We start from the raw sequence: 70,883 nt of genomic DNA on the forward strand, positions 1-70,883 counted from the left end.
TCATTTTATCACTTAATATTACTTCGGTTAGGAGTTATCAATTCTGGACCGTGTAGGCCATCGGGGTGTAGTTTAAACGTTGCCTTTGGGACACCCTGTATATATTCAATTTTTCACAACATAATGCGATTATCATTAAAAACAAGATCCTCATGTTAAAAAACACCTATTTTACCCATATAATTTTTCTAATGATTTTCCCCACGTTCCAAGAAACAGACATTATTATTATTATTTTACAATAAATTACAATTTTTACCGATGTATATTTTTTTTTCGCTGTTTCATCTTACCCCGAATCATTGATTGTATATTCCAGTACACTTACCTTTTGTTAACACTGATGTCCCAACTCGAAAAATCACACAGGTTAATTATCAAGAACATCTTAACTTAAAACAATAAACACACTAACATTAAAATTAACACACAAAATAAATTCAAATTAACACACAAATAAGATGTAAAACGTAATAAATTATTTATTCTTGATAATTTTTTTTGCTGCACAGAGAAAGCTTGGTCTTGTCTAACAATTAATAGCCAGATTTTCAATTTTTTTTTAAATATATTTTATTTCAGGAAGCAACTTGTTCCCGCGTAGGAAACTAATGCACATGTGGGTAACGCGGTAATATCCTGAAATTACGCATGCGCGAAGAAGGGAGGGGAGACTTCGGGTTATACCCGATATTAAAACTTATGCTGACTTTAATATAGCAGTGAGACTAGGCCGTCTCCCCGCATCTCGTCTTCTGCTCCTCCTCGCCTCGCCAACCTGGCCATTGGTGGGCCTTTAGGCAGGGTCGCCTGTTGGCCCCCTTACCTGCCCCGGGTGAGATGAGCCCGGCAGGGCCCAGTTGAGAGTCCCTTGAGAACCCCTTCCGATTCCCACCGAGCCCCCCCCCCTCACCAGAGGCGGCCTTCCCCTACGGCCCTTTGTACGTCCGCTCGGCGGAGGTCGTGCGACAGTAAGGGGGTCCCTCTGTAAGAGGGAGCCCTCCTCGCTCTCCCGCGCCACACCCTCGCGGCCGCCTTTCTCGGCAGTTTCGGGGGCACCCTCCGGACCATCTGGTCCAGTTGGCGCTCTCTTCCGCCCGCCCTTATCACTTGCAGGGCCTGACCCACTTTGGTCAGTGGCCGCATTCCCAGGGTCCCGCTGGGCCTGGGGCGCCCTTCCTCCCCCCGCTCTCCGCTGGGTCTCGTAAAAACGAGCCCGGCCGAGGCAGTAGAAGGGGGCCATGCCCAACCCCTTCAGGACCTCCAGGGACTTGGGGTCCACCCCCAGCACCAAGTTTAGCCCCTCGTCCCCGCTTCGGCAGTCCCAGATCCTCCACTTTCCAGTGGTGAGGGTCTGGTTCTGCATTCTTAGCCTCTCAATGGCCACTGCTGCTCCCACGGGTTTTCCCGGGAGAAAGGCCGTTACTCTGATTAGCTTGTGGAGCGCTTCCTTATCCATTAGGATAAGGGAGGCCCCTTCCCAGGGTGCCAGGGTGGGCACCACGGCCTTCAGCCTGTCCTTCGACCGACCATCCGGGCATACCACCCACAGTACACCATCCTCATCACGGTGGCCCTCAAAGCTCGGGAGCTGACCGTCTAGGTCAGTCCCGAACAGTGCTGCCACCAACGCCTCCTGAATCTGGTCGGCCTGCTCCCTGGTCAGGGACAGCTCTGGGTAGCCAGTTGGCACTATGGCCACCCTGCCTCCACCCTTCGCCGCCTCCCTGAAGGACGCTGCCCCCAGCCCTTCCATCGCCCGCACCCTTTTCGCGGGCATGGCCACATCTGAAGGAGTGGAACCAGAGGACCTGGGCCTCTTGGGCCCTGTCCCCTGTTCCTCCTTCCCTTCTGATGCGGTCGCTTCTTGCGGGGATTGCAGATCCCGCGAGGCCTCGGCTTTCAGCCTAGCCTGGCGGGCCCTGCGTTTCTCCGCGCCCGTCCGCCCCTTCTTTCTTTTGCCCTGGGTGGGGTCAGCGACAGCGGGCCCACCAATGGTAGGCCCCTCTGAGGCTGGCTCCCCCCCTACCTCTATCCGTGCTTGTATCCCTTCTGGGGCCCTAGCGCCGATCATCTCCTCCTCTGCCCTAAAAGCCTCTGCCGTTCCCTCAGGGAGGGCACCGTCATCGGCGTTAAATTTTTTATTAAATGTTGATTCCATATGAATCCCACGAGTACCCAGGAAAAAAGAGTCCACCCCCGCAGAGCCTGAATACGGGGGTAAGGCATGAATACAATGGGGTGCTGCCTGGTTCCCCAAGGGTATCGTTAGAGACACTATTCCCCAGTGCCATTCAGCCCTCGGCACGATTACTTCCACCTTGGCTTGGGGAGTCTGGTCCGCGGCGATGCCTTGGGTCTTCCTGACGGGTCTTTACTCCCGTAGGTCGACGTTATAGCTGTCGCTAGCCGGGTTCCGAAGTGGGCCCCAGGATCCTGGATTCAGGTGCTGTTACCCAGCCTCCTGTCTCCGTTCCCGAGGTGCCACCCATCCTCTGGCCTTCCCCCTATCCGCCACCTGGGGACGCGCTCAGTCGGTGACTCAACCGTCCCCTTCGTCTCGTCTATAGAGCACGTCAGGGGTGAGAAAATAAATGTTGTAAATTAAATTTACAATAAAAGAGGTTTTCTGACTAAATGATTATTGTAAATTAAATTTACAATAAACAACATTTTTTGACAAAATAAATGTTGTAAATTAAATTTACAATAAAAGAGATTTTCTGACAAAATAAATGTTGTAAATTAAATTTACAATAAAAAAGATTTTCAGACAAAATACTGTAAGCCTGTTGCATCATGAGATAATTAACATTTAAACAATTATCTCCTGAATGCCAAGGGGAGTGCGCCTGTGGTTTTCGGAATTTTTCTAGTGAAAAATGCTTTTTGACAAATATCGTGTAAACAAATGGGTTTACAGCATTTTGTCAAAAAGATTTTTTTGTGGATAATTCAATTTTAAACATTAAATGTCTGATCAGGCAATTACATCAATTATTCAGGTTATGTAATAATCGAGGATTATTGTTTATATTTTTGATCTCATCAGATTATTCTTGTATTCTAATAAATCATCCTAATCTTAATAATAATAGGTTTTTATTCAACCCCCACCCCCCTGAAAGGACTGTCTTGTAATTGCCAATGAGCGAGAGAGACATATGTTTCCCCCTCTCTCTTTCCCTCACTATCCATCATTCACGTCAGGTGACGTAATTTTTTTTTGTAAGAAATGGTGAATCATCAATCGAATTACCATTTGATATGATTCTCTTGAGGTATTTCCATTAATGATTAACCATTTATAGAAAAAAAATTGATATAATATAAATAAAAAAGAAAAAAAAACGATGGAGGCTGGGATCGAACTCGAGTCCACAGCATGCGATTTGAGGACGCTCGCTGTGCGCCAATATAGCAATTGAAATATTTTATTTAGCTCTTGGTACATGTTTAAATAATTGGGCAGGTGAAAATATTTCTCTGCTTACCGGGAAGAATAGATCTTTTGAATTAATTTTTGTAAACCTAAATACGACATATTATGGCTGAAAAATCATAAAGAAACATTTCAAAGGCGGAGAAAACAATATCTCCACTCTCGACTTGTCCCCGTGGCAGCGGGACTGCTACTGAGGCGTTATGCAGGCCGATATGCCGATATGCAGATATCGGCCAAGCCGAAATAACGTCGGTAACGTGGAGTGCCTGGCGTCACTCAAACCCCCAGAACTGAGCATCTACTTTGGTCTGTCCTCTTTGGCAACAACTGGGGTATCTGCATATCGCCCAGGCCAGTAACGCCTCAGTAGCAGTCCCGCTGCCACGGAGACAAGTCGAGAGTGGAGATATTGTTTTCTCCGCCTTTGAAATGTTTCTTTATGATTTTTCAGCCATAATATGTCGTTTTTAGGTTTACAAAAATTAATTCAAAAAATCTATTCTTCCCGGTAAGCAGAGAAATATTTTCACCTGCCCAATTAGTTAAGCATGTACCAAGAGCTAGATAATACATTTCAATTGCTATATCGGCGCACAGCGAGCGTCCTCAAATCGCATGCTGTGGACTCAAGTTCGATCCCAGCCCCCATCGTTTTTTTTTCTTTTTTATTTATATTATATCAATTTTTTTTCTATAAATGGTTAATCATTAATGGAAATACCTCAAGAGAATCATATCAAATGGTAATTCGATTGATGACTCACCATTTCTTAAAAAAAAAATTATGTCACCTCACGTGAATGACGGATAGTGAGTGTGAGAGGGAGAGGGGGAAAGATATGTCTCTCTAGCTCATTGGCAATTTCAAGACAGTCCTTTCAGGGGGGTGGGGGTGAATAAAAACCTATTATTATTAAGATTAGGATGATTTATTTGAATACAAGAATAATCTGATGAGATCAAAAATTTAAACAATAATCCTCGATTATTAAATAACCTGAATAGTTGATGTAATTGCCTGATCAGACATTTAATGTTTAAAATTGAATTATCCAGAAAAAAATCTTTTTGACAAAATGCTGTAAACCCATTTGTTTACAAGATATTTGTCAAAAAACATTTTTAACTAGAAAAATTCCGAAAACGACAGGCATCTCCCTTGGCATTCCGGAGTTAATTGTTTAAATGTTAATTATCTCATGATGCAACAGGCTTACAGTATTTTGTCAGAAAATCTTTTTTATTGTAAATTTAATTTGTTTGGGAAACGTGGAGCAACTCCTCGTCAATTATGACGCCAGGTAGTAACTCACCATTTTTAAACAATTTCACCGACAAGATATATTCGATTTGTCATCTTCAGAATTGTTGGTAGTATAACACTCTTTCACATCAGTAGCCAGGGAAGATCGTTGTTCTTTACATCTCCAATTATCCCGAGAAATGGTGTCGATTAGCGGGAATAATTGCCTTCACTGAAGACAGATACGTTGGATATTGTTGGACACTAGCAAATTGGCTATTATATGATGGTCACTCCACTGCGGTTCAGACTGTATCCGGGTCTGCGAAGATTCAACCAAAAGGTTTTATCTACGTTCCCAGGAAATCGCAGCCTGCAAAATAACTTTAATGGATGATTTAGTATTAAGTTGTCCAGTGCGTTCATTGAATGCAAATAATGGATATTTAAGCTTTAAATTTTGAGAGATTCTGTTATGATAAACGACCAAAAAGTTCGTGATGAATCATGAAGAATGGTGAAATCTTACGATTATTTATGAATGTCTCCATCATGATAGCATCACAGAGAATGTTGAAGACTTGTTATTTTTAAGGACAAAATAAAGGACATAGTTCGAACTAATATACAATGAACCATCAATGACCTGTCTGTCCGCTATTTACTCGATATCACCTTTTTTAACTGAACAGATATTTTTATGAAAAATTCGGGATCACCCTCCTTAAATCGAAAATTCACGAGTAGGATAGAACTTCTTTTGGCAAACGAATTCAAATAATGATTGAAGATAAAAATGATTGGCAATAGATGAAAATAAACGTATTATGAATAACGTGGCAAGCGGAGCGTACGTGCTCATGTGTATGCGCACTCGTCCGTCAGAATAATATTCTTTAATTAATTAATATCCCATAAATGATGATTGATAGACTAATGACAAGGGACTATATATGACCTACAAACAATTTTCAATTCAATGACGAGGTTACTTTTGACCTTCAATCGAAAAATAAAAAATGGGGTGCTAACTTTTGCTCGAAAAAGTTTTTAATTAATAAAAAAATTAATATTGACTATCAAAGCGAATTGATCGAATATCAAAGGTCTTCTATGGACCTTCAAAGGGCCCGAATGGAGACACTGATCAATTTTTACCTATGTGGAATTAACTACCTGGGGCTCAGAGTGGGGGATGCAGGGCTTATGAAAGGTGTCGTTGGTAGTGGCCTCTTTGGCGTGACCATCAGCTATTTCATTGCCTGGGATTCCCACGCGGGAGGGAACCCAGATGAGAGAGATGTGGTATCCATTGAGGGAGAGATTTGAGTAGAGTTCGAGGATTTCGTAGATTGTGTGAGAGGAAGATTTTTGGTTTGAAAGATGGGATAGAGCTGTCAGGACGCTGAGGGAGTCTGAGAGGATAACGGAGCGTTCGATTTTAAGGTAACCAATGCTTTGGAGGGAAGTTAGTAAGGCTTGGGCTTCCGCTGTAAATATCGAGGCATAAGAAGTTATCTTGGGTTTGATGACGATGTCTTGGGAGGGGATAACGACTGCAAAGCCCACATAGGAGCCCTCACGTGTTTTCGACTCATCAGTGTAAATTTGGGTGTGGAGGTCAAGGTTGTTTTTAGATAACTCATCAGACAGGGTGGCAGTTATGTTTATGGCATTCTTTAAAGAATGGCCAATGGAAGTGTTGATTAGAGGAGGGGAATTGATGAGAGAGAACGGAAATTGGTAAGGGATAGCAATGGAGTGGGAGTGGATTAGGTGCTTGTGCTGTAGGAGTTTGCTGTACGAGCGATAAATGAGGAAATCGGGTTTGATGCTATGGATGTTGGAGTTTTTCCTAGAAAGGATCGAGTGTAAGGAGGGGAGTTTGTCGAGAGCAGAGTGGAGTGATTGGGAGAAACATTTAGCCATGTACCTATTCGAAAGTTGGGAAATTCGTAGATTTAGAGGGGGTTCAGCAGCTTCAGCAAGGATAACGTTCGTGGTGGTAGAATTTCGAAGACCAATAGCAAGACGGAGGGCTTTGTATTGAAGCTTGTTGAGTTTGTCGAAGTGAGAGAAGTTTGAGTAACGAAGGATGTGACTGCCATATTCTATGGACCTCTGAATTAGACCCCTTTAGAAGGGGTGATGAGATTATTGGGGTGTGCTTCATACCAGGTGTTTCTGAGGAATTTGATGAGTGAAATAACTTTGATACATTTATTGGTTAAGCCTGAGATGTGAGGGGAGAAGGAGAACCGGAAATCTAGGGTGACCCCAAGAAATCTGGAGGTTTCTTTGGCTTGAATGAGGGTGTCGTTGATAGAGATGTGGTGGTCGGAAGGGATGAAGTGTTTTTTAGAAAAGATGATTAGGTGAGATTTTTCGGGGGAGATTTCAAGGTTTCTGTCAGATAGATGATTGGCTATGGAGTTGGTTGCTTCTTCTACAGATTCCAAACAAGAGGAGAGGTTGGAGTTGTGAGAAAAGATGACGAGGTCGTCGGCGAAGGCGATAGATTCAGCCTGGAACTGGTGGAGTTGGGGTAGGAAAGAAGTATAAATGTTAAATAGGATGGGGCTAAGGACTAGTCCTTGACCTGTACCTTTGTCCATAGGGTAGGGGCCGTTGAGCTCATCTTGCGTCACGAAGTAGAGTTGGCGGAAAGCTAGTAGGAAGTACACTAAGTCAGCTAATTTTTGGGGAATTCCTATATGGGTTAGGTCATTGTATAGGGTGAGGGGGTTGACGTTGTCAAATGCTCCCTTTATGTCGATGAAGGCACATGCAGTGTGTTCGAATTTAAATCCGAAGATGTAGGGCAGTCGGCCTCGTCGGCCAAATTCGGTTGACCTCGGGTCACCGACGAGAGTGGCTGACCCACTGACCACCTCAGTCTCAATTTTACCATGGAAAGAACCACTCGCCAAAAGTGTCTAGTAAATTATTGTTTCATCTAATCCGCGGTTAAATCAATATATATGAAAATTCCATAATTTCGGTTCGTTTAAACTACACAGTGTATCGGTTCAAATCCATCATTTAATTAGTTTGACAAAAATAATTAGCACGTTTAATAATAAAAGGAAAAAATCAAAATTTGTGATCAATTACTCTCCCATAAAAAATCCCGCTTCCAACCACGTCCAAACGGAAAACCAAAATCCAAATACAGTGAATTGGTTGGATGCGAAACCTGTAAGGATTTCGGTGCTTAAGATAAAAAGGTTGTCAGCGCAGGATCGGAGTTTTGTGAAACCGAACTGATTATTGGGGAGGACTTGTTCAGTTTCTAGCCACCACCTGAGGCGGTTGGCTATTAATTTTTCGAGATGTTTCAGGGTGCAGAAAGCAAGGGCTATGGGACGAAATTTGCCCGGGGTGTTTTTGGGGAGAAGGCATACTAAGAATTTTCTCCATGAGTCTGGGAATTGGCCGGAGTTAAGGAAGGAGTTGAAGATGTCTAGAAGGTTGTTTTTGTAGGAGTTAGGGAGTTTTTTTTAAACAAAATACTCGATTTTATCCAGGCCTGGAGAAGAGGTGCTTTTAGTGGCGGAGAGAGCATATTTGAGTTCATGTGGGCTTAAATCTTTTTGAAGAGAGGGGTTGCTTTGAAAGGGGATGGCTGGAGGAAGGGGGGAATCTAAATGGGCGGGAGTTTGGGACAGAAGTCGGAGATGAAACTCCGCATTTGATCTGCCGATTTATTGTCTTTGTTAGGGATATTTGTGGGGGTGTATGCCTTGCGGTTTTTGAACCCCTTGATTTTTTGCCAGACTAGGTTAATGGGGGTGTCTCTACTTAGGGATTCGCAAAATGTGGACCAGCCTTTTAATTTTTCCTGTCTGAGGGTGAGTTTGGTAAGGACAGATTGGTTTTTCATCGCAATGTAGTGGTCTAGACAAATGAATTTTCTGAAAAGGGATGTGGCCTTCCTTCTGAGGGCGACGGCATGTGAGGAGTTTTCGTTCCACCAGGGAGCTGGGGGAGAGGATCTGCGGTTACTTTTATGGAAATATTTAAACGAGTCTTTGGGTTTTGGAGACGAGGCTTGAATTGCTGACATAATGACGTCAATTAAGGATTCGTATTTGAGTTGGGGGGACATGGAATTTGGGGTATTGTTAATGAGTCTTTCGTTAGCTTCGAGGTAGTCTTGGAAGGCATCCCAGTCTACCTTGGAGTGGTTGATTTTGTGGGAAAAACGTTTGAGTTTATCGGGAGGGACGTTCAGAAGAGTGGCAATGGGGTAGTGGTCGCTACACATGTGATCTTTAAGAATATGCCAAGAAGATTAGAGAGCTATATTGGAGGATGCAAGAGTGAGGTCAACGTATGAGGGGGGCGAGTTGGGGGGAGTGACTCGGGTGGGAGAGCCATCGTTCAGGGGTAAGAGATTTGAGTTCGCAAGAGCATCTAGGAGTCCAGAGCCAGAGGGACAGGAATGGGAGCTACCCCATGCCTCTGAGTGGGAGTTGAAGTCCCCAGCTATGATAGAAGCGTGGGCATTGGCGAATTTGGAGAAAAGTTGAGACCATTCTGAGGAGTGAACTGTAACGTGGGGGTTTTTGTATAGAGAGAAGATGGCTAGGGGTCCATTTTTGGAGGAGATATTAATGCCAATGACGTGGAGGTTTGGGGAGATGAGGTTAAGGTTAGGAATTCGGATGAAGCGTATGGATTCTTTGATCGCGATGGCAACGCCACCCCCCTGTTGGTTTGGAAGGTCATCTTTGTAGAGATCAAAGCCTCGGAGGGCGGTGTGAGGATGAGAGGGTTTGAGCCAGGTTTCAGAAAGGATAATGATATCATAGTTGAAGGCAATATTTTGGAGATCACCTTGTTTTGGTCTAAGACTGCGGGCATTACATTGCAAGATTTTGAGTCCAGGGCAGGCAGAATTAGTTGAGGTTGTAAAGTTCATAGTGAGGTGGTTAATGAGGGGAGTGGGGCGATGAAGGGTGATGCCGGGGCGGACAGGGAAGAGGAAGCAAGGCTTAAGAGGGGTGGTCTGGGAGGAGGGTTGGTATAGGTTGTTGATTAGGTTAGAGATGTGGGCGACTTTGTTGGTGAGGCCAAAGCTTTCAACTAAAGCAGCGAGTTTGTGGAGGAAGAGATCGAGGAAGTTTCTGATTTGGCCAAGGACCTGAGAAAGGTCTGAAGAGGGTAAGAGAGAGGGTTGGTGGGGAGAGTATCTCATTCCTGTAGGAGGAGGAAGGTTGGAATAGTTTGCACCATTTGGAGAAATAAGTAGATGGGCATGGTTAGGGGAGGAGGAGTTGGAGATATGTCCGGTTCTTGAGGAGCTGCGGGGGGCTTTATGTATGAGCTTGTGGGAGTATTGGAGATGCTTGTCACGAGACGAGTTTGACAAGGGGAGAGGGACGGGGTTTGAGTCTTTGGACAATGGGGTTGGAGGGATGGCAGCAGAGCGATGAGGCAAAAGGTCGGAGGTAGGGAGATGACGAGGGATGGGTTGGAGGGTGGTTGACATTGGTTGTGTGAGCGAGGGGGTGTGTGAGATTGGGGGGAAATGTTGAGGGGAGTTAGCAAAGTTAGAAGGTGAGAGGGCAGGTTAAGTGCACGGGGGGGGGGGCGTTTGGGAGTGTTGAATTTTTGGGGATTTCCCCAAATACAAAATTCACTCTTTCTCCTCTGGAAAATATGTTCCAGAACTTTATGGTGGTAGGGCCCCGAATGTATGAAAAAAAGGGGAAAAGTGTTTATTACCCGCCTTACTTAGCAACATTTGGCGACCAGAAGTGGCCATGGAGCTATAACATAAAAACCTTTTCGGGGTGGAAATGTTCTGGTCCATGAGGCCCAAAATCCTATCTTTAAGTTTAGTCTATCGTTAGAGTCTCTAGAGGAACGTACCTCCTGACATAAATAGAGTCAAATATATATTGATTAAATATAAAGTGTTCAAAAGAAACAACAGTGTTCCTTATTTTAATCCCATAATCCAACAGGTTATGGGCCCAGTGTAATTATAAAACGAAGTGTCCAATACTCTGTGTCATTTTTTTAAATTAAAAGACTGAATATTAAGTGCGAGTAACAATATGAGATGAACATGGAGAAAACGAATAGAAATATCAAACCCCTCAACGGAGATCGGTATACTACATGGAAAACGCGAGTTGAATATTTGCTATCAGAATTACGAGTGATTAGAGTGCTGGAATCTGAACCTCCAAAAACAGGAAAAGAAGAATGGCAAAAGGACAACAATGTTGCTAAGGGAGTAATAGTGGCAAACTTGGCTGATTCGTTTCTGCATTTCGCCAAAAAGGAAGAAACGGCAAGAGAATTGATCTCACGATTAGATGCCACTTACCAAAGAAAGAGCCTGGCTCCGGTGCTGTCAATTCGGAGGAAAATGCACACATTTAAATTACGAAGTGATACAACTCTATTAAACCATTTCTCTGAGATGGAGGAGCTTTTCGAGGAATTTTTAGCATCCGGTGGCACATTAAGTGAAAAGGATAAAGTTGCACATGTGCTGCTTACATTGCCGAGTTCCTATGACAGCATAGTGACAGCAATTGAGCAATTGTCCCCTGACTGTCTCACTCTTGCAGGTATCAAAGCTAAATTATTAGACTTTGAAACCAAACGACGCAGGAAACAACAGGACACCAGTGCAAAACTTCTCAATGGGGTAGTGAATGGTGCTAATCAAAGTAGTTACAAGGGATTCAGTTCTAGGAACCGAATGAAAATAGACAGAAATTTGGCAACTTGCTTCAAGTGTGGAAAGCGAGGACACCTAATGGCAAATTGCTATTCAAAAACTTTCCTAAAACCAAAAGAAAATGAAAAGGTAAATTCACACCAAAGGTGGGTCAAGCCTGGAGATGACAAGACCAAGAATACTGCACATACTGCAGAAAAAGAAGACACCAGGGAGGCTAATGCGACATCTCGTTTCGCATTCATGGCTGGAGAACCTTTGGCCTGACTAAACCTGAAGGATATTGCTTTTATTCTGGACTCTGGGGCGACCGATCATATCATCAACAGGGAGGATTTGGCGTGGGAGTTCAAGCTGTTGGATAGACCGATCAACATCTCAGTGGCGAAGGTGGACGAACACATTACAGCGACAAAACAAGGAAATCTTCAAGTAATCAGCGATCAAGGCATCGGTGGAACTTTTGAGAATGTGCTGTACTGTCCGGAACTTCCGCATAATCTTCTATCTGTTGCCAGGATACAAGCAGCAGGATTCGTGATCATTTTTTATCAAGAAGGGGTGAGAGTAGAGAAGGATGGAAAAGTCTTCATGAGTGGTGAGTCAATACGCAATTTAACTACCATCACATTCAAGGTTGATCCAAAAACAGCCAACGCCGTGAGTAGAAAAGTTGAATTTTTTTTGTGGCATCAACGTCTAGGTCATATAGGAAAACAGAAATTTCTCGAATTAAAATCGAAAGGCATGTTTGAAGATATCGCGTGTTTAGATTCGATAGTACCCGATGAAAAACTATGTGAACCATGCATTAAAAGGAAACAGGCGCGATTGCCGTTCAATAAGGAAAAGAATAGGGAACACATAAAAAGGCCACTATTTATAGTTCACTCTGACGTTGCGGGTCCTGTCACTCCTCCTACGATCGATGGAAAGAATTATTTTGTTTTATTTATTAATCAATATACACATTATTGTGTCTCATATATAATTAAATATAAATCTGAAGTTTTTAGAGGTTTCAAAAATTTTGTAGCAACAAGTGAAGCTAAATTTAACTTAAAATTGGTAAATTTATACTGCGATAATGGGAGGGAATATTTGTCGAACGAAATGAAGGACTATTGTACAGAAAGAGGTATCTTATATTACTTGACAGTCTCAAGAACCCCACAGTTGAATGGTGTCGCAGAACGTATGGTGAGAACCGTAAGGGAGAGAGTAAGAACAATGGTGGTTGGTGCGAATCTCGAAAACGATTTTTGGGGAGAAGCAGTTTTAACTGCTACTCATTTGGTTAATATGACACCAACGAGGGCTCTCAAGTGTGATAAGACACCATTCGAGATGTGGCATGAGAAAAAGCCACAGATGAAACATTTGAAAATATTCGGTTCAACTGTTTATGTACACGATAAGCTAACTAAAGGCAAATTTGATGAGAAAACGTGGAAAGGGATCCTACTGGGATATGAACCGAATGGCTTTAGAGTGTGGGACTCTGAAAAAGAAACATCAGGACTGATACTGTTCGGGATGTCATAGTTGACGAGTTTGGTTTTGAGAAAACAAGGCCAATTAAGGGCGACAATAAAAATGAAAATGCCCATCCCAGGGGCAAAAGAGGTAGACCTCAAGAACCTGACATTGGTGGAGAATCACCAGGGATGCACAACCCTCAAAGGTTAGAGCATCAGAAGAAGTCAGGTAACTGTACAAATGTGTGCCGTCTAATATCCGACGACAAAATATTCCACCCTCAAAATGAATGTAGAAGTGACAGAATTAAAAAGTTACCGCCGGTTACATATGATGAAATAAATATGCCAGAAGACTACGTCCCATCAGCTCAATCAGAACTGCATGGAATTCCAAAAATATTTAAGGAAATAAAATTTAGGAGTGATCGAATTCAGTGGGAAGAGGCAATTCAAACCGAAGTAGATTCATTAATAAATAATCGAATCTGGACATTAGTTCCTGGGGGGAAAAACATTGTTGATTGCAAGTGGGTGTTTAGTATAAAAACTGATGAACACGGAAACCTACCAAAATATAAAGCTCGTCTAGTCGCTCGGGGTTTTTCGCAAGAGTACCTGACAGATTATAATGAAACGTTCGCACTCGTGGCAAGAATTACAAGTTTTCGATTCATTTTAGCTTTTGCGAATCAGTTTAATTTATTAATCCCTCATATGGACGTAAAAACGGCATTCTTAAATGGAAGTTTAAAAGAAGAAATGTACATGAGAGTACCGGAGGGAATTGAGAGTCAGAAAAATCAGGTCTGTAAACTGAACAAAGAACTTTACGGTTTGAAGCAAGCGGTGCGATGTTGGTTTCAAATTTTTAAGCAAGCTATGAAAGAAAAAGGTTTTATTAATTCGCCTGTAGATCCGTGCATATACGTTTTAAATAATGGAAATATTGAGCAAAATATCTATGTAGTATTGCATGTGGATGATTTAGTTGTAGTAACAGGTAGTATAGAAAATATGGGACTTTTTAAAACATACTTGATGGAAAAATTTTCAATGGTCGATTTAAAAAAAATCAAATTAAATTTTTTTTTTTCTTTAATTGTTCATTTCTTTGATGTTACAAACGTTTTTACTTTGTTTTTACATGCTCTCCAGCCTAAAAAATCAAATTATATCTCGGTATAAGAATCCAACGCGCGAACGACAGAATAACCTTAGATCAGAGCTCATATGTTAGAACAGTTTTAGAAAAATTCAAAATGAATGATTGCAATCCCGTGAGTACTCCTCTTGAAAGTAAATTAGATTATACCGCATTAAACTCCGATCAAAGTATTGAAGCACCATGCAGAAGCTTGATAGGGTGTCTTATGTACCTGATGGTGTGCACAAGACCTGACCTAAGTGCTTCAATAAGCATCTTGAGCAGGTATACTAATAAAGATAATAGCGAATTATGGAAATGCCTTAAAAGAGTGCTAAGGTATGTAAAAGTGACAATAGATCTAAAACTAGTATATAGAAGAAATGATTTTGTGGATTTATTGGTTGGCTATGTGGATTCGGACTGGGGTAGCGACGAAAATGGTCGAAGAAGTACAACCGGATATGTATTCCACTTATTTGAGTGTTGTACCATTTGTTGGAACACTAAGAGACAATCGTCTGTCGCGGCTTCATCAACGGAAGCAGAATACATGGCTCTCTTCGAAGCAGTAAGAGAAGCTCTATGGCTCAAACCATTAAGCACCAGTATTCAAATGAAATTTGATAATCCTATTGTAATCTTTGAAGACAACAATGGTTGCATTAGCATCGCCAATAATTCCACAAATCATAAGAGAACAAAACACACTGATATAAAGTATCATTTTTTTCGAGAACAAATAAATAAAAATTTAATTACATTGAAACACGTTTCAACAGGAGAACAGTTGGCAGATGTATGTGTTCACCAAGCCATTGCCTGGACCAAAATTTGTTGAATTGAGGAGAAAAATGAATATTGACTGAAGGATTATTTGTTACGTCTATATATAATTGTGTTATATTGTTTTTAATGGTCGATTAGGGTTTTACTGGGTTTCCCCTAATCCATAGCAGTGAATAGTGGACCATTTGTATTTTTGTTTCCCAGAAATTTGTCAGGAGGTATTTTTGCTTACAGTCTAGAATATAATATGATTGGTTTTTGAATAGTAAAATTTGAATTTATGTTAGAATAGGAACGATTGAATTTTGAGGGGGTGTTGAATTTTTGGGGATTTCCCCAAATGCAAAATTCACTCTTTCTCCTCTGGAAAATATGTTCCAGAACTTTATGGTGGTAGGGCCCCGAATGTATGAAGAAAAGGGGAAAAGTGGTTATTACTCGCCTTGCTTAGCAACATTTGGCGACCAGAAGTGGCCATGGGGCTATAACATAAAAACCTTTTCGGGGGTGGAAATATTCTGGTCCATGAGGCCCAAAATCCTATCTTTAAGTTTAGTCTATCGTTAGAATCTCTAGAAGAACGTACCTCCTGACACAAGTAGAGTCAAATATACAGGGTGTCCGAGATAAAATTGTACACCCAAATAACTATTGAATGTGGGTAGTAATCGAAAAATCTTTTGAATAGAAGTTGTAGGGCTCCAAGTGGGAAAAATAATGAGATATGTTTTTAGCATTTAAGTCGTCATTTTTTTATGCTACAAGCATAAGTTGATTTTTTTCATATGGGATCAAAAATTTTCTTGTAACAAAAGTTGTTGTACTCGATGAGATGAATCTAATGATGTTACACATAATGTGTTTTTTATGCTTTCTGAGCTCAAAAATACTAAAAATGGAACTTGTCAACGATGGAGACATAGAAAACTATTTTTCTACACGAGCAGTATGAAGGCGAAACGTCAATGCAAATAATTAACTTATACAAACACCGATATTAAATAGAAACTATATTCTTCTCAATACAGACATGTACAAAATTAATACATAAGAACGCGCAAGTAGAAAAAATGGATGAGTTCACGATGAACTCGTATACGGAACTGACTGTTTGGAAGGTAAGGAAATTTGAAAAAGGAAATTCTATAAGGAGTGGGAATGAATAAAAGAAGACGTGATTGGTTACTTGCAGATTGGAAAGGCCATTTTATTGGAGGAATTTTCACGGAAGAAAATGAAGATAGGAAGTACTTAGAGTATGGGGGGATGGAGTCCAAAAGGTCCGAGGGTCAGGAGAGGCGTCATAAATGGCAGATTGAGGAAAGTTGGTGTGAGGATTGACCCAGCCATAAAGGCATCCAAGCATAAGTACATGAAAGTGGAAAAATGGTAAAATCTATATATTTGTTCACCAAATGTGAACCATAAAAGCAAAACCTTAAGTTAGCCTGTCTTCACCTTTATGGCTGGACTGATGAAGGTGTTGGGGGCAACTGGGAGAATTTGGAAAAAGGAGAGGAGAGAGAATTTTTAATGGGAGAAAGACCCAAAGGGGAATTCCCAAAGGCTGTAAGATTAGCCTATTTGTACGTTCCACACATTCCGCGTCGGAACAGTTTCCGTGCACTAATCCTTGAGCGGAGTTTCTGAAACTGTGAACTCCCCAGGTTGAACACTTCTTCCAGGATGCTAAATAATTCTAGGAGAGGACTCGCAATATTTTTTCTAACTATCGCGAATAAGTAGGATCTTCCATTTCTATTATTTTTCCGTTGTTCGTCCTTGATAGGAACACATTTTATCATATAGATCATCATAATCTGGGAATTCCCAAAAATAAGAAAAATCAGGTGGCATGACGACAGAAGAGAGCCCCAGGTAAGAAAACCCAAGGCTGACGATCGAAACAGGCCTGTACATGTCTTGCTTAGACAAGCCTGCGTATCGCAAGCCTGGAACAGGCCTAACCTCATCGTCAGAAACGGGCTTGAATCGAGGGCTAGTGATGATCCAATTATCGAGGGTCATTTCAAGCTTAGCTAGGGCTCTGAACTTTCAGGCTGAAATTATCAAGGCTTCACAAAGGCTAAATCAATCCTCATTTTTCCCTGCTCTTTAGTCATTTATTGTTTAGTTATATTGATAAGTATTAACCCTTATGGATTATTTACGATAAGGATGAGCGATGCAAGGTACCTTATACGTAAGGGGCCAGAAGACTTCTTTCTTGAGGGTTATGTCGATGAGAATCGGTTCAATGTTTTTACGACCCCCTGTGCCTCATCTGAAGTGGGAATTTACAAAATACAAATGTCTCCCTCGAAGAAATTGTCCAAGCTTACGAAGATTAGCAATAAATGTGTCTTCATGCAGTTCGAGAAGACGTTTTATGCCGTATGCTTACTCCATGGTAATTGCTAACTAGTGTTTAGTTATCTGTGAGTGTGTTGGTGTGTACAATGAAATTTATTGATGGAGTGTGCGGAATTCGCCAAAGTATCTGAATGGGATGCTAAAATGGTTTTGTTCAGTGAGGTTGTGTAGAAAAAAAGCGCTGTGAGTTAGGATTAAAAACTGACAGATCTTCGAGGTTAGAAAAAAAAACAATTTTTTATTCTGTGTCCACCGGAAAGTCGGTAGAAGGGATGGACGCGGGGAATCGCAGAGTAGAGGGGGATGTTCGTTGCATCACACACAGTTCGTGGCAGAGCGAGGCGATACGCATTTCGGATGTAATTCGTTAATTTTTGACATTATTATTTCTCCGTTGTTGGCTGGTTTGGGGAGTGGTTTGCGCGGTGAAATTTACTGGGTGTTGACTACTGAGAGGGATTGATTGAGGTGGATAAGTCGAATTATTTTGAAAGTACATAGCTGTGCGGTGTTATCTCGAAACGGCGGAATTTTAGGTTAGACGGTCGGTTTGGGAATCCCCTCATTACGAACGTTTTTCAATTGTTCGGAAACAGTTGATATTTGAAAAGTTGGTGAGCCCAGAGCGATCATCTAAAGTGGAATCATTTTGGAAAGATGAGTGAATCCGAGAACAGGCAAAAGTTTGCGATTGTGCATTTTGGGATGGGCCGAGCCACAAAAAACAATGAGACGAAACTTGCATACATGAAAACAGTATGTTTCAAATGTATGGAGGGTGAGTCATTCTTTCAACATTTTTCCACTGATTATAAGTCAATGAATACTCAGTTTTTTAGATTTTTCAATTTTACAGATGTACTCACGAAGAAATTTGAGAAATTCCCTCTGACAGTGCTGACTGCGACAAGCAATCATCTAGCCGGTGCACCCAATCGAAAAGAATAAATACATCTTATCTTATTTTATTATCGGAGGATAAGTGACTCTAACCGAAGGTCAGGCTTAGATCAGCCTTAGAACGAGCCTGACAGAACCCTCGTTAATAAGGCTGTGGAGCCTTCATAAATCTTAATTTGGACCTTATTGCAGCCCTCGCAATTTGATTTCACTATGCTTCGTTCAGGCCTCTCCACGAGGCTTCAAACAGGCCTCGCGTTCACAGCCTGGATTCGGGTTATCATTTGCAAGGCTGGATGAGGCCTTATCCATGTGTGAATCCCAAGCCTGAGTAAGCATTTGTGAGCCTTGTTTCAAGGCTTGATGAGCCCGGTTTCCATCGTTAATTCCTGGGAGAGTAACGACGTCTTTTACAAATACCCAAACTTTGGAAGATTCATTTGAAAGGGTGAAAAAACTGTTCAAGTTTATTGTTCTCCTGTGCATCGAGAGGTCCAATATTATTATGGACGATTACTTTTGTGAGTGGTGGGGGAGGGGAAGGGCGGGATAAGTGAATGGTGTTTTTCAACGTCTAATAAACAATGGCTAAATGTCTCTGTCGTCAAAAATTTCCCATCATGAGGGTATTGTTTTTGTGGTTTTTGATTGCATTCAATTTCGATTGCGGCTTAATGTCAGACGTTTCGGATGATCCGGGATACAGTAATGATGATGTTTTACGGGTATCTATATACATTATGATAATTATATTCGATCAAATTGGCGCAATTGAAATTCATCCGAATGAAAATTTCCTTCTTCTTGTACGAATAAATTTCTGCCAGGAAAACAAATGGCAGGAGTTACGTATACCCCGCGGAGTAATTTACGCATAATCTACGCATTTCATCTAAAATATGAATACAAAACTATCCCAAGCCCTCACTATGATTGATTAATTATGAATAGCTTCTCAGATTAATTATCTCTCTTTCTTCATTGGTTGTTATTCTTCATCTTAATTTTGTACAATTCATTCCATTATAGGAAGAAGCCTTTGATGACAGCAAAAATCCTGCCACAGTTCAACTTTACAATGGCGAATTGATGAGAGAATGTAACAAGAATGGCAGCCCGCAACATTCCAAGTCACCGGGTGCGTTAGAATATCAGGGAAAATCGTTGAATCGCCCCACAGATGATTCCAATGATTTCATGTACATAAAGAAGATGAAAAATTCTCAACAGTTATCACAAAATATTGAGTATGACAGGTCACGAAGTACATTGACCGATTACGATCTAAATGCCGAGGATTACCAACTTTCTAGACCAAGAAAACCGTCGCCCTCCGGAACAGCACGAATATCCTTTTGTTAGTTTTTCTCATCCGTCTCAACTCATTCCAAGAAAACTAAACTTAAAAACAATAATAATAAGAATAATGACGATGGAAATGCTCTCGGCGCAACACAGCAAATGTCAGAGAACTCTGAGCTAAAATCATTACTCAAAATGCAGCAAATATCGGGATTTTCTCTCTCAGAAATTCTTCAGCAGAGAAACTTATCGTTAAGTGACCTCCTGAAGGGTAAAAAAGAAGTTATCAGTGCATTACGAGCTTCAAATAGTGAAGAAGGAGAAAAAAAATGTGGTAGTGATAACAGAATTTTAATTACACTGACACCTCCAAGAATATTCTACCGATCCCCGAGAACGATGAGGATAGATCCCACCGTAATAAATCTGAAAATTCAGAATTAAAAATAATGAACATGAGTACAGAGCTTCCAGTGCCAAGGACAACAATAAACAAATCAGGTGACGATGGAGAAATTATGGAATTTTCAGATTTTCAAAGACAAAGCGAAACGTCAGAGAGGATTGTCAATGATGTTAAAAAGATCCAGAAGGAAGATGATTCCGTTTTAAATATTCATGATATGTTGACATCTACCGAGTTCACTCCTATAATTTCATGAAGGAATGAAATAGAAAATATGAATGCCGTGATGAAAAATGAGGATCTAAGGCGCCCTCCCGTTGATGTTGAGTATCAAAACGAAGAGCCGATGAATAATAATGATTTTATTGACAACTCCAATGATAAAAAAATTTCAAATGAATTATTGGCAGTAAATCACAAAGTTTTAAAACCTAGAAACCGAATTTACGAAGAAATTTTGACGACGACTGAACCCGATGCCCGCGCTGAAATTTTCGATTTACTGAGCTCGTCGGTAACAGCTGATAAGATAGAGGAGCTGCTGAAATCGAGAAATATGAGTTTAGAGGAACTCATAGCGTTAAGGCAGAGAGGTTCGAGTCGACTGCATTTAAGTTGAAAATATGAAACTAGAGTTATTAGGGAGTAAATTACCGAAGGATGTTTCCCCAGACCAGGTGATAAATAACCAAAATGTCACTACCAGTCGGGAAGGATATGGAGAAAATGAATCAACCATAATAAATTCCGATGAATTCGTGGAAGATGACGAGAGGAGTGATGAAAAATCCGTTAATTTAGTAGATTTATTGAGTGCTTTTGAGTCGCTCCCTTTCACCGTTAGAACGAGGCCAGAAACTTCTGTTGAGAATAATAATAATGATAATCAAAACTTGGGTAATTCAGTGGAAACAGTGAGAGAAATTAAAGAAAGTGAAATAAAGTGTTCCGCAGCTCCACATTATGCCTTCAAAATTGTTGAGAACATTAATAAAAATGTAGACATTATGGACGAACAAAACGTAAAAAATATTCGTGATAAAGTAAACGGAAATTCGGTCAACATTGCAAATGATGATAATGGGAAAATGGTGTCTAGAATTAAATCGAACATGCCTGCCAGTGGAATAATCTTTGGAATGATTTTCTTAAACTGTTTGCTCATATTTGTGGGGCTGAAAGTGCGACAAAAGCAGAACTTGATGTACGAAAATACATTCGCAAGAACTGCATTTCAGGTTCCAGTAGTGAACTCGAGAAAATTGTCTAATTCTAGCTCGAATGCGGTCATGATCAATGTCATGGCAACTTAAACGACAAAAACGGAGGGGGAGGATGCCGAAGACGTTAATAATGGTATGTATGATGATAGGAGTGATATTGAAAATTACTCCTTAGATGCTGATGATAGGTGGGATACTATCCCCAAATGTATGAAATCGAGAAATTAAAGAGAGAATCGGTAATGATTGAACTTGTAGTTCGCTGATGCAGGAACAATATTGACATTTTAACGTCACTCTGTACAGTCAACGATAAATTATGCATGTCTTTGGCACCCGAGATAATGCAAAATGCCAATACGAAACATGTGCAGTGTAGATTTTCTAACTCGTGTAATTGGGAAATGAGCCGAATGAACGGTCAGTGGATGTAAACTATGTATGGAATATGTGAAAAATATTTTCTGGAAAAAGCCTGTTCTTGCAACAAAAATGTTCCATTTCTTCAAATGACGAGTCTAATTTCTCTGCATTTGTTAATTGTTAAGTTGCCATTGTGTCGGTTGAAGCAAGTCTTATAAAAAAATTCATATAAAAATAAACAACAATCGATGACGATTGAATTGGATGCCAATAAATGAACGTATGATTTGAGAACAACTTTTCTTCTCTTGGTATGGAAAATGTTTGAATATTCATAGCTACTGAGTTAAAAAATTATATTACTTACTGAGAGTGGTACATATTAAGGCTAGTATGCGATGAAAAGCCCAAAAATTGGATTCAAAGTAATCGATTAAGCCGGAAGGCCTAGCGAAAAAAAATGTATTTACATGCTGTATAATAATAATAAAAATTGTGATACTGTAACCGAGACGATTTTTTAGTTATTTCAAGATCGGAAGTACGTTGGACTTACCAATATTCTTCATAGGTGAATACGTCCTTCAATATTTGAGAGACCTCATTACTGTTACCGCTACTTTGGAACATTTGGTTGAAGTACGAATATTGACGAGCAATGTTTCTACACTGTTTTAGAGCTGCTCCTACAATTAATAGAAATTATATAAATTATTCAATTAGATCATGATTGCCAGGTTAAAAGATCGACTTCCCAGCCTAAACGATATTTTTCAAAAATTCTCTTGAAAAATATCGTTTAGGCTGGGAAGTCGATCATACACGCGGAGGAAGTTGATCTTTGCAAGGCCCGAAAGGCACCCTTCTGTAGTAAATGAATTTCCCTTCTGTACAAAACATTGTGGAAGAAATTACCCAGTGTAGGACTTCCTTTAAGCTCTGGCCATGTCGTTGGTACTCATATAAAGTACAGTACGATAACTTGCGGGTAGCATGTGCAAGTAAGGTTTCCACTTCGAACTATCCTTGTGCTTTTCTACCAGGAGAGCAATAGCCAGGGCCACTTGTGGCATGTTTTGAATTATTGGATCATTCATGATGGAAGATGATGGAGTTCTAGAGCAGCAGTCTCAATACTAAAAATGACTTCTCTAGGAATCTCCAATACCAGTTCATTCGCATGATAATCTTTGTCAGCTCTGATCCCAAGGTCGAAGCCTGCAAATTCAGTGATGCTGACACCTTCAATTTTCGCTCCATGACTTTGCAACCACTCGACAAAGTGCTGTATCGCTGATGCACGTGGCGTTGTTGACGTTGTCTTCTCGAATCTTCTCATCTCTTCGAGGCACTTAATCTTCTCCAAAATCGAGAAAATCGCCAGATAACTTTCCCATAGTCTCGTGGTGTATGTCGGATCGCTGCATACTTGAAATTCAACAAATGGTTAATGAGAATAGCAGTACAATGAGCGTGGAGAGCATTGTCACAAGATCTTAGGGATGAGAAAGTTTGCCCAGAGATCTCAAAAACCAATAAACTCAAATTTTCTGGAAGACAAGTTTTCTCCATTGATTCATCTAAATGTTTTCGACCTCTCTCAATAATTGAACTATTAAAAATACTGATAGAGTAAACAATTGGCACTTTAGAATACTCACATCTGAGTAACCTTTCACAATGCTGATTAACCTCCGTGCGATTAATTTGCTGAATTGTCTTTGCTGATGAAAGATTACTTCGAAGAGACGGATGGCATTTCTTTCTAAGCATTTCAGATACAATGACGAATATTTATACAGTTCAGGATTCAGTAATATCCACAGTCTCAACGACATTGCGATATGAAGGTAAGCGATAAAATCTGAATTAAAATTATCAAGGAACACTCGTTGTAGCACTGTAATGTATTCCGACTTTTAATAACTGGTAGCTTCATCCCATCACTGCGGTAGGGACAAGTGCCAAGGCTAATATACTTTCCTGTTGTATAAACTTAGATCAGCGGAGGCATAACCGTAAAAGAATAGCTCGGTCGTCTTTACATGTAGGATAGATGGATATAAGCGATATAAGGTATGATTCGGGGATCATACCTTATAGCGACTGGGTGATCTGCCTACTCAAGAGGAAGGTCTCTTCCCCGTTGTTTAAAAGTTTGTTCACCCACGTTACGGAATGAAACTTGGCCTGATCGGGAGAATTTAATTCTCCTGTTCGAAAAGCACTTGTTTCATCCTTTAATATTCATTACAGAATTTTTGGCTACTGCGGCATCAAGATTCGATTGGGCTTCAACCTTCCTCGTAGATTTTAATTTTTCTTTTTTGAGATTAAGGGACGAAGGTTGACTTGATCGTCGCACGTCCCATGGCTAGACTCATTAGTAGCGTTGGTCTGGGATCACCTGGCTCTTCGGGATTGGCCCTAGAGATTTCCCCTTTCATCACTACCTATGTCCTTCATTTCTTCAAATGATTTTCTAATTACTGCGTAGGTTAATTATCGATTTCCAATAATTAGCACGTCCGGTATACGATGCGTCATTAAATAAATTCGTAATTGAGAAACAACCATTGAAATCGAATGGTTCCCATCCCAAATAATTTCAAAATCATCTAACTTGACTCAATTGCGGGGTGAATCATATACCTGCTAAATACCTCTTTGTACCCTACGTCGTTATCGATTTTTTTAAACGTTCTATTTTGCTCACACGTACGTCCTCTGGGCTCGTACACGTTTTGCCTTCTTTACCGTTACGGCCGCAAAATTAGTTCAGGCGCCACCGCTACAAGCTCATGCGGTCGAACCAAAGAGGCTATAGGCTAAAGGAGAGGCTAGATCTGGAAAGCCAAGTGCTCGCTCGCCAACGCTAGTAATGAGTCTAGCCATGAGACGCGCCACCGTCCATTTTGGTATCTGGTTGAACTGGCCGAAAGTTGACCTGTTCATTAAAGGAATCTCTGTCCCTTCCTAATGAATATGAAAGAATGAAACCAGTGCTGTTCGAAGAGGAATTCAATTCTCCATGACCTAGCCAACTTTCATCTCCCGATCTCGGAAAAGAAAAATTAAAATCCATGAGGAAAGTCGAAGCGCGGGCACGAGCTCAATGGCGGAAAATTAAAATTAAAAATCTCGAGGAAAGTTAGAATGCGGTGTCTGCACCGAAATTCCATTTGGTTTGCCATCGTGCTTTTATTTTCCCCGTGCTATTAAATTTTTATTTATCGGTATTAAGGAATGAAGTCTGGTCTGATCAAGGAGAATCAAATTGTCCTTTGAACACCGCTGGTTTCATCCTGGAATATTTATGAGGAAGGGTGAAATAATTGTTTAATTATCGGGGAAATTTTCGAGCGCCGTTGCGCCAAGATTCCATTTTCCATTGGGCTCGTGACCGTGCTTTGACTTTCCTCGTGAATTTTAATTTTTCTTTTCTGAGATTGAGGGATGAAAGTTGGCTTGATCAGGGAGAATTAATTTTTCCTTCGATCAGCATTGGTTTCCTCCCTTCCTAGTCATTAGGAACAAAGAGACATTTTTTTAATGAGCATGCGAATTTTCGGGCGGCTCCCCCAGCCGCCACAATTGATGGTAGTGCATCCGACGGTTGGACTCATGACTAGCGTAGGGGTGGGGTCACTTGACTCCCCGGATCTGAGTCTCTACTTTAGTCTATCCGCTTTGGGGGAACAGTCGCCATATGCTCATGTGCCCTACTCATCTCTGCTAATATTTCTGGTATAATGACCACAATAATAACCATACAACGTAGATTTTCATAAATTAATTTCAAATAAAGAGTATTTAGTGTTATATTACTGTTAATACATCACAGATAACTTTGCATTAACAACAATCTGGTATTTTGCCTGAAACCATGAATCCATAATTACAAGTTAGATTCTCCTTCATATTTATTGTTGAACTTTTGTTTTTTTATCTTTGCTAGTGAACGTGTCGGCAGTTCGTGCTTTGTACTCCAGAGTACAGATTTTTCAGTCCAAAACATTGAATTAAAACAAAGAAAAGTGAGGAAGAATTTTCAACTGGTATTGAATTTTGGAGTTCACTGAGGTGAATAAAACTTCGGATAATGTCAGAAAATCGTGAGGTTACTCTGGCAGACTTTCAGGTAAATATGAATTTTTCATTTGCGATACTTTGATTATTTCCTATCCCATTCAACAAGGTTAAATGTTTTTCAGCATGACATTGCTAGTAATTGAAATGCTCATTACTTTGCTAATACAGAACGATTCTTCACCTGAAATTCTTCATTTTATTGTGGTTATTCTAGGATTTTATAGGCTCATAACAATCATCTGTTCTTAATATACGACTGATTATTATCGAACAGAATGCAACTAAAATATTATTCTCCAAGTACCCACGAGTATTAAAATATTTTCAGGCTTGCTCGGGTATTGATGATGTCGGAGAGGCGATCATGCATCTCGAGAACACAAATTGGGACCTTGTGGTAAGTAATGTGGCTATGAATGATTTTCGATGATATTAAATAATGTGGTATTTTTCTAAAATATTAAACAGGCTGCTTTGAACAATGTCATGCACCACGACACACAGCAATTACCATCAGAAATGAGTCCAGATATTGAAATGATGGAGGTTGTTCATGGAGTGCCAGTTGTAACCTTTTCATCGCCGGCCGATATACCCAATCAAAATAGAAGAAAGGAGAGTAATCAGGATAATTCTGTCAAGCCCGGGACAAGCAATCCTAAAAATTCTATATCTAGAATACTAACATTCAACGTGAAATATTTGGATAATATTTATAAGATTGATATCTCAGACAGCTGCACACTAAGTATGTTTCTTCTCCATTGAGGAACTCCTTAAAAATAATATTTTCATTCCGAAGAAATAATTTAAGAAATCATCATCATGATTTCCAGTATCTGGCACATTCCACTGTCTTTGCTGATTGAAGTTAGAATTTTTCCATTTTCCATCGATAATTGCTGTGATTGTGATATATATGGAGACATATCTGAATATGAATTTCACAAGTTTCAGTAATTGTCGGTTGCTCGATTCGTTGATTTGGATAGTTATGATGCTTTTTACATGTTCTCTAATATTCTGGGACTTTGTCTTAAACTCATAAACTATATATTTATTTTTGTCACTGCTGCGGATTTTAGCCCGTTTCAAAAAGTGCATTTTCGTTGACTAGTAAAAAAATGAGACAATTAGCCACTCGCTGAACGTAACATCACGAACAAAAAGTGTAGTTGGCATACATGCACCACCCGATGCTCCATTGCGATAACACCAGACTTCACATATATTTTTACTTTTCATTAGAAGTTGACAGAATTTTGCTGGGAACTTTTAGTGAACCCACCTTATAGTTCTGATCTCGCAGCTTACTTATTCCCTGTACCGCATTCTATACGACTCATTTAATGGTGTATTAACTTCAAGTGATGTTTGTGAAAATTACTTATCATAATTTTTCGATCAGAAGCCGCAAATAATGCTGAAATGTTACCGGACAAATTACCGGCGGTGGTGAATCAAAATGGAGCACGTTTGTGTTAATAAACTTCCACTTAAGAATGGAAAAATTTTTGCCACTTCTAAGTAAAATTATTAGTTGAAATTATACTATTTTTAGATTCTTCAACTTATCATAAAAACTATATATAATACTCCGAAACATGAAAATACAAAGTTTATTGAATGTGGGGGATATATGCTCAGCTTTTAGAAAAATTGAAGAATCTCAAAATTACAATAATGTATAAAAATGGGGAATTATGCCTACTTGTGGATTTTATTTTTTCATTCTTCTGCACATGATAACTTGAGAAAAAAGTGGCATAGTGTGTTTAAGTTTGCTATGATCATATGTAGCTCTTACAATACCGTGAGCGATGTCATTTTGGTTCAGGGGAAACTAAAATTTTAAAATCAAATCGAATTGATAGTTGGTGGAATGTGCCGTATGCTCTACAAATTGATCTTAAATACTGTTTGCTTACCTCATTATTACTCTCTCACTATGAATTTTTAACCCTTCCAAGGTCAATTTTATCTACGTCCATTAGAATACTCCCGGATCTTCCGCTTGTATGATCTGGGACATAAATGGGCGAAATTCAGTTCAGTATAGCGAGGAATATTTTCAAAAAATTGCATTCGAAATGCCACAAAGTGTATGATCTGTCCAGTAATGAGGAGTCTCGTATGGTGATACCTTTCAACTTTATCCAGAAATCCTTACGAGTTAAATCTATTTCTTCATTCAATCCATTGAAAGACATTACTTGAGATCTGAGTTGTTCCGCGAGCAGACGTTGTTTGGATTTTGTCTATTGCATTTTACTGGAGAGCTCATTACCAAAGATTGTCAATTTAATCCGTGGAGATACAAGCTCAAGAGGTGATTCGATAGTTTCAATAGAGGGTGCAGTATCCTAAGGATTCCTTCAAGCTAATAGAATTTCACAATTTCACCTTAGAAGGTTAAACATTCTGCTTGAAACCATTGTTGTGTTTTCTTTGTATTTATTTAGATTTTTACAGGTGATCTGAAGGATTCTATTTTTGCTAAAACACATATAACTCCTTGTCAGCAAGAACTTGGGGGATGGAAGAAAGAGGAGCCAAAGGCAAATAATGTAAAGCTCCACAGTTTGAATTTACCTCTCGAGAATACATTATTGCTCAATCCAATTGTGGAACTCGGAGACTCTAGCTCAGAAGCGTAAGTCTAATTACTTCTTCAACTTTAAAATCTTATTATCAATGTAGGTATACAGTTACACAACATGATTGGTTTAATCCCAATATTTCGGAATCTTTAATAAATATCCGCCGTAAGTTCGGGGGTCAGGGGGTTGGAGAAGATATCAATAGATACATCGATACGTCTGTCTCTTTGAATAATGAGAAAAATAATCGGTGGAGGTTTATCCACCACTGGCATACTGCGGCTCTGAGAGTATCGTAGTCCCATCTACGACTCCTCTCATCATAGTCACGAATGAGAGGTGTCAGCTTTACTGAAATTTCTCATTTGCGAGTATCAGGCCAGTTGCTGCGACCAAGCCTGACATTGTCCTCTTCAACTTTCAAGACAAAATCATCTATCTCCATTGTCTCATTGGAGAACAATATATATGAAAAAGAGGAAGACAAGTGGCTTCAATACCAGTCTCTCCTGTTTGAGCTACGTCAATTAAGCAGGGGGTTGGGAGTTCAGGGCTAATCTAGTTGTCCCGATTATTGATTATTTTCGCGGCATGAGACAGTCTTTTGTATTTGCGCTTGAGGTCATCCTGGCCTACAGGCCGGGATAAATACCTTAATATTGGTTGGTCAGGTGCAGAAGGTTGTCATTCTTATGTTTCTTCGGTTACTTAGATAGCATGAGTCCGGACTACAGTAGAGCTTACCGTCTAATTAAAGAGCGTACTACTGTGGAGGGATTAGGACAAGTTTGTATCGCTTAGCTCATCTAAGCGGTGCTCGAGGTGAAATCGGAGCCTTTGATGATGGTTCACTGATCACTTTAAAGAGTAATCAAATAGTAAGCAAATAACGAAAAGGTGCCGAGTTCTTATGCAATTAATGGAATCTTCCAGAAAACATTAAAGATTCGTATTTTTTGCAGTTCTTTAAAGTGGTCAGAACAGGATTTAAAAGCAACGCTGCAATGTCCTTGCTATGCTTTCCTTTGAACTTTTCTTTAGGAACAGTCGTAGGATAATTTGCAGTTGTGCGTTAAACTTGAGAAGAAAAGTTGAGGGTACTGATCTCATCTGTCGCTCATGTTCTCTCGTCTATCACTCTACAGCGAATTGTCCTACGACTACTCCTACAAGCATGACTCTACTTGTGATAACATTTTCTCTTTCTCACATTTATAACATGATATATTATCACTTATTATGATCATCCAGAATTAAACGCAGAAGAGGTGAAACTACATAGTGATATTCTAAGAAATGTGTATCATTTCGTATGTGAGAAAACTAGCAAGAAGGAGATGATAAGGATATGGAGGAGTGATCAATATTTTTTTAAATTCACGTTTTATAAATTCAATATTCTGCAAAGTACAAATTAATTATGATCGCTGGGTTCTGACGCATTTATATTTATAATGTTTACAATTGGATTGTGATAACTAAAGTACGATATAAAAGATTTTACGTCTATTTTAGATGTATTTCTCAACGTTCAACGATATTCTAAGAAGTTTCACATCAAAAATATTATTTACCAAAGAGATACGCTATGGTAATTTTCTTTCGTATCGCTAGTAAATAATCGGTTCGAATCGGATGCTAAATATTGTAGAAGTTGAAATTGCTTTGTATTTCGGTATAGCTTTAAACCTTCACATACAGATTTTTATGTTCTTGTTAACTATATTAACTGCATTATGCTGAATAAGGGCTAAAATATAAAGAAATAATGTGTGATTTAAAAAACGGTTGAGTTTGCATGGAGTAGACTTAAACTGTCATAACTCTTTATAATTAATCAGATCAAGTAAAAAATTGTTGAATTTAAATACCGATAAAGTAGCAAAAGGCTGGATATAACACTATCCTCTTAGCTATAGATAAGAAATTGATAAATTTATTGGAATATTTTCAGAATAACACTATCGGATCGTCTGTCACAAACATACATACTGAACGTAAAGGACGAGGTATACAACAAGACGTACAATTTAAAATATCCTGGTACAGCGTCAGTTTTAGATGTGAAAACCGGTGTTTACGCTCTGATAGATGTACCAGTGAGATATCAGCAATGGAAAGGCTGGCCGAGTACTGTTAAGGACGACAATATAAATCTGGCACAAAGTGGAATATCCTTTCCAGAGCACCATCTAACTGTTGCAAAAGTCATGAGTAAAGAAAAACAAGCAAAGCAAGTTGTTGATTTGGTGGATAGCGAGAGTTCTGCTGATGATAACGAAGATGCCGACGAATTTGAGGATGCTCCGGAGGCTTTTATCATTGAAGATGATCTCTTCATTGACAATATTAGCCCAGCGAAAATCCTCCGTCTGATGCCGGACAATGTTGAAGACGAGACAGTGGGAACGTTGCACTTTGCAGAGCAATTTGAGAAACGTTATGGTCCTGCTCATCCCAAATTCTTTACTGGAACTTTTGACGAAGCCATCAAAGAGTCATGCTTAAAACCTGCTAAGGATCGTAAACTGTTGGCCGTTTATTTGCATCACGATAACAGTGTGTTGACAAACGTTTTTTGCACACAACTATTGGGTTGTGAGACTGTCTTGCAACTCTTGTCAGCAAATTTCATAGTGTGGGGATGGGATTTCACTCATGAGAGTAATATGCAGAAATTTTTCCACTCTGTTACACAGTCATTGGGTATGATTGGCTCTGAAGCAGTAAGGAATATCGATATTGATACATTACCAGTTCTCATGATTCTAATGAGATCACGATCAACGACTGAAATTTTTACTATTGTCAATGGCAATGTTGGAGTCAATGAATTGTTGATCAACCTGATTCATGCAGTAGATGTATTTCAGGAACAAAAAAATGCCGACATTGGAGCAGAGGAGGAAAGACAGGCACGAGAGAGGGTTAAGCAGGAGCAAGATAAGGCATATCAAGAGAGTTTGGCTGCAGATAGAGCTAAAGAGGAGGCTAAACAACTTCAGCAAAGGCTGGAAAAAGAACAAAAGGAGCAAGCTGAGAATGAGAGACTGGCTGAGGAGGCGAGGAAAGAGGCTCACAGACTCGCTGTAGAATCGAGTTTACCACCTGAACCCGACGCTGACTCCTCTAATGGAGTTTTGAAAGTTAAAGTCAGGCTTCCAGGAGGCAAATTTCTGGAAAGAAGGTTCCAACCTGACACACCACTGCAGACACTACTCAATGTTCTTATTGTTGAAGGATACCCTACCGAAGAGTACAAGGTCTTATCTAGCTGGCCTCGAAGAGATGTAAGTGTCTATTAATATTTTATTAATTTTTTATTGATTGCTAAGAAATAAATATTAAGGGAACTTTTTTCATCGATTTAATGACCTATGATAAATCTGTTTCTCCTTCTCAAAATATCCGCGCAATTCTATATTATAATACCTCTTATATCGCATATTGTAACGAGTATATATAGGTATTCCATCAAAAAAATTTTATTTTCATTCTTTTTATATCAGTTTTACAACTTATCTATAGAATAGTAGATTTTAAGTCTTTGACAATGAAACCTACCAATCTCTGTCAGCGTAAGCTCAAGGAAGACACTGTATTTGTCAGTTCATAGGCATTTCTGAGTAACTTGAAAAATATGTATTAAGGGGTTACTCTCATGGGAACGCATACATTTTACCACTTTTTAGGAAATTTTTTTTTATGCGACAACAAAATTCAATCATTTTAATTTTTTAATATATTTTTATTTGTATTTTGAAATGTCCAAAAAAAAATTTTTTTTTCGTTTTTTACATTTTTAACATATATTTTTTTTAAGTCAAAGTAGTCCCCAAAAAAAAAAGGTAGTTCACTGGTCATGGTGATAGCGGCTGTTCATGTTGTCTGAGATAAAAAAATCGAATGGATTATTATTCAGTAGATCTGCGGCTATCGTCCCTGCCAAATATAATCAATTTCATTAAAAAAATAGATTGAACGTCAAAAAAAATCACGAAAATCTTGTTCTTTTTCGTTAAAAATCGTTTTAAAAAAATATGAAAATATTTTCGAAAATAAACAATTATGGTAGGGACGATAACTATAAATGAGTAGAAGAACATATGTAGATTTTAAAGCAATCGGTTGAATACTTTTTTTTCTAGGACCATGACAGTTTCAGAAAATGATGATTCGTGAAAAATGCGTTTAAAGTTTGAAGTCTGGTAGACAGTCGCTTACGACACGTCGGCGACTATGAGCTGTAACTTATTAAATACTATGAATTTCGGCCTGAATTTTTCACAGTATGTTTTCAATAGGTTTTACTGTCAAAATATAAAAAAAAAGAAATCGATTTCTCGAAGTGATCACATGAGAGTAACCCCTTAAGAGCTGCAGTAAAAATAGTATTCAAATTCTCAAGATTTTTTTTCTACACATATTACACCTTTAATCATTTAAATCCCATCAATAATTGAATGAAAATTCATTTGTCTTCTTTGGGATTCGATTTTTTTATTTCGATTTGCTCCGATATAAATTTTTTATTCTTCTCAAATAATTGGCATGCCAGTGCCATTGATGTACCCTAATAACCTAGTAAATTGATTTATGAATTAGTTATCTAGAAATAATGATTAATGTAATTTTTATTTTTTTATCTAGCTTACGTCTGTGGATGCCAGGCTCACTCTAGCGGAACTCAAATTCTGCACACAAGAAACCGTAATTTTAGAAGAAAGATAAGTTGTTAAAAATGTTTTTTCTTACAGAACTCACATTAGAAATTTTAATAATGGCGATTTCTCTTCCTAAAAATTGTATTTATTTTATGATAATTCATTCTTTTTGTAGTGCGAGAACAACAATAATTCGAATACGCTGACTTTTATCTTAGAAATTCAAATTTATATACTGTACGTTTTCCATACTATATCGTATTACACACGAATAAAAAATGTTGATTTTATTTTATAAGAAAGAAAAACCGTCAGACGACCAATTAAGTGAAACGAAACGATTGAATTCATTAAAAAAAATTGTATTTTATCCCTGCTGAGGGATTTGCATACTATTGATTTGTGTAATGTTTGCGTTAAGGAGAGCATTTTTGAAAAAAATATTAAAAACCTGAACATTCAAATAAAGTTTCAATTTCTCAAATCCTTTACATTATGTACACGAAATCCATCCTTAATAATTTCATCATAAATACAACGAGGCCGCAAAGACGATATCACGTTTCATAATTTTAATAGCCTCGCTGAATTTATTTTCTAAATCTGTATTTCCAATATTCTTGGCAGCTTGTGTCAATTGCCTTAACACTTCCTCCAACCGTCTCATACATCTAATAATCGATCCCTCAAAAATATCAGTCATCTTACAAATCTGAAGGAAACTCGCGCCTTTACACCAAGCATACACAACATCCATTAAAAAGGGCTTAAACCTTTCAACATATGAATCTTCATCAAGAGCCAGATTAGCCTCTGATGAGACTTTAGCAATTCTCCTAGCAAGATCTTGCATTTGGCGCAAAGGTCCACTCAACTCATTAGTGGCTTTTGGCATTTCTGACGATTTTTCATCGCAAACAAAGCAACTCAATAGGGCAGCAACTTGTGGTATATTGAGAGAATTAAATAGTCCGTTGAAAATCATCTCAGTGAGAAGGAGTTCGTCAGCGCCGTTCAACTCACAAGCAACTCGTCCCTTGAGCTCAATCACATCAGCAGCTGTGCAGTAAGCCATTCTTCGTAAAACTCGTTTTCTACATTTTAATTCGTCCATTTGTAAAACCGACTTTGCCTGCTTCAGCTCCTCCTTGGCCTGTTTCAGTTGTTTACCCATTTCTTCCTTTTTTGAAAAATTATCGTAAATTTTGTCAAGCTCCGCGTGCTTGTGCAGAGGATGAGCATACAGTCTCTCCTCCAATATCTCAATCTTTTTCACAATCGTTTTAAATGCTGAATCCTCTATTCTCATCTCGGTTATTGGATTTAAAAGTGGAGGACCATCTGAAAATCGTCTCTTCACTTCCTGAATTGTCTTTAAAACACTTCTACGATTGTCTGAAGGTCTCAAATCTTTGGGATAATACAGTCGGAGAGAACTTATTTGTGATATCAAGGTGTGTAGAACTGGGACAACCTCAACTTCACCTTCTTCACCCGCAGCACATGGAATTGGAGCGTCTTCTTTGCTGTTTTTCGATATGTGGAGAAGAATGTCGACGATTATAACAGCGCTTTCAGTCGGATTTTTCGAGTTTTTCTTTTTAAAGTTGACTACGATTCCCCAATCGAAGGTGTGTTCGTTTTTAATTTTCACCATTCTGCCAGGTTGTAAGAATGGTACTATATACTCTGGTTTGGTTAAGTAACTTCTGAAGTCCCCTCCCAGTTTATCCAACTGTTCCCTGATCTCATGATAAGAAGCTATTTCGGTGAATTTTTCGACTTTTATCTCATCATAAGATTGCTGGAGTTCTTTGACTTTATTATAGAGATCGGGAATAGAGGCTTGATTCTGGAATTGATAGAAACTTCGCTCTAACATATATTCCGGGTTGATTTCCTCGACTCGAAGAAGATTTAGGACCATGTTGTAGGTCAGGTGAAAGGCTGAATTGATGGGATCTGCTTTTCCCTGAACAATCGCTTTGCCAACAGCAGGACTGACCTGTTCATCAATCATCAGGATGACGATTCCTTTTTCGTCAAGGCCTCTCCTACCAGCGCGTCCAGACATCTGAATGTATTCACCTGATGTGATCCATCTGAACTCCTTACCATCAAATTTCCTCGGGGCGGTAAATAATACAGTCCTAGCAGGCATGTTTAATCCCATAGCAAATGTCTCAGTTGCAAATAATGCTTTGATTAAGCCCTCGCCGAAAAGTATCTCGATAGTTTCCTTTAAAATTGGAAGTAAACCGCCATGATGAATTCCAATTCCTCTTCGCAAGAGAGGGAGGACATTCTCCACCTGAGGTAATTGTTTATCCTCTTCACTCAACACATCCATTGCATTCTTGAAGACTTCATCTACTAAGAGTTTTTCTTGAGACGAATTAAAGTCCAATTGGGCCATCTGCATAGCATATAATTCGCAATCCTTTTTAGAAAAACTGAAAATTATCACTGGGGCGAAGTTTCTCTCCATGATCATTTTAACAATTTTAAAGATGTTAGAAGAACCAGCTGAACCTCCTCGAAACCCTCCTTTCCTTCCCTTTTGGTCACCTTTAGCAGCATCACCAGACTTCTGAAGATAAGCCATGGCTCTATTGAAATTGTCCTCTTTGAAGTGGCCGTCTTCGTCTACAACCAAGTGAATGCCATCGCCTCCAGCTGGAAATATATAATGCTGCAACGGAGTCGGGCGATAATCAGTATAAACAACATGGCAGGGCTGGTGGTGAAGGTGCGCCACCCACTCAGCAAATTGTCGAGCATTGGGAATAGTGGCTGAGAGAAAAACATAGTGAACATTGTCAGGGAGAAGGATCAATGTCTCCTCCCAGACAACTCCTCGCTCCTTGTCTCTCATGTAGTGAATCTCATCGAAAATCACCCAACCAACTTCTCTCATAACTTCCGATCCTCTGTACAGCATGTTCCTCAGAATTTCTGTAGTCATGATGAGGACGCTGGCTGTCGGATTTATGGTAACATCCCCTGTCACAAGTCCAACGTCCTTAAATTCTTCGTAAAACTCGCGATATTTTTGGTTGCTCAGAGCTTTGATTGGAGTTGTGTAGATTACTCGTTGCTTATCTCTGAGAGAACATGCTATTGCATATTCTGCCACCACGGTTTTTCCTGCCGATGTGTGGGCTGAGACCAGGACTGACTGATTATTTTCGATGCAAAGGATCGCCTCACGTTGGAACGGGTCCAAGATGAATTTGTATTCCTTTGCAGGAGGGCCAGTTTTCACCTCGAGTGGAATGTATTCCTGCTCGGAAGGAAGCGCCACTTCGTGAGTACACGACTCTATTGTTTCTATTTTGTGGACCTTTATTTGAGAGATTAATTCATCTAAGCTGCGAATAAAATGCACAATTATTAGTTTTATTAATTTTTTCTGCATGCATGAATACAAATGAATTATTACTTGATGTCATCGAGGATCGATTCTACTTTTATTCTCTTTGGTCCTATGTCGTCATCTTCGTCATGTTCTCGTTTGAGATTTACGTCAATCTCATCTTGTTTGGATTCACTGAAAAAAATACATTTTCGTTATAATAAGGAAAAAAACCGGGACTCAAGTCCAGACTACGTATTTCAACACGAACAATTTTTATGATATTGCATCTCACTAAAAATTTTAAAAAAGAAAATTGTCTTCAGGTTAATTTTCATGCTAACCCATTAAATAAAACTACTTTAATGTGTATTTTGTTTGATTGGTGTGAGAGAAGAAAATGTTTGCTCAAAAAAGAAGTATAATTTTTTTACTTTGTGGGACTTTTAGGCTCTCCCTCTGTGGGTTGTGGAATTATTTCTACAACACGGTCGTTCGCTTCCTCAAAAGCGTCGAACAAATCTGTATCGAAATCAGCCATTTTTTTAGATATTTATACACATTTATCTACGTTCTTTACTTCACTGTCCGAGTTTCCGATTTTCTGAGACACAACGCGTGCACATGTTTTCTTCGGTAAACTGTTATGGCGGATACGACATGCAGGAAAGTGTCATGGCGGAGTATGGATATATTTTCATGAGAATCTCATGAGAACTTAATTTGTGTGATGTCTGCGGGTGAATAAAATAGATGGCGCTATTGATCGGCCATTTTAACCCGCGACTATTTGAAGTATTATTTCAAGATGATATTTCATTGCCGTTGGAAAGTTTTGGAAAAAATCCAAAAGAACACCAAAAGGAATCTAAAACTTTCCAAGAGGAGGACTTGCGTGCGCCATTTTTTGGGGACTGGTGGGGGTTACTGGACCCAACCCTTAGGAGTTTAAGTTGAGATAAGTTATTTCTAATAGAATTTTTAGATTTTGGATTTCTCCCTGTACAATCAAAACAATGAACAATGGATCCCACAAGTGTTGAAGATGTAATCCAGAAATCCTTTAAAATAAACAGTGCTCAAATTTCACGACTTGGTTTATGTCTTCGTGCAACGGTTTTTCTCATGACAGTAAATTTATTCATTCCCTGTTCATTGTTTGTCCTTATGATGGTGATGAGCCTACTGAAGAGAGATTATACGAATGTGATGCCTGTGGTAAATATATCAGAAAAATTCCAGCTTTGTCCCTTGATTATAAGAGACCACCACGAAGCTATGATGAGTTGCAAAAAGCCCTTCCCTTCTGCAAGAGCCTCAGAAAAGTTTCCTGTCGCAGGAGATCGTGTTCAGGTTCATGTGTGGTGACAACAACCCTCAATTTTCATCTGCTCATTGATCTTCCCCAAGGATCTCCACAATCTTCTAACCGAGAATCCGATTATCGGTAAGTTGCAATACTCCTCTGGTGGACGAAGTGAGAAATAACCGATTTTTAAAAAATTGTCAAATAATAGTAGTTGCTGATCGAAATGATTAATTATGAAAAACTTTAAAGTCACTTATTTCAGCGTATGTTGATCACCCTCAATATACAATAATACTAACAATAATTCGTGGTGTTTATTGAATGATTAATTAACTTTTCTTTATAAATAAAATGTCAGCAGATTAGCGGGAATAATTGCTTACACTGAAGACAGATACGTTGGATATTATTGGACACTAGCAAATTGGCTATTATATGATGGCCACTCTACTGCGGTTCAGACTGGTTTTATCTACGTCGTCAGAGAATCGCAGCCTGCAAGATAACTTTAATGTATGATTAAGTATTAAGTTGTCCAGTGCGTTCGTTGAATGCAAATAATGGATATTTAAGCTTTCAATTTTAAGAGATTTGTTATGATAAACCACCAAAAAGTTCGTAATGAATCATGAAGAATGGTGAAATCTTACGATTATTTATGAATGTCTCCATCATGATAGCATCACAGAGAATGTTGAAGACTTGTTATTTTTAAGGACAAAATGAAGGACATTGTTCGAACTAATATACAATGAACCATCAATGACCTGTCTGTCCGCTATTTACTCGATATCACCTTTTTTAACTGAACAGATGTTTTTATTAAAAATTCGGGATGACCCTCCTTCAATTGAAAATTCACGAGTAGGATAGAGCTTCTGTTGGCAAACGAATTCGAATAATGATTGAAGATAAAAATGATTGGCAATAGATGAGAATTAACGTAGTATGAATAACGCGGCACGCGTAGCGTATGTGCTCATGCGCATGCGCACCCGTCCGTCAGAATAATATTCTTTAATTAATTAATATCCCATAAATGATGATTGATAGACTAATGATAATGGACTATATATGACCTACAAACAATTTTCAATTCAATGACGAGGTTACTTTTGACCTTCAATCGAAAAATAAAGAATGGGGTGCTAACTTTTGCTTGAAAAAGTTTTTAATTAATAAAAAAAATAATATTGATTATCAAAGCAAATTGATCGAATATCAATGACCTTCAATGGACCTTCAAAGGGCCCGAATGGAGAAACTGATCAATTTTCACATATGTGGAATTAACTACCTGGGGGTACGCTTCCCGGTGCGATAAGATACTCCCTCCCGGAGATGATGAAATATAGTTCTATATTGAGAGAATATCTTGGCCCGCATAAGTTTATTCTTTTTGAAAGTAGATGTTTAAGAAATCGCTATTTTATTTATAAAAAAATAATACAACTTATTGGCATTATAATGCATAGTTTATTATAATTTGGTATATGTATGCGGTTGTCGGTATATGACCGATCATAGATGCTGGATTTCTCATGATAATATAGTTATTTAATTACCCTGATTATTTTTCCCACCCAAATTTCAGCCAATAGAATTACACCATTTGTTGATATTTTGTATAGCCTACAGAGACCATGGGGGAGATCAGCAGGGCCAGTCCTGGGAGATCAACCACGAAATGTCCTAGCGGTAGCGCTGGAACTAATTTTGCAGCCGGATTTGTTGGTAAGGTACCGAACAATACGGCTGCAAAGTCGGAGCAGAGGGAAAAGTCGGTAACGGAGATAGCGTGGGGTGGGGGAATAGAAGGAAATAGGGGAAATTAAACGGCTCGGCAGGCGTTCTGGATACCCGAACGGCGTTGAGGGAAGCGTTTCCCTCATTAGGGGGGGGGGGGGATTAATTTTTAGGAATACAGCATCAGTTCTCGGCGACGGCAAACGAGAATTCCCAATAAACCCCCACGATTCAAAAATTAATTTCTCCCGTTCTACTTGAGATGAAGAAATGAAACCAACGTCATTCAATTGTTCATTAAATTGTTCATTAATGACGGTAGTTTCGTTTCTTAATCCGAGTTAAGAAGGGAGGGAATTTTTATGAAAAATGTAGCTTGACGCGCATCAGTTTTCGGCGGCGTCAAGCGAGAATATCAAATAACTCCCCACGATTCAAAAATTAATTTCTCCCCCTCTAATTGAGATGAAGAAATAAAACCAATGCCATTCGATTGCTCGTAAAATTCTTCATTAATGATGGTGGTTTCGTTTCTTAATCCGAATTACGGGGAGAGGCATTAATTTTCAAAAATGCAGCTTGCCGCACACCAGTTCTCGGCGACGTCAAGCGAGAATACCCAATAACCCCCCAGGATTCAAAAATTCATTTCTCCCCCTCTAGTTGTGTGCGGGGTAGTAACCGTGATGATCAACTGGAAGGAAAAATCGAGTCTTCCAGTTTGATCCTTCCCTACGGTTGTAAGTCGCAGGTATACACCTTGGTGCGGCAACACTGTCTCCTGCACTACTACTCCTCAAAATTAATTCCCAAGCAGCGATGTTCTTGTTTATGTGAAGGGAATAAATAATCTAGTCTAATAATTAAAGATTTTCTAATTATTTGTGAACATCAATTTATGTGATTGAGATTATAGATTCCCTTAGGATTGCACCATTCGACGTTATTTTGTATAGCCAACACGGTATTTCAGCGGAAATTCTTGGAAATTTCACTGGAAATTTTGCATGTTGATATATATAAAAAAAAAAACAAATGTTGAAGTAACCCTCAATTGTATCTGACAGATTGAATGGCAATTCGTTGAAAATTATGTCTCATGGTGCAATTCTATCGGCCAAGAATTGGATGGACAAAATAATCCCCCGAATACCACTCGAACTTCGAAATTATCTGATATTTCCCTCAGGGTTCCCTGCAAACAAATAAGCTTGTCAAGTTTTCCAGTTTAAAAATCACGAGCGCGAAGCGCGAGTGATTTTTTTGGAAAACTTGACAAATCTCAAATTTCGTTGCAAACAAACACGTTCGTTTGTTTGCAACGAACCTATCGGGAAATATCCGATAATTTCGGAGCTCTTGTGGTATTACATGCGAACATTTGCTAGGTTTACGCAAATACCGCAAAAAAATGCAAGGCGCTACTAAACTCATCCGTGAAACTTGTATTTTACAGTTTTTTCATACCATAGTAACAGCATAGACCGCAGCTGCCATAGGCTCAATAAATTTCCAAGATAATAACGCCGTCAAAAAAAAAACACTCTTAAATCTCCAAGTTTTATTTGGGCAATCGCAATCTGCTTCCGTTTCTTTGATATCCATATCATTTCCTATAAAAACAGGCGTGTGTAAATCATACCAATTAAATTTGGCCATCAAAAAGCACTCTTCAACGGATGCGTCCACAAAAATAAATTAGCGTGCCAGACATAGATATCACTCTAAATGCTGTTTTATTAGGACAATCATAATCGGCCTCTGTTTTTTTTTTGATATCCATATCATTTCCTAAAAAAACAGGCGTGAATCATACCAATAAAATTTGGCCATCAAAAACACTCTTCAACGGATGCGTCCACAAAAATAAATGGTTTCATTCTTTGAAAGAAATATAATTTAACGTGCCAGACATCGATATCGCGGTAAATGCTGTTTTATAAAAAAAAAAAAAAGGATATATCATTGTCTTTAAGTTTCCCACACTTTATATTACCAGCATATATGTTTGAAGAAATAACCGCAGCTCGAATACGCTTCTGAGGATGAATGTTTCAAATTGCTTTTTTGACCATTGGAATTTTTATAGCAATCGATACCGCTGTGAAACAACAAAAAAATCAATCAACCAACCATGTGTAATAAAACAACGACGAAATAAAAAATTCTCACATTAAGCATAAATCCAACAAGACCCCCTTGATTGTATATGCCCAAAAGCATGAATCCTAAACGATTGCATATACATATTTTTGAAAATTAAACGCAAATAACCTTGATCGCACCAGTTGCATACCTACTGCAGCATGCTTTTATACATATGAATGTGTATTATTCAGTAGAAAATATATATGTACATAAAAACATTGACCGACCCTCAGACGGCGTCGACCGATGATCTCAGCATTTGAAACTTCAACGCAGAACCAACCACGATAACCACACTTAGCTTGTATACTGGTAAGCAACGACTCAATGAAAAAAAAACTTATGGTGCAGCTGCATTATTACAGTGATCGACCGGCTACTTGTATGTATAAGCGTGTGTGGATGTGTTGGCTATTGCGAACAGACTTTTAAGAAAGATAAGAAGGGCGTCGTCGCCAGTACAGTGGGATTAACATCGATAGTTTATGCCAAAAAATAAAAAATATAATATTAATATATAATACAGATTTTTATTCACAATATAATGTAACATATTTAAAAATAATACAATACTTACACGATATATATATATTCAGTTGATTTGTTTGTTTTTTTTCTTATTTTTTTCTTTTGTTACAAGCATTTGTTTTTTCATGTCTGATTTTAGACCAAACTTGTTTAAATAACTTATTACAATACTGGCAAGTTTTTTTATTATCGGTAACCAATTTCACCGATTTTTGATACTTAATAACAGAACTCTTAATGTATATTTTCTTTTTCGTTGCTCCATTATTATTAGCCGCCTGATTATTTATTTCATTTAATATTGGATGTTCGGTAAACAATCGACTTTCTAAATTCTTCATTTTTTTAATTATGCAAATCCTTTTTTGTTCATTTGTTTTATTATTAAATTCGGTACAAGAAACTTCATTTATTAATTTCTCATATTCCGTTTTAAATACGACAAAATAATGGAAGCAAGAATTAACAGTGTACTCATGTATGTTTTTTAAATGCAAAAAAATGTTGCTAAATTTTTTGAAACAAAAAATACACTGATCCAACTCTTGAGATGCGTGCACCATATTCATATGACGAATTTTTAAATACTTATTGGAAAATACCTTCTCGCAACCAGGAACTGTGCATTTGTGAATAATTTCGGGGTTGTAGTGCTTAGTCCGCAAATGATTTTGTAAAGCGGAATTATCCTTCGAGGAGAATTCTTTACATATTTCACATTTGAAAATCTTTGATATTTTTTTAATTTTCAATTGTAAATGGCTACCATTTGCTTCGATCGATGGATTAATTTCTTTTTCAAATTTATTTTTATACATTTTCAATTCTGGACAATTGGACAAATAATTTAAATACGTAAACTGCGAATCGTAATAAAGTGTTTCTGACACTGAAAGACTTAAAGAGATTGATTGAAAATAAACATTTTCTTGAATTACCACGGCATCACCTGGTTTTTGAATAATAATTTGATAATTGATATTATTTTTTTTGAAAAAATCTAAATCAAGAGTGTACTTTGAATGGAGTAGTGGAGTATTGCAGACATTGAAATTGCTAAGCTTAACACAAAAGTTCTGGTTAATGCGAGCAGTATGCGCCATATCCACAATCAACCATAATTGTGGCCCACCTTCCAATAATAAATTCATCATATTACCAACATTCTTATTGCATGAAAAAGGCGTTATTACACCTCCACTTGAAATTGTTGTATATATATTAGAATTGTTAATCGATTGATCGCCGTAAAAAAATAATTCCTTTTCCTTCAAATGATTGAGAATTTTATCATTTTGTTTTGGCAAGGTTGTGCCCGTCGATGGCGATGATGATGATGATGATGATGATGATGATGGTGAAGAGTTATTCGATACAGTGTCGTCGTTAAGATCAATAGCAATGTTCTCCCTAGTATTAATACATGCGGAGTCTGATGGTTTAACTTTATGTACAAATGAACAATAAGTAACCTCGCCAGTAAGTATAATATTATACATCAATGCATAAAACTCATCCAATATATCATTGGATTGTGAAAATAATTCTTTTGATTTTGTCCAATGATGGTAATTCGAATGCTCAACAGCAAATAAAAATTTGTCATTTAATGAAATTTCAGTCAATTGATCAATAAATCCAAAAAAAAGTCTTAAATAAACTTTTTTAAAACGCAAGATTTTACTATCGGCAGTATAAAACATTGATATAGAATCATACAGTATTTCTCCAAGATTTATATCGCGAGATTGGAATAGCATCTCATCAATATCCTTCATATTGTAATCGATATTATCATATTTTTTGATTTCATGAACATTATCAGCTACTTGGACATACGATATTCCGTAAGCGGTAAGTTCTGAATTTTTTTCAACAAATTTTTGTAAGATATTTTGTTTTACTTGCACAATTTTTTCATAAAAGTTGTTCGTAATGTATGTATCTTCAAAAACAATACCGCTGACCGCTTGTTGGGTAGATTTATCTTTTGGTCCATTACCTCCGCGTGTAGAAATATTGATAGTTATTAATACTTCCTCAAGATCGTAATTACATAAACACAATAACGAATTAATTGGGTTTAATTTGTGTTTTTTTGTTAAAAACTCATTAGAAATTTCTACATCTGCTTGAAGAATTGTATTTAATTTCGTAGGTTCAAAAAAAAAACAATTTCTTTCTAACGACTGCGAATCATTATTATGTGTTACCTCCATATCTTGAACTTCCCTTTCAAAAAAGGCTGGTGCTGACGATGAAGATTCTTGTTGATACGGTTGAATAATTACCGTGACGTGTGTTGCTTTGCGTTGATCTTGATCTTCCGCAAGATCATCTTTTTCAAGTTGCATTACTTTTGTACAATAAAATGGTGCACAAATATTCGGAGATGTTAATTCTGCCGTTAAAGTAACAACCGATTCTTCTTCGGGTTGTTGAGTTGTTGTTGTTGTTGTTGTTGTTGTCGTTGATGATGGCGATGTTAATTGCCTTTCTGGCAAGGGTACTGACAATATAGCGTCTACATAAAATTAAAAAAATTGAAATATTATTGAAAAAAATAATAATAAAAAATTATAACTTACCAGACGAGAATAATTGCGAGGTTTCCAATACTGATGACGGTTGTGTTGCTGTGTTGCTACCACTGGGTTGTAAAAATCTGTCATTTTTAATTTAATAAAGCTGCCTACTAAAATTAAAGTAACAAAAAAACCATAACTAAATGAATGCAAGTATTAACAATTGCAAATAATAATAATAATAATAATAAAAGTACTGTGAGTAGTAATATTTTTATTTGAGCATACCAAACTATTTGAAATCATACGGATAAATTAAAAGATGTTGTGTTCATTTGCCAAGAGCTAAATAGCAACTGATAATAAAATGCCGCTCTCACATTATACCAACCAACAATCCAACGAATTCGTGAACAACGAAACACTCTCACACCATAGCAACCGACCACCAGTCCAACGAAGAATTCGTGCGCAACGGGTTCCTACGCAATGTGCGCGCGCAATATCTGCTTATCGGGTGTTTTGTTGCTCTGCGCAATGTTTTTTTTAGATATCAAAGCCACACACACAGCGCTCAAAGACTCTCAATGTTCCGATCTCTCATTGTATTAAAAAAATACGAGGAGTAAAGAATATATTTATATATAATATGTGACTTGTATTTTTTTTTATTAGTATATATTGTGAAATTCGACAAGCTGGAAAGGTGGAGTCCTCCATATATATACGCTTTTTCTGTCCCTTTGTCCCTTTGTACGCTTTAATCTTTGAAACTACGCAACGGATTTTGATGCGGTTTTTTTAATAGATAGAGTGATTCAAGAGGAAGGTTTATATGTATAATAACATCCACTAAATAGTGGAGAAGTACTGTTATTTTTGAGGTTTCTAATGTGATGTCGTAAATAATTACATTTTCGTTACTCAGGCGCGGAAAGCGCTACCTATCCGCACCCGTGCGAAGCCAGGGCGGGTCGCTAGTTAGTAATAAATCCAGGTTAGTTGTAATTTGTTTAGCAATATTCTAGTTTACAATGATACGCCATGGCGCAGTATTACGCTTTCAATATGTTGTAATTATCCTTAAGATAATAATAATTTCTAGTATGCGCCAATGATGCGCCATGGCGTATCATTGCATTTATAGAAAGGTAAAAAAAAATCAACTTATAAGATAAAACCCCCCAACAATATGTTTACAAAGATTTTAATTTTTTTACTCTGCATTCTAATTCTCTTTATACTTTTTGGTCACATTTATTTATGCAATAATAATACAAATAATGATGATGATAATATTAAATGTTGGTTTAAAAAAATGTTTACCAAATTAAAAACAAATAAATCTATTCCAGAAAACGAACATACTGAAGAAACTACTGCTACAACAATAATTAATAAGCCAAGTAAAGCAACTACTTCTATTGCGACAGCAACACCAAAACTATATCAACAGCACAATTATTACCACCATCTGCACCAATATTTATACCCGATAATAATAATAGTGCGGAAAATTTAACAAATACAAATAACGAATCTACAACAGCATCACCATCATCATCAGTTACAAGCGAGAAAAATATAGATAATATTCTAGATACATTAGAAATTGAAAGTGATTATAAAAATACACCAACTATCCCATCAGCACCTCCACCCGAGCCAAACAATACGAATAATGAAAAAAATCTTATAATTTCTGGTGATACTGAACAAAAAAATTATTTTCCAACAAACTTGGATAAAAGAATTTTTAATATCAATGAAAATTTAAAAAATAACGAAAACAGTGATTTTTTAACAACCGTTGATATTAATAAACAGCAAAAAATTATAGAAAATAAATAAAATGGATAATACAAGACGTAATATTAATAATGTATCTAAATCTGGTGAAATTATCGATGTTTATGGTAGTCAAGTAATAAAAAAACATCAATCCGTAAATAATACGCCTAAAATAACTACATCAGTATCTATTGCTGCGGCTATAGGATTAATAAATCAAATGACAACATCATCATCATCACAATCATCATCATCTGTTCCAACACAAATAGTAAAAACAAGAGATTTTTATGCAAATAAACAATTAAATAATAATTTACGAAAAAAAGAATATGTTAGATTTAATAATAATTTTAATTATGCTAAGGATAATAATAAGCCTTCAATTAAAATAGGACAAACAACTCAACGTTATTTTCCAATAATCGAATTCTATACTGGAAATCAGTATCGTTACGGTGCGAAAGGAATGGTCATATGTCTATGCTAAAATATTTTGCTATGCTAGAATTTGTTTTACGCCTAATATCTTTTCGAATATTAAAGATATCGAAAGATTGCAAAATATCAATTTTGATGTAAATTAAATGTGCTATATTTCTGTCCCCCTTTTTGTTTGCATGTTATATACTCTCCATGTAAATTGAAGAAAAAAGTGGAAATTACTCGCTATATGGGAACAACATTTTATTTACGCATAAAAAAATTGAGATTGGTTGTAAAATTATCATAAATTGGAAAAATTGTTAAAACTTAGTAAAAAATATTTGTGTCAAAATATTCGTGCATTTGTTTTTGTTTGGAATGCCATGAGAGGGACAAGGACGAAGAGCCTTTGTCATAGTGACTCATCTGGCAGCCAGCCACCCTCTCCTTTCCCCTTTCCCCAGGCGTCAACTACCTGAAAATTTCACTGCTCTCGGAAGAATTTTCAGGTATATCTCTTTCAGTTGACCAGTGAGTGTTACCCGAAGCAAAGTGTTAAGTGAAGTGTTTGAAAAATGGATTGAGTCACTTGCCCTTCAATATCAATATCAGAGCGCCTATCACTTTGCCCTTCAATACAGTGGAAGAGCTCAACGCATTTGACGAAATCCTCAGAGACAGTCCCGAAAAGAAGAAAATCTTGGTATGCATATATTCGTCATTTTATGTCATTCAATTGTTTTTTACGATCTTTTTTTCTAACACGTAAATTCATTAATTCACAGCAATCAGTGGGGGCAACCAGATGTACGGGATCAACGAGTCTGAAGGAAAGTCTCACAGCGACTCTATCCGGCCTTCTATCGAAAAAATTACAACTCGAGTATTCGGCTTGTGGAAAGGAAACTCGTGGCCACAAGAAGCTTTCTTTCAGAGATACATCCATATATGGATGTTTAGAAGGTACGACACATCCATCATCAAAATAGTAAATGGTTCGGTTCCTAGATTTCCGGATACTCATCTAATTCATTTATATATTTCGATTGTCCACAGCGGTCCTTATCGAGAGACATAGTGTTTCAGCCACTTTAATCATCTCAAGGATGAGTAGATGGTTTACAGGAGCCATTGATCGCTCAGGAAACGGAAGACGGCGTACAGCACCACGTCCCAGGCAATAAGATGACCACTCATAGCCATATAAGTCCGCATATGTATTCGGATGGCGAACCATCATTATCAATAAAAAAATTAATATCTAAAATAAATGAATGAGTCAATGAATCAATAACCAGTACCGTTCCCATAACTGATCCCCAAATAATCGGCGTACAAACGACACTGGAGTATCGCCGTAATCATGGCGGATTCATGCAATTCCGGTACCATTCCAGCATTTATTGAATATATTGGAACGGAGTCGGTTTTTCTCCAAAAGAAGCATCGAACCAGTACCGACCGGAGATATTGGAACGACATTGGTTTCCAGTACCGAAATCACCTTACAAACCGACATGTTGACTACGTTCATTCAGTACTGAACGCCGGTGCAGACACGACGTCGTCATGTCGGCTCGGGACATCGTTACGATATCGCTCCAATTGTATAACCCCACTTGGTACCAACAACTCTAGTTATAAATAAATCTGTTGGTGAATTTCAACACTTGTTAAAATTATTGAAATATTTATTCATCATTTTTGGCAATGTTGTTGAATTGTACAATGTAAATTTGTTAAATTTTCCAGATATTATACAAATATTATTTACAAAAAAAGTAATTGCATATTTAGGTTTGCCGGATCAAACAAAAATAACAAATACTAAAATGTCAATAATTAAAAATAATAATCTAAAGTCGACTGTCGCATTATCAATAAATTCAAAAAATACTATTACAGAATCTAATGGAAAATATTATGTTCTCGCAATCACCAACTTATTATGCACTATACCGTTTTATGTGTGAGTTATGTACAAAAATATCAGCAATTCTCCAACGACGCAATATAATGAACTTGTTTGTATACATATATACAATTAATAATACTGAAACGAAGTAACCAAACGAGGCGATAAGAATGCATTCATTGAAGCGATAAGAAACTGTTATAAAAAAATATTATGTTTTTTTTTTGAGTATTGCATTTATTTTGATATGAATATATTAATATTGTTAAGGGAAAAACATAAAGTGTAGGAAGAGAGGAGAAAGGCTAAGAGAGGCGGGAGGAGATGTCAAACAACGGAAATGCGTTGTAACATCAAGGAAATAAACAAATAAAAAAAAAAAAAAAAAAAAAAAAAATTAATATTGTTGATTATAATAAGAAAAAACTGTTTACTTCAACATATTGGCCAATAAATGAAGATATAAAAAAAAAATAATTATATTTGCTCAATTGTGCAGTTTGCTTTTGCCGGGAAATCGCAAATGTTTAATTTTTTGTTAAATTCAGTTACTGCGGGACAATTTCTATGTAGAGGACTTGCCTGGCCAACACATTCATAATAATGGTTACATGATTTTGGATCATTAAATAACGCTCCAATCGGATTTTCTTTACAAATGCTTTGATACGGCACTTGTCCGTGTACTGGTGGTGGGGGAGGGGGCGGAGATTGTTGTCCCTGTACTGGTGGTGGAGGAGGGGGCGGAGATTGTTGTCCCTGTACTGGTGGTGGAGGAGGAGGCGGAGATTGTTGTCCCTGCATTGGTGGTAATGTTTTTACCGAAACCAAAGAATCTTTACTTTGCAAGGAATACATTTGCCATTTGTCGCGGTCTAATATATTTTCGGTTAGTTCAGAATTGACACTACCACCCATCCTTAATCCATCATCTGTTGAGAATACCATGGTTGATATTGGTAATTCCGGCGATAAAAAAACGGTTGTTGTTGTTGTTGTTGTTGATAAAACGGGTCGTAGTAGACCTGGCCAGGTTGATTCCAACGGTGATGAATTTGTTGATGCCATGGATCTTGACTTACTTTGGATGTTAAATGATCCGCGATTGGCAACTGTAACAAATTGCCAGCCACTGGCGGAGGATCTATCGAGGGCGCTATTTGTTGGTGTGAAATATTGGCTTTCAGTTGATCTGCCTTGATCATAATTTTTTGCTGCACTTGATTGATATGTTCCTGAAAATTGTCCTTCATTTGCTTCAATTGTTTCTTTTGTTGATCCAAGGCGTCTATCTCCCGCTGATACACTCCTCGATCCATTTGAGTCCAAAATTCCTCCATTATCGCTTTGAATTCGCTCTTCTGTTGAATTAACTGGTCGAATTCTTTCTGCGATAATTGCTCCAACTCCACCCGAAATTTGTCGTTTAGGTTCTGGAAAAGATTCTGATATTCGGTCGCCTGCGCTGTTTGTTGCTGTTGCAATTGATAATAATTTAGTTGATAATTGTTGTTGAGATTCTTTATTTGCCATTTTTTTTAAACTAAAAAAAAAATAATGAATTAAATATCACAATGAATAACAAAAACTAACAAATATATATATACCTTTACTGATTGACGATTGTCTGTTACAAAACACGAAATTTCTGTCAGTCGCAGTATTTAAACATAATGCGGTAACCCAAGTGGGGTTATACAATTGGAGCGATATCGGAACGATGTCCCGAACCGACATGACGACGTCGTGTCTGCACCGGCGTTCGGTACTGAATCAACGTAGTCAACATGTCGGTTTGTAAGGTGATTTCGGTACTGGAAACCAACGTCGTTCCAATATCTCCGGTCGGTACTGGTTCGATGCTTCTTTTGGAGAAAAAACGACTCCATTCCAATATCCAATTAATGCTGGAATGGTACCGGAACTGCATGAATCCGCCATGATTCCGGCGATACATCCAGTGTCGTTTGTACGCCGATTCTTTGCGGATTAATTATGGGAACGGTAATGGTTATTGATTGAGTAACTCATTTATTTATTATAGATATTTTTATTAATAATGATGGTTCGCCATCCGAATACATATCAAGCTTAAGCATATCAAGGACTTATATGGCTATGAGTGATGATTTTATTGCCTGGGACGTGGTGCTGTACGCCGTCTTCCGTTTCCTGAGCGATCAATAGCTCCTGTGAACCATCTACTCATCTTTGAGACGATCAAAGTGGCTGAAACACTATGTATCTCGATAAGAACCGCTGTGGACAATCGAAATATATAAATGAATTAGATGAGTATCCGGAAATCTAGGAACCAAACCAGTTACTATTTTGATGATGGATGTGTCGTACCTTCTAAACATCCATATATGGATGTATCTTTGAAAGAAAGCTTTGTGTGGCCACGAGTTTCCTTTCCACAAGCCGAATATTCGAGTTGTAATTGTTTCGATAGAAGGCCGGATAGAGTAGCTGTGAGACTTTCCTTCAGACTCGTTGATCCCGTACATCTCGTTGCCATCACTGATTGCTGTGAATTAATCAATTTAGGTGTTAGAAAAAAGATCGTAAAAAACAATTGAATGACATAAAATGACGAATATATGCATACCAAGATTTTCTTCTTTTCGGGACTGTCCCTGAGGATTTCGTCAAATGCGTTGAGCTCTTCCACTGTATTGAAGGGCAAAGTGATAGCCAACGTGATCGCATTCTCGCCAGCTCAATTTTGCTAAAAACACAATCCATTTTTCAAACACTTCACTTAACACTTTGCTTCGGGTAACACTCACTGGTCAACTGAAAGAGAAATACTTGAAAATTCTTCCGAGAGCAGTAAAATTTTCAGGTAGTTGACGCCTGGGGAAAGGGGAAAGGAGAGGGCGGCTGGCTGCCACATGTGTCACCATGACAAAGGCTCTTCGTCCTTGTCCCTCTCATGTCATTCCAAACAAAAACAAATGCACGAACATTTTTACACAAATATTTTTTTCTAAGGTTTAATTTTTCCAATTTATGATAATTTTACAACCAATCTCAATTTTTTTATGCGTAAATAAAATGTTGTTCCCATTTAGCGAGTAATTTCCACTTTTTTCTTCAATTTACATGGAGAGTATATAACATACAAACAAAAAGGGGGACAGAAATATAGCACATTTAATTTACATCAAAATTAATATTTTGCAATCTTTCGATATCTTTAATATTCGAAAAGATATTAGGCGTAAAAAAAATTCTAGCATAGCAAAATATTTTAGCATAGACATATGACCATTCCTTTGGCACCGTCACGATACTGATTTCCAGTATAGAATTCGATATTGGATTGCTAAGTTGCCACCGTATCGTTTTGATGCTTGGTCATAGTCGAAATCCTGTACTCGGCCAACGACATGATTGCGATGTCGTTTAGATGTTTATGGAAACAACAAAATTCAGTATCTAAATACGGACATAATGCCGGTATCGATCTGACGCTGAAATGGAGAATGCGATCCAGCACTGTATTTTCAACATTGCCACGATGTCGATTTTGAGGCTGTTATACAGTACCGTTTTGCCAACAGAAAACCTGCATCGATTCGACATTTAAAATATGTCTGAATAACGATACTGAGAGTCAGTATCGATTCTGTACTGATTCTGGTTCATCAGCCATATCGTTCCAATGTCGGAATTTAGTACCGATTTGCGACATTGGAACGATATCGTATTTTTTGTAGGTGTCGGCGACCCCCACTTGGGTAAGCTAACACGCGTTTTAATTTATTAATTGAAGAATATTTAGTCATAAATTCGACCTTTTCGGTGACAAGGTGAATTGCCTGTATTGATCGCAGCTCAGGAATTGATTCTGAGCATGCCAGAGCCTTTGGCCATTCCGATGCGTCTTTCTGAAGCCAAGTTGGTCCAGTTTGCCAGGTTTCGTGTTTTACTAGATCAATCGGTGATAAACCGCGCGAAAGAATATCGGCAGTGTTATCTCGCGTCGGTACATGTCTCCAAGATATCGTGCTTGTAATTTCTCTGATCTCCGCTACTCGATTTGCGACAAATGTGTTCAACAGATAAGGCTGCATATTTATCCATTGTAGTGTGATTGAGGAATCCGACCATAGAAAAATAGAATTGAACTTGAGTGTCGTTGCGTCAAGATAGGTCTTTAGTAATCTGGTTAACAACAAAGCTGCGCATAATTCTAGCTTTGGCAGAGAGATGGTCTTTAGTGGAGCCACGCGATTTTTTGAACATACGAGAGTAGTGAGAATGTTACCGTTTTTATCAACGGAGCGGATATAAATACACGCGCCGTAAGCCCTTTCGCTCGCGTCACAGAACCCGTGTATTTCGATGTGAATCGCGTTATTAATCGCTACCTTCCTAGTGAACCTCAGTTCATTTAAGTGAAACAGTTGATTTCTAAGATCATACCAAGCCGTGTGTATGTATTGAGGGACCGATTCGTCCCACTCAATTTTATCTTGCCATAGCATTTGCATAATTAATTTTGCTTTTACGATCACCGGACCGATTAAGCCTATGGGATCATAAAGACGTGCTACATTTGAAAGAATTGTCCGTTTCGTGATTTTATCATCAAAGCTCTCGATGATCTTGTAAACAATTTCGTCTTTCACTCTATTCCATTGAATGCCTAGCGCTTTCGTGTTTGACGTTTCATTTAATAAGTCCACATTTGTCAATGAGTCGGGCAGTGACTGAATGACGCGTAAGTCATTTGAGATCCATTTTCTCAAAGTGAATTCGCCCGCCTTGGTGAGACTTATTAGTTGGTCGCGTAATTCTATGGCTTTTTCAATCGCGTCTGCCCCGGTCAGTACATTGTCAACGTAACTATCCCGTTTAATAACTTGGCTTGCCAAAGGAAACTTGGTTTCTTCGTCGTCCGCGAGTTGGTTAAGGACGCGAGTCGCGGAGAATGGGGCTGATGCGCTGCCGAACAAAACCACCGGAATCTTGTATGTTTGCAACCTATCGTTTTCGTTTTCTCGCCATAATATTAACTGGTACTGCGCATCGTCTGGGTGAAGACGTATTTGTTTATACATTTTTTCGATATCTGCGAGTAACACAATTTGATGCTCGCGAAATCTTAACGCGATCTCGAAGCTACCATCTTGAACAACGGCTCCAACCATCAAACAGTCATTCAACGATACTCCCGTGCTCGTTTTAGCAGAAGCATTGTTGACTATGCGATGTTTTGTCGTTGAACTAGAGTCTTTAATTACTACGTGATAAGGCAGAAAGCAGTGCTTGTCCCGTATCTCATGAGCTTCAATACGAACTAGATGTCCTAACGGATGGATGGATTCGCGCATATTGTCAATATAATCGGATTTCAATGTTGGATTTTTCTTTAATTTACGTTCGAGAGCATAAAATTGACGCTCCGCGATTTTACGTGACTCGCCTAATTGCTTGATTTTGTCATTGAAGGGTAATCTTACTGTATAACGATCGGTTACAGGATCGCGCGTCGTAGTTTCTTGGAAATATCACTCGACTTGATGTTCTTCCTCGGAGAGAAATTTCTGATTTTGAACCTCTTCAATTTCCCAAAATTTAATTAGCGATTTATGCAACGCGTTAAAGGACAGCATACATTGTCTAGGCTTGTTCGATTGAGTTGATGAATTGATTTTACCCGCGAGTATCCAACCTAACTTTGTTTTCTGCCACAAAGCTGTAGATCCCGGAATTCTCTCTTGGCCGATGCACAGGAGATGGAAAAACAATTCCACGCCGAGTAAAGCGTCAATTACTTGCGGCTTATTGAATTCGGGGTCAGCTAATGGCTTCCTTAATGGTACTTTAATTGTTCGCTTGTCAATGTACTCGTACGGTAGGTGATTGCAGATGTTTGGCAATACGAGAAATTCTACTGTCTCTTTATAGCATGTGCATCGCGAATTAATGTCAGCCCGGACAGAATATTTTATACGCGTCTCTATTTGATTTAGGGTTTCTACCGGAATATCAATATGATTACGCGATAACTGCAGAACCTTAACCAAGTCTTCCGTAATGAAGTTTGACTGTGCTCCATTATCTAATAGCACTCGTGCTTTTACAAGATTTCCGTCTTGATTTTTTATGTTTATGACCGCGGTAGAAAGTACAGATTGCGGCGACACCAGCGCACTGTATGCTTTGTAAGCAACCCCATTAAAGCTCGCAGTTGAAGCTTCTGGTTGTGCGTTGCCCGTCTGATTATGATTTCGCGTATTGAAGTCGTTCGCATCGTAGTGTAGCATCGTATTATGCTTTTTGCCACATTTTTTACACCCTGACCATTTACAGTCAGAGTTCGAATGGCCTCCCTTCAAGCAATTGAAGCAGAGCTTGCTTGATTTGACCTTCTCGAAACGATCTTTAACGGAGAGATTCTTAAGCGAATCGCACATGTAGACCTTGTGCGAACCTTTGCAAATTGCGCATCCGTCTGATGATTGCGCAACTGCAAACACTTGCTTTTTAATATTATTCAATTTCGCAGGTGGTACCGATTTATTTGCCAGATTAATACTTGTGACTTGGAGAATTTGGCAACGTTTCTCCAGAAAAGACGTGAAATCTTTCATCGTCGGCATCTCGGTCTCGGTTACTGACTTTTCCCATTCTTGATGCGTAACGCGATCAAGTTTAGCCGTAAACGAGTGGATTAGCAACGTGTCCCATGTATCGATGGGCTGCCCTAATGCCTTAAGTGCGCGTAAATGCATGCTCATTGCATCAATAAATTTGCGGAGTTCTAGCGCGGACTCTTTCCCGATCGTCGGCAAATCCATGAGAGCGCGAACGTGCTTTTGAATTATAACGCGTTTATTGTCGTAACGATCTTTTAATAATTGCAATGCGACTTCGTAATTTTCCTCAGTCAACTCGAGTGAACTTATAATTTCCTCTGCTTCTTCTTTCAAGCAGCTCTTTAAATAATATAATTTTTGAATTTTACTTAAACTTGAATTTTCATGCACCATTGAATTGAAATGATTAATAAAGGATAGCCACTTGTCGAATGCACCATTGAATGTTGTCAGCTCGATTCTTGGCAATCGAAGCTGAGGATTATTATGTGAATTTACTTCTGCGATTGACTGTTGTGGCACCAGGGTGCTATTCGACTTTTCCATGAAATCATGCGCGCGGCTTACGACTTCATAAAAAATCTTCTCAAACTCCTCATAGTCGTTTGACTCTATGCCCGTCAGCGTATCGATTGATTGAGTAATTGACTCGAACTCTTCCAAGATTGATTCGATTTTAGTGAAACGCACTCTAATTTCCGTTTTCTTGGTTTGATTGAATGGATCATGTAAAAAACTAGTAAATCTGGTAAGTCTACTTTTCAGCGCGCCTGTTAGAGTTTTCAATTTTGTCAGCTCCCTACCAGCATCACGAACTGTCTGGTCTTGCATTTTGAAAAGATCGCTTTTTTCTACTGAATTGAAGCAAGGATGGGAATTTGAAAGAAGGAAATCACGAGCTTACTTGGATTTGATTATGACGTATCGTTGCCCTGCTGGCTGCTTTGCTGTTGACTGCGTTGAAAGTTGCGTTGACTGTGGCCTCGTGGTCCTGATGTGGATTGGTCCCAGTTGAAACGACGATTTTCTCTTCCCAGTTGAGTTTCTCGAACGGCAGTTGAATTTGCGTGTTGGATGGTTGCGTATTTTCCTCTCGATGTCACAGACGTATAAGGAATTCACTTGTTTTGAATTCACAATGACGATTTGCGTATAACTTTACTTTTCGTGGCGCCGCTGGACGTATACTTGGTGAATTGTACTTCAGATTTTACTTTTTATTTGCTTTATCCGGCTCGAAGGACCATGTTCTGAAGCGTGTAAACATATGCCACGAAGATCGCACTCACTCGGTGAATTCGTGTATATGTCGCGCACGCGAAATTAATCGGATGCGCCTTTAATAAATGAAGGGAATACTGTACTTGTGTAAAATCTTAAGTTTATTTTTACCAAGTTTTCGAAACGACAATAGGTTAGAAGCGACGACTTCTTCCTTACAATGTTCGAGAGTGTTGGAAAATTAGAACACAGTTCTTCTATTCTCTTCAAAAATCACTCGACAAGGTTTATCATATGTTTCCAGAAAAGGGACTGATTTATGATCTGTTGTGCTCTGGACTTGAGAGCATTGTGATCCATACCACAAGTGGTATTCAAAGAAGACTCTGTCCTCTGGAAACATAAAGGGTCTATTGTTTCTCTCCTAGTAAAGATTTTTATATTATAAGAAGTTAGTTAGTCTCTGGACAACGGTCCACCAGTAAAGACGTGTCTTCCTCGTGTGAATAAAGTATATTAAAAACTATTTCCACTGTGTCTAAAATAATTTAATCTTTTCACCCATAATCTAATAGAGAGTAACTAACTCTACAGCTAATTCTACGAAATCATTTAGGGTCTCTCCCACTCTCTTCTGGCAAGAGGGACCCATAATAATACTTAAATGTTCATACAAATTTGGTTGTATGAACCAACCCAAACTAAAGTAGTTGATGGTCAGGTTATGGTATTACCTGACCGTTAATCTTAAACAAACTTTATGGCATGGCCTGAGTGAAGGACGCATGCCGCCAACATTTACTTTACAATATGTCCTAAGAGCTGAGCTTTAGGATTTTGACAATTAGATGGTTTATTCCCTCAAATGCCAAAATACTGAGCATATAAAACAATCACACGTACACATACAGGGTCCCAACAGAGGCCAAATGGTAAACAATTAAATTCATATATATAACTCCCTGAAAACAAAGAAACACCGGTATTTTCTGTGTGTTTTATCAATTGGAACCAAGAAATATGAGTCTCTCAGATCAGTTCTTGCCATAAAAACGATTTCTATTCATCAATCTTTGAACCATTTTCATATCTTTCATTTTAAAATGCGGAGAATCTATGAATTTATTAAGTTTCTTTAGATTGAGTATGAACCGTTTACCACCATTGGCTTTATCCAGTATAAAGTATGATGACAAAAATTGATTTTTTCTTGGTTGACACCTGCCGAGGACTTTCTCAATGCAAAAATTTTTCTATGGTTGTATGCATTATATTTGTATCCTCAACCGAACCAATTTGGCTCAGTGGGGGTGTTGGTTGATAGGGACGATGGATAAATGATAGTTTATATCCTTTTCCCCTGATATGACGAAAGGATCTGATGTCAGGGCTTTCCATTTAGGTAAGGAAAAAAACTAATCGTCCTGCAACATAGCCTGAACTTACATCTAACGACGTCGGAAACGATTGTTCGTACGTGGTCCCCATGAGTGAGAGCTCTGGGGGTTATGAAACGTACCTTCTTCTCCAAAAAGTAGACCATCCACTTTATTATTTTTTCCCAACAGCCCTTCTAACAAGAGGACTCATCAATGGCAGTATCATGGCACGTCTTGAAATGGAAATTTGATGCTGTAATCCAGCAATAATCCAACTGGAATCGTTTAGTGCTGAAATCAATTGCGTATAATTGACATCGATGACTGGCTTCTCATTGGCTCCCTTAGCCTTGATGGCCCACATGAGCCCCGTGCCCAGTGCTGCCGTAACTGTACTCAGTCGAGTTTGAATGTTGCTCTGAAAAGGAATCTTTATTACCGACCAATGTAGTCATGGCTGACTTTCTCTCTGGATTTATGTCTGGGGCTCTCAACACCCGATAATTTTTTGCGTCTGTATGTCTGGTCCCCATGCGTGCTCGTTGCTCGGAACTTGTCCCAATAGGTCGAGAATCTCGTCCGACAAACAACGAAATCCTGAGATTCATTGATCTCGTTTTCAGAAATATTTACCTGTGATTCGTGTGTCTTACTGGTCTCCGGACGAGCAGCATCTTCGTTGGGGTTGGTTGGTCCGTGGAGATCCTTGCGGGCGAGTCTGAGGCGTGCCATCTCTCTTGGAGAATGATCACCGCTGTATCAACTCGATTTGCCACTTGTACTGAGTCTCAGGCGTGCCATCTCTCTTGGAAAATGATCACCGCTGTATCAACTCGATTCGTACTTGATCTCGAGTATCTGAGACGTGTTGTACCTCTCGGGTAACACTCACCGCCGTATCGATACCTGGATCTGTGATGCTTGGAATGGCCTGATGCGTCTGATGAATATGATGAGGAGTAGGAACTGTTGCGCCGATGACGACGATGTCGTTTGCCTTTAACCTCTCTTTCCAATCGTTGCACATTCGCCATTAAATCATCCACAAACTCATCCTTTCGTTTGTGATATCGCCGTATACGATGTCCGCGTTGCGCCATCCTCTTCTTCACGTTCAATTTATGTGTATTTGACTTCAATTCTTATTTTTTGGGAAGCAAATATCGTGCGGGACTGCTCGGGACCGCACAGAAAAACGTAATGATGGCGTTTAGGGGCAAGGAGTAGAGTAAGCACAAGATAGGGAGCAGCATGTAAAAAATTTTTGAATTTTTGGGATATTCTGTGGGACCACATAGTAGAGGCGCTACTACCTATTTGATCTCGAGGACGAGACAGCGAAATATAATTGGACATTCCATTGTGTTATTTATATAAAGTAATAATTATTGGTATTTTTTATTAATATTTCGTGTATTTTTTTACAAGTTTACTTATTTATAAGTATTTTTTTTATTTTAAATATATTAAAAAAAATAATTATAACAATAGGCGTATTATATTTAAAAACAAAATAATGGAGAATTTTGAAATTCAATTAAAAAATGTGTATAGATATTTTCCAAATATAAAAGACGTAATTTTTACAAATGTAATTAAAGAAATTAATCAAAAAATGTGCAGCAAAGATGTGAAAAAATCAAAATTATCAACTTCTGTAAATTTTGAATATATGAAACCATTTATGATTTCCATAATGAAAGTTCTCATAATAAATTTAAAACATTTGTTAAATTTGCAAGATACTCTTGATTTTATGGAATATATTCGAGGTATAAATGTATTGATCGATTATAATGGAAATTTAAATGAAAACAAATATTATATTGCTCTATGTAAATTGCTAAAAGACAAAACTGCAGTTCAATCTAAAGAGAAAATGATGCAAATCTTTAAAAAACTGTACAAATTTATCATTAGTTTGGATAAAATGTATTTTGGATATTGTATTTTTATAAATTTATTGTCGCATTTGCCAATGTTTTTAAACCATCCAAAAATTATTAGACCACTTCGAGAGATTGAAATATGCAATTATGGTGCATTTTTTTCTCATAATATATTTATTGATTTTAAATTACTATTTCACAAAGAAAAAGATAATATTTTAATTCCTTTTATTGCCGAACAGCTTCGGTCGGTAACGTCTTACAGACTGGTTGGCCCGCCCAACGCCAACTCAGTTTTCACAGTTTTTTGATAGATACAATTACAATAAAGAAGGAGATTTCACAAAAGAATCCGCCTGAAGTCATTGTGATCTCGGAGAAGTGCTATCTCAGCTCAACACGAGTCGTATTAGCGCAAAAAACCCTTGACTTCTCGGGACACCTGGGAGAAGAGGTTATGTCGAAAACCGCGCGCGGGAAGAGTTTTGCAGCCCCCATTCCCACCACAAGTGAGAATGAAAACATCCACCCCAATCAGACAGACCCAGGCCAATAATCAGAAGGAAACCCCAGAGTCAAAACCAAAGAAGCCAAAAAATGATACTCCTGTCGCAAAAAGCCCAGAGGGAGGCCACCGGGGAGCAAAAACAAATCGAAAATAGAGGGGAAAAAACCACCTAACCTCAGAAAAATTGATGATTTCATGAGGGACAAGGAAGAGGCCACCCAGACAGACCCAGACACCTCTGCAGACAGGGACAAGCCTCAAGAAGTACCCCTGTCAGAGGCAGAGGACGATGAGGAAGTGGATGACCCCAAGTGGACTGGAAAAATGCAGGAAGGTGAGACATTCGTCGAGTCCCTGTCCTCCGATGAATCACTTGCAGATGGACTCGATTCGACAATCCTGGAAAACCTGAACAAACTGGCAATGAAACAAGTGCACCAAGGATCGCAGTCCCTCGAGGGAACTTTGACATCCTCTCAGACAGAGGTAAGAAAGGGGATTACTCCTAATGGGGAGCACACAGAAACGGGCCTGCTGTCCGCAGACAAGTCCTCAAACAATCAGCCGGATAAGGAACATCACAAGGAGAAAGGTAATCACACCAATTCGGTAGAGACTCAAACAGACCCAACTTGCCAATGCCAGATAAAGATGGAGAAGCTGGAAGAGAATCTGAGCGAGAAGTTGGAGAGGGAATTGCGATGGACATTTGATCAGTTCATGCTGGAACTAAAGGCACGAGACTAAGCCTGGATGTGGGCGATTCAGAGTCTCAGGGAGCAACTAATCGTAAACGAAAAAGAAATGGGCAGGCTGGTAGCCCAGCAAGTGGCCATGTCTAACGAGCTTGTGTCACTCAATCGTAAACATAGAGACAACAATTTGAATAATAATTAGATCCACCAAGTGTCACCAGAGAGTAAGACTTCAACACCGGCTCATTCAACAGAGAGGGACATCTGTCCAACGAGTGCAGATGTATTTCTACAGGGCTTGGCCGAGTCGGGACATCTCAACTTGAGACCCTCCACAGAGACCCACCTCCAGCAGCACAATGGAGAGGCTAGTCTCAACCCAAGGCAATTTATCACAACCGCTCAGGTCCATCATGACCAGCAAGGGTATAGTTCTCCACTTCACCAAACCCCCCCACTACAGGTCTTCTCGCCAGTCAGCGATACCACCTACTCATGGCAGCCAGAGAACCTGAGCGAGGTCCCTAGGGAGTATCCCATCCATCCACTACCTCCAAAACCAACCCACAATACCGTAAATACACCAACATCAACTGGGTCACAGAAGACTGATAGGATAGACGAAGGTCAAAGGGTAACTTTCACCCCACTTTTCACTCCTCCAATCTTAACAACACCCAAACTGAGGGAAGAAGAGGCTAAAAAAGCTCACAGGAAAAGGAATATCATAGTCCATGGGTTGGCATCAAAAGGCAAAGAAGCTGAAGAAGAAGCAGCACGAGTCATATTCAACACCACCGAAGTATTTCCAATGGTGAAAAAGTCAAAGGCCTTGGGTGGTGGACGGTTCCTGTTGCAGCTAAAGTCGCTACAGAATAAAGTGAGGATTTTGAGGAGACGAGATAAACTTCTAGCCCAGGGAATCTCCTTGGAGCATGATCTCACCAGGAGGGAGTCAGAAATCCAGGAGTGGCTAGCCCAGGAAGCAGAGATCCTCTACCAAAGAGGGGCAAGCACGACACTAGGATACCAGAAACTGGAAGTCGAAGGTACCTGGTGGAACTGGTCAGAGAGAGAGAAGGTAGACTCATTCCCGAAGCCCAACGACCTCGAAACTCCCAGAGAGGCAGAGGGACCTCTGCAAGAGGCTCTCGGCCTCGGCAGCAGCGTAGGTAACGATAATCCCCAAATCCCTGCTCCCATCAGACTGATATCGTGGAATATAGATGGAGCACACAAAATCAAGAAACACTGGAACTTCCTCAAACAATTCGACATCATCGCGATACAGGAGACACACCTCGAAAGGAAGAAGGAGGCCAAGATGTTGAGTACTCTAGACACCAATTTTAGCTGGATGACGCAGCCCGCTGTCAGGACCAAAATCAAAGGGACAGCACCTGGGGGAAATATACTGGCGGTAAGGAAGAGCTGCAGCAGCTTTTTCTCACTGAATGAATGGGAGTACGGAACGAGAATGAAAGGGCTTAAAACTCGCGAAGGAACGCAATTAGAGATAATAACTGTTTACAATAATGAGAAAATGATTGAGGTTAAGAAAAAACTACAACCTCTACTCGACGAGGCACTGGAGACTGGAGGAGTTCTACTAGTGGGAGACTGGAACGCGCATGTAGGCAACAGGCAATGCCCCAGTGAAGTTCTAGAAGAGGCCGGAATACAGTTGGAGAGATCAGCAGAAGATCCAGAATTGAACCGAGAAGGGGAACGACTACTGGAGTTTGGTGAAGCCAATGAGTTGATCATACTGAATGGTGCAATAGAGGGCGACAGAGCAGGCAGAACCACATTCATGGGAGGTTCAGACTCAGTCCTCGACCTGGCTTTAATTAGCGTCACGTTAGCCACCTCGGTGGTAGAAGAGCTAGTAATCATCCCTCGACTGGGATCAGATGATCTCCCTCTGAGCCTAAAACTGCAGCTAAGCGAAAACGAGGACCAACAAGCCTCAGAACCGGAGGACGAGAACGACTGCGAGGTCAAGGAGCGCTTGATGTGGGATGACGAAAAAATAGCGAGTTACCAGAAAGCAATCACCAGCAAACTCCGGACTAACGAACCCCAGGAGGACCCAAGGGAAGCCTGGAACAAGCTGAAGGAAGCCATATGGGATGCGGCTCGAGAATGCGGGATGGTCAAGCAAGTCAAGAACAACGAAGCCAGAGAGGAATCTTGGGCTGACACGGAGTTTAAAACGCAGAGGAAATGCACATTCACCGCACTAAAGAAGTACCACCACGGCAAATCCAATCCGCAACACAGGGAAGAATGGATCAAACAACGAAACTACCTGAAACACTTGAAAAAAGAGAAAATCACAGCCTTCTACAAGAGACGGTGGACGAGAGTAGAGGATAGCAGGAACATGCAAGAGCTGTGGAGTGCGTTGAATGTGTTCCGCCCGAAGAAAATGAGACCAAGGAATAAAATCTGCGACGACGAATGGACCAACCACTACAGCAAACGGTTGAATCCGACCAACAGATGCGGTGAACAACACCATCCCCAGTCGACGCCGAGAGGTGGGCAGCCAGTTCAAGAACCAAGTCGACACGACATACTGCCCAGGGTGCCGTACGAACCAGTTGATCCAGACGAGTGGTGGAACCAAGAAATCTCAACGGATGAACTGACCAAGGCTTTATCGAACATGAAGAACAATAAAGCACCAGGGGAGGACGGCATCTCAGCAAAGTTCCTGAAATCACTCCCAACCGAAGGAAAACGTGAACTACACTGGACAGTCAACACACTATGGCGTCAGTCGAAAATCGCGGAGGGATGGGAAACAGCCCATATTTGTCCAATCTTCAAGGCAGGAGAGGCAGAGAAGGCTTCTAACTACCGAGGAATATCGCTCCTGGATCTAGGCTACAAGTTACTGACGAAGATCATGGCTAAGAGACTGGCCAAATGGGCTGAGGAGAAAGAGAAACTAGGAAAAAGCCAAGCAGGATTTAGGGAACGGCACAGTACTAGAGACCACATCTTCACCTTGAACACGCTGATAGGGTCACGTCTGAGAACAGCACGACAGAAACTGTACGTTGCCTTCACCGATTTTAGGGCCGCCTTCGACCTAGTTGACCGACAACTACTCCTGGAAAAACTGCGGAGCATGGGCCTAAAAGGAAGATTGTTCAACATGATTGAGCACATCTATGGGGACACCAGAAACAAAGTCATCACCCCTAGGGGGGTAACTGGAAGCTTTTCCTCGGACTGCGGAGTTAGGCAGGGATGCCCACTCAGCCCAGTATTATTCTGCTTATTCATAGAGGATCTTGACCAGGCCTTGGAGAAGAAGCAAGTAGGTGGCACGGTGCTGGGAGGGGAGAGGATCACTAATCTAAAATTCGCAGACGATGTTGCGCTGGTGGCAGAGAACGCTAATGGACTGAGTGCAATGCTGAAGGTAGTTGAGGACTATGCTGGCAAGAACTACATCCCGATCAACGAATCAAAAACAAAAATAGTTGTCTTTCGGAATGGAGGAAGGCTGGCGAAGCAGGAGAGCTGGAAACTGAACGGCAGCAAATTAGATGTGGTAAACGAATTTAAATATCTTGGATTCTGGTTCTCCACCCGCGGAACCTTTGGACTGCACACGAAGAAGCTGGCCAAGAAAGCTAAACTGGCAACCAACTGCGCGTGGGGAATAATGAAACGTGCACGGATCAACTCACTGCACAGGAGACTTTACGTCTTGGACGGAATAGGAAAGTCAGGATGTCTGTACGGGTTGTGCTATGGCGTTGGGCCCACAACGAGGAGATGCTGAGGATGCAGAATAGATACGTCAAGATGGCTATGGGGCTGGCACCCAACACCCCGCTTACATCTGGAGGATGGAAGCTGGCCGGCGCAGTATCACGATAGAGGGCCTGATGAGGGCTCAAAGGTACCTCATCGACATTCTGTCCATGGACAAAGCAAGATGGCCTAGCAAGGCTCTCAGAGAGGAAGTGAGGTGTGTCCTCAACAACTACCCCACAAAATTAGGAATAAAAATCAGGGCAACGCTACAGTCGGTAGGGGACGGTACCACTCTAGCTGCACTCTGGGCTGGACAGAACAGATTGGAGATATCGGCACAGTTCGACATCAACCTCCAGACTAAGACTGACCAGGAAGTGCAGCTGGATTGGCATCGTGTTGATAACTCCAGATACTGCCCGTATTATCAGTATTTGGCATTGGATATAGAGGCTGAGAAATACTGGGGACTCAAGAAACTCAGTGGAAGCATCAAAGAGCAGTGGGCTCGCCTGAGGTGTGTGAACGTGGGAAAAAGTACCCAAAAGGGCTACGCGAATCCACAATGTAGATTCTGTGACGAGCAAGAGAGTCTGGGACACATACTTCAATGTGAGCAGGCCAGGGATGAGATGCCAGAAATGCTCACCAGTAGACTCCTGCATTGGTTGGAACAGAGACCAGTAACGATGTCCATCGACTTCTGGGTCCTGGAAGCACTGAAAGGTCCACCCAACAAAGATCTCTGTATGTACGTACCGGAATTCGAAAAGAGGGCCGAAACCAAAGAGACAAGGACCAACTGAGTCGATGGAATGACTCAGTGCAATACTAGGAACAGGATGGCACCTGGAGGCTGTACACACAGCATCATTTTTCTAATATTTGCACTATTTTTATTTTGTTTGAAATTAATTCTATCGTCAATCATATATTAGTTTATCGTTCAGCAGCAAACGCGACCAATCAAATATCGTGGTTACCCGTTGTTTAAAATCGCGCGGTCAAAATTCAGGATGACCAACCGGATGACCTCGGCCAATCACCCTTGACCATCGTAACGAGAGGTCACGATCGATCTCGGGATCGTTACGATGGTCAGTACGCCATCATCTAGCATTCGGATAAGACATACGGTGTGTCTTACGGAAATTCCACCGGGGAATTATTGGCTACCATCGGATAACCAACGGGGTTAGATCGGCAAATTAAACACGGCACAAAATACAGTCCACTATTAAATCACGAATAGTTTTAACACCTCGGAGTGCACACAGTGTATATAATATTTAAAGAAATCAATCGGACATTCATTACACCAAGTGCCAATTATTCGTCATCTCCGGAACTTCCTCACCCACCATCCCATCCGGCCCAAAACATCCCGGAACATCACAATAAATCAAACAACGGTATTAAAAATACAACGTATGCTCAAAAATCGGAATGTAAAACTGTAAAAGGCGTGAAAGCCATATAGTTGGAAAAATAAATCTAATCTAATCTAAATCTGTTACCAATAATAATAATAATAATTTTGAACGTTTAAATTATGTGGTATTGAAAAAATTAAATACAATCACCAATGACATGTTGGCCAAGTATATACCAATTTTGCGAATGAAACATAATAAATATTCCAATTTTCGTCAAAATGAAGAACATGCCAAAAATTTATATAATATTGATCCAATGGAAATGGTTAAAATGAAAATGAAACTATTGCCATTTTTAACAAGTGTTGAGCAACAAAATGATTTGTATGATACCGAAAATAAGAATTTGAATACAAAAATTTTAAAAAATATACCCCTCAATAATAAAACAATAAAACAAGTGGCAAAGTTTAATTTCAAATTTTTTGAAAATTTATTTCCCTATATATTTACATGCAAATTATCATTTGTTCAATCACAAGCTTTATATTTTGAACAGTTTTTCAAACAAATGTCGCAATTGGATGATAATGCAATATAAAGAAATAGTATCTAAATTTTATAATAAATTTATTGACCTTTCGCATGATTTTAAAATTCTGCAAATTTTTGATGAAAATAGTATGGAAAAACTTTGTATGAAACATACAGATCCTGAAATTTTGATAAAACTTATTTCGCTAAAATTAAAAGTATAAAAAACAATTTACCGTTATATAAAAACAAAAAAATTTGTGGATTAAAAAATATCTATATTTTTTTAAATCTACAACAAAAAAATAATTAACATTTTTTAGGAGGCATATTTGGAAATCCTTAAAAGAGGCATATTTTCAAACTGTATATTTTTTGTATTAATTGTATAGAAATGAATTCGATCTGAAGTCGACGAATTCTGTAGAGCTAATGCTCGCTATTCTGCAATAGCAGTCTCCTTTTATACTCTGTTGGAGTGCTCGCTCATTTTTTGTACGAAACAAAAAAAAAAGAGGCATACTCCAACTTAAAATCAAATCAAGTTTTACTCTTTTTTTTTCAACTATAAATAAAGGTTTGCCTTCGCGCCCGCGACAGTTTTACTGAACTCGTAAGTAAGAAGTAAAACTTCCTTTAATTAAATGCCAACTCGTTCAGTAAAAAAAAGTATATATATATTATATTTTATTGACTTTATTTTAATGCCGCAGGGCATTTTATGCTGCAGGATACTTAAATGTTAGATACCATTAAAAAATAAATTTTTAAAAAATCTCTATACGCTAAAGATGTTCTAGAACTTTCCATGCATTTATTTTTTTTATTAATGTGACGTATTGGCCTCAGCCAATGCGTCGTTTTTGAAAATCGATGCCCAGACATTGGTCAGCAGTCCCACGGTGTCTTGGAGACGCTGTGGTCAGCTGCCCCAGTGTTTGGAGGATCAGTTTACTCCCTGCAACGCCATTTGGACAAAGGACTGAACAATCCAACGGATGTTTAGACCATTATCAGCACCCAAGTGACGTCACAGCAGGATCGAAGAAAGCAGTTTCAGGGCTTTTGGCACGTCCAGTATACTGTGTGACTGTATGAGTCTTGCGTCAATGATGACACAAGACAATATTGGTGCAAAAAGCCGTGGAACTGCTTAGAACAGCGATTTGGACTTGGAGGAGATTTAGAGACTCGCAGAGAGCACAGATACCTTCCAGCAGCAGACCAGGCAGGGTCTTCCACTGCTCGTAACCGCGCTCCAAGTCCAACTCATGAACATCTAATAACGCGATACCGACCCACTCGAGCAAGGAGTGTATACAATTAAGAGCCAATATATATATATATATATATATATATATATATATATATATATATATATATATATTTAATGCATTCCGCGAGTGAGGTTATTTTGTGTTGTTCCCAATCCGTCACCAAGACACCCCTCCTAGAAGAGTGAACCCGAAGGGCTCACCGACATCTAGCCGGACGGGGCACGACGGCCCAGCAGAAGGGGACAAGACACAGGAGTGTCCCATCACCATCAGTCCCAAGAGGGGATATATCTATATATACACCAGTTACTAGCAACCACTAGTAACATCCAGAAATATATATATAACCCCTTAGTGAGTAGACTGGGAATATAAAGTATCATTTGGCTATCCAAAGGATCATCGCAGGGGATAGCCAAACTCAAAACGTCACATTGGCGCCCAACTAGTTTTGGCACTCATCAGGAGATAGTGCAGAAGAATTATGTGACACAAGAAGTGGGAACACACTGAATTACGCGTACGGAGCCGACGGTCGACGAAGGAAGGAGATTAAAAAAATAAAAACACAGAACCCCAACCAACACCAGAGAAAATCGAACCGACAACGCAGACCGATAGCCAAGACGGGAAGTATAGCAGTGACAACGCTTCAACACCAACACCAGGAACAACCCAACGCCAAGCCAGGAGCAGCAGGAGAAATTTTGGACAGGACAACTCGCCAACAGCGGTACCGGAGACAACTCAGCGCCAAACCTGAAAAATAAAATCATCATTAGCAGAGACAACAAACGAGATCCGGGACGACAGGATGAATATCGGACTACTGACAATCGTCATGGGACTTGCGTAAGTACTGAACAAACTTAAAAATTCCTCCTATCCGCACACCGCGATCATTGGCCAGTCGGACCCAACGACGCAACCGACGGAACCGAGACTCGCGACCATATTTAACACACACAGAATTAAATACAATAGACATGGACGGCGCGTCAAACGAAACCACCACGGGAGGACCGACGGAACCGGTCAACCGCGAGACGATTCCAAGTAACTCGACGGCAATATCATGCGTGGCAAACACGACAACCACATTCGCAACCTTACAGTCGAGAATAACAGCAAGTACGGTCGCACCAACATCAGTCGGTACTCCCCAACCTTTCGCGTTCAGTTCCCCAATACCAGGGAACCTTAGACCAGAAATGGGACAGATGGGCCCGCCCTACAGAAATAATCGATCGGATTTGGGATTAGGACCATTTAGCCTTATGCTAGGAATGAATTACGCGATGGGGATCCTGTCTCCATTGCCCCTGTGAAATTGTTGTCCCAACAATTTCACATTTCATTGCCCCTGTGAAATTGTTGGGACAACAATGCCCCTGTGAAATTGTTGGGACAACAATTTCACAGGGGCATTGTTGTCCCAACAGGGGCAATGGGATCGGTAGATCGGAAAGGGTACCCGGAAGCCCTATGTCGGAATTGAGTGCGAGATTTGGAAGGGCCAATTTCGGTCTCGGAGGACCGAATACGGTCCCTCAAAGTACCTTCGAAGACGGGAATGTAGGACAGGGAGCTTTCTCAGGTCACGCACCACAAGCTCACGGATTGGGCTTGGGATACAATCCATGGGCAGATCACGGCTACGGAGAAGATCAACGAGTGAGAAATGCAATAAGACCGTTACCGAAATATGAGGTAGAGGATGATGTAGAGAGATTCATCACCAGCCTGAATATGTCACGGAGACTTTTGAGGCCGGGAGATGAGCTAAATTTTCTGCACCAGTGCCTGCCAAAATTCGGTCCGAAAGCGAGATTGGCGGAAGAAAGCGCGCTAACAAGCATAAACTCACTCGATGACCTTGTCACAAAGTTTCGCCTATCATTCGGAACTAGGGAAAACCTACGCCAAATTCTGGGAAAAATGTCGCGTCTGTATCAACAATACGGAGAATCGGTCACAGATTACGAAGCGCGATTCAGGGCTCTTCAATTAAAAGCACAAAGTCGACTTGACACGGATCCGACGGCAGATTACGGGATCACGATCCCCGGTATTAAATTAAATATGAGGGAAGCCTTTCTCGCCGGACTCAGAAGAGACATCAAGAGTATGATGTTTCCCCTGACTCCGGCATCTTTTGACGAGGCCGTCGGACTCGCGGTCACGATCGAGTCGAAAATAAAAGAAACCGAGGATTTTGAACAGCTACGGAGGGTGCATGCAAAACCAAAACAGCCTCAAGGGCAGGGGAAGATTCGAGGAATCGAATCAATCGATGATGACGCGATTGAGGCTGATTTGAGAGCGATGAACATCAGCTTTACAAACTCCACAAAATCCGACGGACAGAAACGCGCAGTCCGAAACGAAAAGAACAAACCCGAGTACAGAGGGGGGAAACAGTCAGACAAACGGGTGACGAAACCTAACACCAACGATAACGTTTGCTACAGATGTGCCAAACCGGGGCACTATGCACGGGATTGTAGAACCCCCGCTCACCTAATAAAAAAACAACATCCAACGAATAAAATCGCGACTGAAGAAAAAAGAGAAAACCCAAAGAATGACCAAGAGGCGGTCGCGAGTACCAGCCAAAATTTAAACTAAAAACGAGTCCAGAAGAGCTGCGCGATCTAGGACTCGAAGACATGGGCGAGTCAAAAGCGCAGAAAAAAACGATATATAAAAAGGCCCATGTAAATTTCCGCGTAATGGACATACCTCCCACCCAAGTACATCTAAAGGTAGACCGAACGAGGGGAAGGCAGGGGAAATTCTTTGTAGACACAGGAGCTGATGTCAATCTAGTACGATCAGACAAACTCAGTCCGGAATTAAAGATAAATCGTGAAGAAATAATAATTATCAAAGGGGTTACACCGGGGAAATCGAGAACGATAGGGTACGTAACTCTGAACGTAGAAGGAATCGAAGATAAATTCCATGTCGTCGATTCGAGTTTTCCCCTTTCAGAAGATGGAATGCTGGGCAGGCCATTTCTGAAAAGCAGGGCAGTCAAAATTGACTACGGGGAAGACACCCTTACAATAGGGGAGGGGATACACACGTTTTTAAACACGGAATCAATTTCCCTTCCGCCTAGGACAATAAAATTAGTCTACGT

The 70,883-nt window shown here is 39.4% G+C and overlaps 8 protein-coding genes and 1 long non-coding RNA gene across 12 annotated transcripts; 3 read left to right on the forward strand and 6 right to left on the reverse strand.

Annotated features, from left to right (window-relative positions):
• Positions 1–5,060: 5,060 nt before the first annotated feature.
• Positions 5,061–23,491, reverse strand: LOC135168475 (actin-histidine N-methyltransferase-like). Its single transcript, XM_064132690.1, has 5 exons — positions 23,031–23,491; positions 22,285–22,797; positions 21,926–22,055; positions 21,737–21,816; positions 5,061–5,072 (listed from the first exon to the last, which is right to left on the reverse strand). The coding sequence occupies exons 1-2, from the start codon at positions 23,140–23,142 to the stop codon at positions 22,463–22,465; spliced, it is 447 nt and encodes a 148-aa protein (XP_063988760.1). The 5' UTR covers positions 23,143–23,491; the 3' UTR covers positions 5,061–5,072; positions 21,737–21,816; positions 21,926–22,055; positions 22,285–22,462.
• On the forward strand, positions 17,449–21,874 carry LOC135168621 (ring-infected erythrocyte surface antigen-like). Its single transcript, XM_064133000.1, is given in 6 exon segments — positions 17,449–17,953; positions 18,032–18,406; positions 19,105–19,818; positions 19,909–19,982; positions 20,042–20,396; positions 20,398–21,874. Coding segments are annotated over 4 exon segments (1,410 nt in total). The 5' UTR covers positions 17,449–17,953; positions 18,032–18,406; positions 19,105–19,536; the 3' UTR covers positions 21,097–21,874.
• A 1,520-nt stretch (positions 23,492–25,011) lies between the features above and the next one.
• LOC135168892 (FAS-associated factor 1) lies at positions 25,012–33,193 on the forward strand. Of its 2 annotated transcripts, none has more exons than XM_064133498.1 (7): positions 25,012–25,116; positions 25,328–25,510; positions 25,790–25,858; positions 25,930–26,209; positions 27,934–28,114; positions 30,016–31,351; positions 32,712–33,193. In XM_064133498.1, the coding sequence occupies exons 2-7, from the start codon at positions 25,472–25,474 to the stop codon at positions 32,790–32,792; spliced, it is 1,986 nt and encodes a 661-aa protein (XP_063989568.1). In that variant the 5' UTR covers positions 25,012–25,116; positions 25,328–25,471; the 3' UTR covers positions 32,793–33,193. The 2 variants fall into 2 exon arrangements, with proteins under 2 accessions (XP_063989568.1, XP_063989569.1); XM_064133499.1 differs by having other exon boundaries at positions 25,112–25,238.
• Positions 33,184–36,743, reverse strand: LOC135168891 (exosome RNA helicase MTR4). Its single transcript, XM_064133496.1, has 3 exons — positions 36,515–36,743; positions 36,168–36,275; positions 33,184–36,096 (listed from the first exon to the last, which is right to left on the reverse strand). The coding sequence occupies exons 1-3, from the start codon at positions 36,619–36,621 to the stop codon at positions 33,252–33,254; spliced, it is 3,060 nt and encodes a 1,019-aa protein (XP_063989566.1). The 5' UTR covers positions 36,622–36,743; the 3' UTR covers positions 33,184–33,251.
• A 4,966-nt stretch (positions 36,744–41,709) lies between these two features.
• LOC135168347 (uncharacterized) lies at positions 41,710–44,843 on the reverse strand. 3 transcript variants are annotated; one of them, XM_064132418.1, is made up of 3 exons: positions 44,728–44,843; positions 44,400–44,506; positions 41,710–44,335 (listed from the first exon to the last, which is right to left on the reverse strand). In XM_064132418.1, the coding sequence occupies exon 3, from the start codon at positions 44,163–44,165 to the stop codon at positions 41,901–41,903; it is 2,265 nt and encodes a 754-aa protein (XP_063988488.1). In that variant the 5' UTR covers positions 44,166–44,335; positions 44,400–44,506; positions 44,728–44,843; the 3' UTR covers positions 41,710–41,900. The 3 variants fall into 3 exon arrangements, with proteins under 3 accessions (XP_063988488.1, XP_063988487.1, XP_063988486.1); XM_064132417.1 differs by having other exon boundaries at positions 44,400–44,503; positions 44,625–44,728; XM_064132416.1 differs by lacking the exon at positions 44,728–44,843 and adding an exon at positions 44,625–44,716.
• A 73-nt stretch (positions 44,844–44,916) lies between these two features.
• On the forward strand, positions 44,917–47,760 carry LOC135168349 (uncharacterized). The gene is made up of 4 exons (XR_010300030.1): positions 44,917–45,333; positions 45,692–47,256; positions 47,339–47,516; positions 47,610–47,760. It is a non-coding gene; the product is annotated as an uncharacterized LOC135168349 (long non-coding RNA).
• Positions 47,761–50,595: 2,835 nt separating this feature from the next.
• LOC135168622 (uncharacterized) lies at positions 50,596–53,813 on the reverse strand. The gene is made up of 3 exons (XM_064133001.1): positions 51,080–53,813; positions 50,821–50,998; positions 50,596–50,727 (listed from the first exon to the last, which is right to left on the reverse strand). Exon 1 carries the CDS (start codon positions 53,811–53,813, stop codon positions 52,149–52,151), a length of 1,665 nt encoding a protein of 554 aa, XP_063989071.1. The 3' UTR covers positions 50,596–50,727; positions 50,821–50,998; positions 51,080–52,148.
• Positions 53,814–53,990: 177 nt separating this feature from the next.
• Positions 53,991–55,913, reverse strand: LOC135168624 (uncharacterized). The gene has a single exon (XM_064133002.1). The coding sequence runs from the start codon at positions 55,911–55,913 to the stop codon at positions 53,991–53,993; it is 1,923 nt and encodes a 640-aa protein (XP_063989072.1).
• A 79-nt stretch (positions 55,914–55,992) lies between these two features.
• LOC135168521 (uncharacterized) lies at positions 55,993–59,067 on the reverse strand. The gene is made up of 3 exons (XM_064132801.1): positions 58,316–59,067; positions 57,823–58,100; positions 55,993–56,696 (listed from the first exon to the last, which is right to left on the reverse strand). Exons 1-2 carry the CDS (start codon positions 58,412–58,414, stop codon positions 57,855–57,857), a joined length of 345 nt encoding a protein of 114 aa, XP_063988871.1. The 5' UTR covers positions 58,415–59,067; the 3' UTR covers positions 55,993–56,696; positions 57,823–57,854.
• Positions 59,068–70,883: the final 11,816 nt, after the last annotated feature.

This window comes from Diachasmimorpha longicaudata, chromosome 13, assembly GCF_034640455.1.
Source record: "Diachasmimorpha longicaudata isolate KC_UGA_2023 chromosome 13, iyDiaLong2, whole genome shotgun sequence".
NCBI lineage: Eukaryota > Metazoa > Arthropoda > Insecta > Hymenoptera > Braconidae > Diachasmimorpha > Diachasmimorpha longicaudata.

Coding starts and splice junctions, on each gene's coding strand:
- LOC135168475 (XM_064132690.1), bottom strand. CDS start 23,142: ATGCTTAGAAAGAAATGCCATCCGTCTCTTCGAAGTAATCTTTCATCA. Junction 22,798..23,030: donor TTGTGAAAGGTTACTCAGAT/GTGAGTATTCTA, acceptor TTGAATTTCAAG/TATGCAGCGATCCGACATAC.
- LOC135168892 (XM_064133498.1), top strand. CDS start 25,472: ATGTCAGAAAATCGTGAGGTTACTCTGGCAGACTTTCAG. Junction 25,859..25,929: donor ACACAAATTGGGACCTTGTG/GTAAGTAATGTG, acceptor AATATTAAACAG/GCTGCTTTGAACAATGTCAT. Junction 31,352..32,711: donor CTAGCTGGCCTCGAAGAGAT/GTAAGTGTCTAT, acceptor TTTTTTATCTAG/CTTACGTCTGTGGATGCCAG.
- LOC135168891 (XM_064133496.1), bottom strand. CDS start 36,621: ATGGCTGATTTCGATACAGATTTGTTCGACGCTTTTGAGGAAGCGAAC. Junction 36,276..36,514: donor GAGCCTAAAAGTCCCACAAA/GTAAAAAAATTA, acceptor TATTTTTTTCAG/TGAATCCAAACAAGATGAGA. Junction 36,097..36,167: donor TCGATCCTCGATGACATCAA/GTAATAATTCAT, acceptor TTTTATTCGCAG/CTTAGATGAATTAATCTCTC.
- LOC135168347 (XM_064132418.1), bottom strand. CDS start 44,165: ATGCAACTTGAAAAAGATGATCTTGCGGAAGATCAAGATCAACGCAAA.
- LOC135168622 (XM_064133001.1), bottom strand. CDS start 53,813: ATGCGCGAATCCATCCATCCGTTAGGACATCTAGTTCGTATTGAAGCT.
- LOC135168624 (XM_064133002.1), bottom strand. CDS start 55,913: ATGCAAGACCAGACAGTTCGTGATGCTGGTAGGGAGCTGACAAAATTG.
- LOC135168521 (XM_064132801.1), bottom strand. CDS start 58,414: ATGGCACGCCTCAGACTCGCCCGCAAGGATCTCCACGGACCAACCAAC. Junction 58,101..58,315: donor GTAAGACACACGAATCACAG/GTAAATATTTCT, acceptor ATTCCTTTTCAG/AGCAACATTCAAACTCGACT.